At 34.8% G+C, this 60,948-nt stretch overlaps 4 protein-coding genes and 2 long non-coding RNA genes across 7 annotated transcripts; 2 read left to right on the forward strand and 4 right to left on the reverse strand.

Moving 5' to 3' along the window:
* Positions 1–14,464: 14,464 nt before the first annotated feature.
* On the reverse strand, positions 14,465–15,004 carry LOC129884382 (ethylene-responsive transcription factor CRF4-like). The gene has a single exon (XM_055958691.1). The coding sequence runs from the start codon at positions 15,002–15,004 to the stop codon at positions 14,465–14,467; it is 540 nt and encodes a 179-aa protein (XP_055814666.1).
* A 4,362-nt stretch (positions 15,005–19,366) lies between these two features.
* LOC129884383 (ethylene-responsive transcription factor ERF069-like) lies at positions 19,367–19,945 on the reverse strand. Its single transcript, XM_055958692.1, has one exon. It carries the CDS (start codon positions 19,943–19,945, stop codon positions 19,367–19,369), a length of 579 nt encoding a protein of 192 aa, XP_055814667.1.
* Positions 19,946–22,716: 2,771 nt separating this feature from the next.
* Positions 22,717–25,108, reverse strand: LOC129887668 (uncharacterized). Its single transcript, XR_008766451.1, has 3 exons — positions 24,932–25,108; positions 24,026–24,067; positions 22,717–23,186 (listed from the first exon to the last, which is right to left on the reverse strand). It is a non-coding gene; the product is annotated as an uncharacterized LOC129887668 (long non-coding RNA).
* Positions 25,109–32,818: 7,710 nt separating this feature from the next.
* On the forward strand, positions 32,819–34,847 carry LOC129887667 (probable serine/threonine-protein kinase PBL18). Its single transcript, XM_055962848.1, has 5 exons — positions 32,819–33,119; positions 33,398–33,533; positions 33,653–33,789; positions 33,876–33,999; positions 34,271–34,847. The coding sequence occupies exons 1-5, from the start codon at positions 33,060–33,062 to the stop codon at positions 34,621–34,623; spliced, it is 810 nt and encodes a 269-aa protein (XP_055818823.1). The 5' UTR covers positions 32,819–33,059; the 3' UTR covers positions 34,624–34,847.
* Positions 34,848–39,618: 4,771 nt separating this feature from the next.
* LOC129887669 (uncharacterized) lies at positions 39,619–41,066 on the forward strand. Its single transcript, XR_008766452.1, has 2 exons — positions 39,619–39,666; positions 40,861–41,066. It is a non-coding gene; the product is annotated as an uncharacterized LOC129887669 (long non-coding RNA).
* Positions 41,067–48,668: 7,602 nt separating this feature from the next.
* Positions 48,669–55,737, reverse strand: LOC129887666 (CBL-interacting serine/threonine-protein kinase 3-like). 2 transcript variants are annotated; one of them, XM_055962845.1, is made up of 15 exons: positions 55,629–55,737; positions 54,170–54,361; positions 53,894–53,956; positions 53,067–53,138; positions 52,775–52,882; positions 52,472–52,552; positions 51,763–51,816; positions 51,210–51,335; positions 51,033–51,122; positions 50,832–50,954; positions 50,610–50,717; positions 50,377–50,490; positions 50,188–50,244; positions 50,034–50,108; positions 48,669–49,028 (listed from the first exon to the last, which is right to left on the reverse strand). In XM_055962845.1, the coding sequence occupies exons 2-15, from the start codon at positions 54,338–54,340 to the stop codon at positions 48,954–48,956; spliced, it is 1,317 nt and encodes a 438-aa protein (XP_055818820.1). In that variant the 5' UTR covers positions 54,341–54,361; positions 55,629–55,737; the 3' UTR covers positions 48,669–48,953. The 2 variants fall into 2 exon arrangements, with proteins under 2 accessions (XP_055818820.1, XP_055818821.1); XM_055962846.1 differs by lacking the exon at positions 55,629–55,737 and adding an exon at positions 55,380–55,455.
* Between the last annotated feature and the right edge of the window lie 5,211 nt (positions 55,738–60,948).

Genomic DNA, 60,948 nt, shown 5'->3' on the forward strand with positions numbered 1-60,948 from the left:
GTAATTAGATGATTTTCTCATTTTTCGTGTGTTAGCCCATGAATATTTTGGTGAACTGGTTTCCGGTCAATTTTATCTGAAATCTTTATAGGTCCCTTCATAAGTATTCGAGGGAGAAGTATTTATAGTATTTGAAATGTGTAGTATTGACACAATCCACGGTACATTCATAGCATTTAGGACCGCACAAGCCGAATTAGACGATATTCTCATTTGCTAATGGAATCCCAGTTTGAAATATCCACTTGGTGATTTAGTAAGTGGAAATGAGCTCCATAGGAAGAACGAAAATGTAAAGAGACATTGGATCACCTTGATGAATACCTTTGGATGGTGAAAAAGGGATTCTGAGAACCATTAACCAAAGTAGAAAACGCGTTTCTGCCAACACGTTTCTGCCAACTACTGCAACCTTTTTTTTGACTTTTTGCATTTTCTTTTTCTTTATGCTTTTACCTTTTTTGACTTTATGTTTTTCCTTTCTTTTCTTGCATTCTCCCACTTGAAAATTTAATTGATAATCAATTAAGTCTTCACACCATCCTTTCTACCCAATTACTGCAATGTTATATTTCTGCTAGGCCAATAGAAGATCAACACCATATAAACTTATTACTGTTGATCGGCTTCATAAACATATCTGCCAGGTTGTCATTGGTGTGAATTTTCTGAATATCCACACTGCCTTCTTCCACCTTCTCACGGACAAAGTGATACTGAACTCGTATGTGCTTTGTCCTTGAATGAAATGTCGAATTCTTTGCAAGATGCAAAGCGCTCTGACTGTCACAAAACAGAGAAACCTTCTCTTGTTTGTGCCCGAGCTCCTCTAGTAACATTTGCATCCATATTGCCTCTTTGCTAGATTGTGTAGCTACTACATATTCTGCTTTACTCATAGATGTAGCCATGATAGATTGCAGTTTTGAAACCCAACTTACAGCTCCTCCAGCAAGAGTAAACACATAACCTGTGGTGGACTTACTTTTATCAAGATTACCTGCATAATCTGAATCAACATACCCTTTAACAGTAAAATCTGATCCTCTATAACACATTGCAATATTTGAGGTATCCTTGATGTATCTTAGGATCCTCTTAACAGTATTCCAATGCTCTCTATCAGGATTAGCCATGTATCGACTGATCACTCCCACTGCTTGTGCAATGTTAGGTCTTGTACATACCATGACGAACATTAGACTTTCCACTGCTGATGTATACGGTACTCGAGACATCTCCATCTTCTCTACTTCATTTTTAGGACTCATACTTGAGGATAACTTGAAATTAATAGGAAGTGGGTAGAAATTGACTTACAATCTTGTATCTTGAAGCGTCTCAAGATTTTCTTCAAGTAGTTCTTTTGAGAAAGACAAATCTTTCTATTATTTTTGTCTCGGTGAATTTGCATCCCTAGAATCTTGTTTGATGGTCCCAAGTCCTTTATTTCAAACTCCCTAGCCAACCGTGCCTTTAAATTTGTGAGACGATCTTTGTTGGGCCTGCTACCAACATGTCGTCAACATACAAAAGCAAAATAACAAAATCATCATCACCTAATCTCTTGTAATAAACACAAGGATCTGAACTATGTCTGTTGTATCCAAGGCTTATAATGAAGTAATCAAATCTCTTATACCAACACCTCGGCGACTGTTTGAGACCGTATAGAGATTTTTTCAACATGCAAACCAAATTCTCTTTTCTCTATTCTTCAAAACCTTCTAGTTGGAGCATGTAAATTTCTTCTTCAAGTTCTCTATGAAGAAATGCAGTTTTGACATCTAACTGCTCCAAGTACAAGTCAAATGTTGCACACATCACCAGGACCACTCGAATTGTTGTGAGTCGAACCACCAGAGAAAATATCTCATTGAAGTCTATACCTTCTTTCTGAACAAATCCTTTTACCACCAATCTTGCATGATACTTCTCCACTTGATCATTACCATTGCATTTGATCTTGTAGACCCATTTATTTCTAATGTCCTTCCTTTCTTATGGTAATTGAACAAGATTCCAAGTTTTATTTTTATGAAGGGCTTTAATTTCTTCTTGCATTGCTACCACCCACAGAGATGATTCTTGGCCTTTCAGCCTCGTGAAAAGTTGAAGGCTCTTCATCTTCTATTAATAGACAATATAAAACATTGCTCTCCATAGAATAAGTTGAGTGCCAAGCTGGTTCTCTTCTCTCCCTAGTTGACCATCGAACTTCTGGAGTTTTGATCTCAACTTGTTCTTGTTCTTCGTGCTCTGCTGCTGCTTCAGAAGAAACTGCAACTTCTTCTTCAACTTCAATTGTAGTAGTCTCTAATTTTTGTTTTGAAGTGTTACCTTCTTTTACTTGTATCTTATTTTCAACAAATACAACATCCCTGCTGATTACCATCTTGCGGGCTATGGAATCCCACAAGCGATACCCCTTGACTCCATCAGCATACCCTAAGAAAATGCATTCCCTGGACTTTGGACCTAACTTCGATTTTTCTTGGGTGTTGTACATAACATAAGCAGGATTTTCGAATATATGTAAGCGAGAATAATCAGCTGGTTTTCCTGTCCACATCTCCATTGGCGTTTTCAGATTAATTACGATTGATATTTACTGATTGATCACATAACAGGCGGTTTTGACTGATTCTGTCCAGAATGGTTTTTCCAACCCTGCAGTTGCCAACATAGCTCTTGTTCGTTATAACAAGGTTCTGTTCATTCGCTCTGCTACTCCATTTTATTGTGGAGTATATGCCACCGTGAACTACCGTTTAATACCTTCTTGTTTACAGAAGTTATTAAATTCATCACCAGTGTATTCTCCCCTATTATCTGTCCTCAAACACTTGATCTTTTTCTCAGATTCAAGTTCCACTCGCGCTTTAAATTCTTTAAAAACTGGAAAAACATCTGTCTTTCTCTTGATGGGATACACCCAACTTCTCCTGGAGTAATTGTCGATGAATGACACAAAATATTTTGCTCCTCCTAGAGACTCCACCGGTGCTTGCCAGACATTAGAGAGGACCAGATCTAGTATTTCCTTTCTTTTAGCAGAGGAACTGCTAAACTTTAGTCTATTTTGCTTACTGGTAACACAATGCTCACAAAAGGGTAATGAAACCTTTTTGAGCCCCGAAAGAAGCTTTTTCTCAGCAAGAATCTTCAAACCTCATTCCGACATATGGCCAAATTTACGATGCCATATCATCGTTGATTCTTCAAATGAACTTGCTGACGCGGTTGATGCTTCTCCTTCTTGGTGTGTTTCACCTTTAAGCACATATAGGTTTGCAGCAAGTTTTTTTGTTTTCATCTCTACAAACGCTCCTTTGGATATTATCATGACTCCACCATAAGTCTTATATGAACATCTATTATCATCTAGTTGTCCTAAAGACAATAGATTCTTCTTCAAGTCTTTTACATGTCGTACCTCTTGGATGGTGCATACCGTGCCATCATACAACTTTATTTTAATGGACCCAATATCAATAACATCCAAAGCATGATCGTTTCCCATGAACACATACCCTCTTGAGATAGGATTATATTGATGGAACTATTCTCTCCGGGAAGTCATGTGCCATGTTGCTCCTGTGTCCATGATCCAGACATCAACGATATGTTTTCTACCTTTATTATTTGATATTTACTCACTGCATAAAATATCGCCATCATCCGAGGTATATGCAATATTTCCTTGAGCATTTGATGGCTCAAGGTGTTCACTCTTCTTTTTGAATCGACAATCTTTCTTGAAGTGCCCTTTCTTGCCATAGTTGTAGCACTTGATATTCTTCTTACTTCTTGATTGGGATCTTCCATGATTGTGACTCCCACTGGGGCCACGTTTTGTTGGTCTTCCTCTCACCATCATCAAAGCTTCAGCTTGCTGCGAACTTGCTTGTCTATCTTCCTTATTTTTGCACCGATTTTTTTCTTCCAACACAGTGGCTGCAATTTCATCAAAAATTAGACTGTCTGTATTGTTTGTCAAGTTGATGATGAGTTGATCATATGATTCAGACAGACTTTGAAGTAGAAGCTCCACACGTTCAGTCCCTTCTACTTTTCAACCCATTGTTGTAAGTTGCAAAAATAGAGTATTCAAAGTATTGATGTGTTCAGTAACTGACATGGACTCTACCATTCGAAGAGTATACAATCTTCTTTTTAAAAGGATTTTATTATGTAAATACTTGGCCTTATACAACCCCATAAGAGTATCCCATATTTCCTTCGCGTCCATTTTTCCGCCACACTAGACAACACTTGATCAGCTAGTGCCAAGTGTAGATCAGCAACTGCATTGCTGTCTATGTCATTCCACTTGCTATCATCAGTAAAATTTGTGGGCCTGCCTTCAATTGCAGCTAAGCAATTGTCCTTTCTCAATATCATTTTTATTTTCATTTTCCACAATGAGAAATTAGTTCCATTGAATTTTTTAACGTCAAACTTTGTTGTACTCGACATTGTTATTTGCTTCACACCCTTCTAGATCATTTTTGAATATTTTTGCGAACAATCGTGAAAAACTGTACCATCACCGAAATTTACTATTCACATGAATAGTACTATTCACTGAATTTACTATTCACAAAAAATTTACTATTCACGAATAGTACCTTCGCATAAAATAGATAGAGTAACCGGGGGCTCTAAAACCACTGTTGGGGAGAGGAAGCACATCAACTAAAGTTTGATATGACAATTAATATAAAAATAAATTAGATATGAGAATTTTACGTGGAAATCTCTCTAACTGATAAAGGAGAAAAATCACGGGGTAGAAGGATCTCACTATTTTAATATGGAGTACACAGCTCTCAAATACAAGGAGAAAACAACAATTAACACTTATCTCTTGTAAAAGAAACAACTACTAAAGAGAACAATCAAAACTACAATATTTATCTTGGTGTATAACTCTCTTTGTATTGTTACTCTCTCTTTTTGAGATTATCTAAATGAGGAAAAGATACCCTCTATTTATAGGAGAAGAAAACGCGTAAGAAAATTACGCGTTTAATTTTATACGCGTTTTCTGTCAACTTTTGTTTTTCTTTTTCTATGCGCAGCATTTGTAGGCAGCATCTTTTGTTGACTCTTCATTTGCATTTGTTGCGGCTGCACAGTAGCCTTTGTTGACTCTGCATTTGTTGACAGCTGCACAACAGCTTTTGTTGACTATTTCAATATTCTCATTTGCTAATGGAATCCCAGTTTGAAATATCCACTTGGTGATTTATGTAAGTGGAAATGAGTTCCATAGGAAGAATGAAAATGTAATGAGGCATTGGATCACCTTGATGAATACCTCTGGATGGTGAAAAAAGGAATTTTGAGAACCGTTAACCAAAACTGCAATGGAACTAGATGATATACAACTCATAATAAAACTTGGTAATATTGGGGTGGGGGGATTTGAAGTAATGGAGGGTATGTAGGACAAATGACCATTCAATACGGTCGAAAAACTTTTTCCAAATCAATTTTGAGCATGAACTTTCCTTGTCTACAAATTGTTTTGTTTAGCTGGTTAACAAATTCCTGAAAAATAATAACGATTGATATGCTTATGTTATTCAAAGATTTCGAGTTTCTCACTATGACCTTGTCGGCCTTAGCTTTTGTTGGCTGATTCTTTGTTCATATGTGGTTGGGATATCTTGCTGGTGTATTTCCAGTAGCGTATGAGGTACAATTACATCTTCTCAGGATCAAGTAAGGCACAAGATGTTAGTCGCGCCCTTTGGGGTTGGGCCGTGACACAACCAATCTCGTCTGTTGGCTTACAAAATTAATTTTAATTTTTTTTGCTAATCAATCATGTACATTGATTTATAAATTTTCACCTTGGTATAGTTGTTTCATACAAAAATGCGCATAAATAAATAATGGTCTGGATTGTTTTTTTTTATAAACATAATTTTAAAAATGAAAATAATGAAAAATTGACGGACAAGGTCGGTTTTCCCTCAATTTTTTACTGACTCAATCCCTTTTTGTTTTCCCATTCTTTCTTATTTGTCTTTGTCACGCCCCGGGAGGGTACCCTAGAGGTAACCGGCACTCAAAAACCATTTCTAGCTCCCAAGCAAACCACATAGCCTAATCACACATCCATTCATTCATTCATTCAGCGGAAAGTTTAAAAATAAAGAATAATTTAGCGGGCAACTCAAATCAACCATCCAACTCAAAGAATAAAGGCCATTGGACAACAGATCAACTAAAATATTTGTCATTAAAAATAGTTTGACAAGAATAACTCAAGGATAGAAGTACTCAATCGACCCATCACTATCTAGTCTATGAAGCCTCTATCACTACTATCTAATTGGTGCCAATGACAAGTTCATGGCTACCTCAAATAAAAATGGAAAGGGCTAATTCGATGCAAGATTACATAAGCGGTATCCTCCGAAAGTAGGGGAGGACTCACCAATACGCTGAGTGTGAATAGATCCCCAATGATGCTCCTATTGACGATCTCTTAAACCTTTCTCTGCATCATGAAATGATGCAAGTCCAAATGGACGTCAGTACGTGGAATGTACGAGTATGTAATATGGCAGAATGAAACATACCTCAAGGAAGAACAACATCGGGTCAACTATCTCGAATCAGAAAGGTAGGAGAGACTCACATAAGACGTCATAAGTCTAAAGTAAGAATACATTTCTAGACAAAAACCAATCACACATCATACAATCCAATCCAATCATACACAATACAGTTCAATCAAATCATATATCATCCGATTCAATCCAATCGTATACAATCGGTTCAACCCAGTCATATATAGTCCGATCCAATCCAATCATATATCCTTCTATTCAACCCAATCAACATATCATCTAATCCAATCCAGTCCAATCGTACACTATCAAATCACAATTCATCTAATCCAATCCGATCATATACAATCAACTCAACAACAAACTCAAAGGGCTCAACTCAATAAATATGCAAATTAAATTATGCAATGTTTTACAATTCAACTCAATCATCTGCAATCACAATCAAACCAATCAGATCAAGCACAATTCATTCAATTGCGAGTTTCTCTAACCGACAACCATCACCATATAAGCGAGTGATAGTACAACAAGCCGACGTTGTTGCCGCGTCCGTTCATACCTTGCCAGGATATGAACGCATCAACCAATCATGGATCCAATCCAACCAAGTCCTATAATGTCAGGACAAACATTTTGGGGAAGCATCCGACTTTAACGGTCCAATCTCCTCCTACGTTTGGCGATGTAGTTATTGGATTTGAGTATGGACTTTACTCTTACCCAATTCAGTGCTCGATACTCCTCCAAGACTCAATATGCTCATATCTATCAAGTGAGTAACATACTCAAAATACTCATTTAGCCTCATTGGACTCCTTCAAATCAACTCAATCAAATCTGGCCTCCTTGGACCTTGTTTCAAACAGACTCATCTCAACTCACCAAACTCTTCTCTTTAAAATTTATACAATCTCAAAATAGACCTTTTTATGTAAAAATGCTCAACTCATTTATACTAAAAATACTCATGTTCAAAAATAATTAAAAGACTTCTCAAATTCAACTCATGCTTAAACTCTTTTTAAATCATAGATGAAAATAATCATTTCTTAAACTCAAAATAGTGTATAAATAGTTTATGCAAAAATTCTCACAAATCATGTATTTAAAACTCCTTCTCAAAAGATCCTTTATTTTAAAAATACTCATAAGACTCCAATCGACTCAAAATATGCAATTCACATATCACATAATCACATTAGACTCCAATTCACTTCATCACATAACCTCCTCATCAACATAACCTCTTCATCAATCATTCTACACATATTAAATAAGCACCATGCACATCATCACTCACACCATCATCAAATATTATCATCACATCATTATCCAAACATCTACTCCACAATCTTCATTTTAGTCCTATGTTCAAATTATAGAAACAAGGGGACATTCTTAACTATCCAATTCATTCTTTTCATTCCAATCGATACATATATACACACAACTATCCATCTCAACCTCAAGACATTTATGACAAAAAATCTCATCTTGAGTTCATGTGAATGAAACATGAATCCATACTCTCAACAAAACTCAACTCAAGAATATCGTCAATACCTATAAATCTATATACAAGGATACATTTGTAGTCAATAATATGAAAAATAACTATTTAGTAACTCAAGTCATTAAAATCATCAATCAACCATTAGTATCTAAAAACATTCCATAGTTTAGGGAAAACTTTCAAGGAAACCTTCCTAGAAGGTGCACCTCTTTCACAACTCCTAACCAACACATCTATGGGCATATGGAAGAACTCAATCCATATTTTAGGTTAGCCTTACATACCTTAGTGAAGACTTGAAGAAAACCTTGGTGTTGGATCTTCAATGGAGAACTCGAATCTTGATGCTCTTGGAACTCTTCTTGTTGGAAATGGAGAAGAAGAAGAAGAAGAGAGAGGGATTTCTAGGGCTTTTCTAGAGAGAGAGTGGGGAATTGTGATCCCAAAATGGACTAGGGTGATACATATATAATTTGGGAAAGTTCCCAAATTGCCCCTTCTCAAAAAGTTCTGAAAATAGGCTAAAATGCTCCTGGCGCGATAGTGGCGCGTCGCGCCAGTGCAGCGCCAGGCCGATTACGCCTAAAAACCTGCACAACTTTTAGTGGCGCGCCGCGCCAAGGACCAAACTACTGAGGCATGTTTTTGGCACGATAGTGGCGCGTCGCGCCCTTACAGCGCCAAGGCCAAATCTTTCTGGGTTCTGGAAATTGGCTTGAAAACCCTGCACACCTCGTAGTGGTGCACCGCGCCAGGGGCCAAACTACTGAGGCTTGTTCCTGGCGCGATAGTGGCGCGTTGCACCACTGCGGCGCCAAGCCCAGATTTCCAGTAGTTGAACCCCAGGCCTGAAAATCCCTGCTGTGCTAGTTCATCTCAGGATCGACATATCTTTTGACTCCAAACTCCTAAAGTTACATTCTTGGTGGCGTTGAAAAGAAGACTCGATGACCTTTAATTTGATGGGTCGTGGGCCACCCAGATTGTCGTCTTTCAAAAGATAGGGTCATTAGAAGTCAACCCCTTATGCGAACTCCTCCTCAAACTTAGCCACGACGAATCTTTTGGATTTGATTTGGTCCTAGGGGCCCCCTTGTGACCCCACATCACCTCCAACATCCTTAAATTTCTCGGGGACTCATCCTAGCTCATGCATACGCTCCTCAATACTCGGGTTCGACCCTACCCGTATACAAGAAGGGTCCGAATCTTAGAAAATTTTTTTGAGGGGTGTTACAGTCTTCTTCTTTCCAGTGACCTTTTTCCCACTAAACAAGCAATGAATTGTGACACCAGCTAATAATATTCATCACATCATGATTATTTACTTAGAAGCATTACCTAGCACCAATTTACAAACTTGGAGGATGATGTTAAAAAGAGAGATAGATGAAAATAAAAGTTTAATTTATTTGTCTATAATAGGTTAGTAAAGATGTCATATCACATACTTAATTTAAGTTAAAATAAAATATCCCAACAAAATTGAGAGTTAACTAGATTTAATTAACATATCTAGAGAAGGTACAATGAATAGCAATTTTTTTCTTAACCCTAGCATCATATGGGGATGAAGATGGTAGGTTCATAAAATTGATCTCCTTTAGTGGTGGATTGATGAAGTTGATTTCTTGGTGATGGGTCTCTTGGTGGTGGCTTGAGGATGTTTGTCACAGCATCAACACCTCTCATTTCAATAACTGCCTTATCATAAGTCAAAGCAGCTTCTTTGGCCATATTAAATGTTCCTAGCAAAACTCATTTTTTTGTTCTTAGGTCTCGAACCTCCAACACCCACTTACCCCACTTTCTTTGTCTAACTCCTTTGTATTTTTTTTCCACATTTTCTTGCTTAATTTCTTTCTGTTTGGAATTTTCCATTAAAATTGCATCAGTGTTTTCATCCTTTATGATGATTTCCTTTTGACGTGCCTTTTCATGTTGTTCTAAATTCTCTCCTTTGGCTTTCCCTTTCTCTTCATTGGATGGGTTCATGAGATTGCAGCCCCACAAGCGAATTCCCTTAGGGTTGGGCAAGTTAGAGGAACCTCCTCCAACTCGAATTCTTGATTTCCTAGTAGAATCATTTTTTGAAGGCTTTTTGATGACCTTTTCATGATGCATTTTCTTGGATGTCATGACTTTACAAAAAGAGAAAACAACAAAGAACGTCACAAATATGTTAACTTCATTTATGATAAGAAATTCTTTCTATATTTCTATACATATAAAAGTATTCATCGAACATTTTATAAATATCAGATACTGGAATCTTAATTCTTCAAAAATTGTAGAATGTAAACAGTAAACAAAACAAACGAACAAAATCCCCAACTTCAAGAATCACGTCTTGTATATCTATCCATTCGTATAACATGTATATCTACCCATACATATTTTTCGTCATTCAACTCTTGGAAAATACACACATACTTAATTAAGTTTCTCTAAAGACATATATCTATGTTAAGTTTTGCATCAACTGTCACAAAACATAAGCACATGCTCACATAAAATTCTATATCTGCTTCTATCCGATTCTCCTCTATTAAATCAAAAAAATTGCAACAACCAATTTTAAATAGTTCAAAGAAAGCTCAAATCTAGACCTAAAGCAAAAAAAAATCTAGACATATATAACTTTTGTGTTTAGAAACTCACCAGTCACAAAGATATTACATAAAAAAAATGTAATTGGCTATCAAAAAAAAAGTTATTAGAACAGAAGTGAACACAAAAATCGAGAAACTGACCTAGAAGTGTAATTGTTTTTTCTTTTCTCTGACTCTTTGAAACAGTAAATTTAGTCTTTTCTGTTACTCATCTTTGGGAAAGTTTCATTTAATTTACTTTTCTTCATTCAGAAATTGTAAATGAAGGGGGCAAGAAAGGGATTATGTTCATTAAAAAAAAATAATAGCAATCTGTTCATGCATTTCAAATATTTTCTATTGGAGTTTGAGTTGAAGATAGAGTTATGTTAGATTACATATTTTGTTTAAAATATTTATAATACTCTTCATACTTAAATATAATTTTAAAAGTGAAAAGTGAGTTGAAAAACAGATTATAAATTATTTTTCAAATTTGAAATACAACTTAAAGTTTAATTTAACATTCTCATGATCAAAAACTGATTTCTAAATAAAGTAAAAAAATTAAAATTATTTCCAAAAAAATTAATATCTTTTATGGACGGGTCCTAAAAAATTTCCTTAAAAAAATTAAGTGCTCTAATTCACTTTTAATTATGATTTTATTAATTACATGATATAGATATAATTAACTCCTTTCATCATGTTCATGAATACTAGATGACCTCAAATTAATCATTTTGCCGATGGATAATATTGTAATATTTTCGGCTGGTAGTACTAAGTCCATAAGATTAGTGATGAAACAAATCAAATCCTATGAAAATGCAATTCTGGTGAAAACAAATATGTTAATAAGGATACTTACTTTATTACAACTCCTAAGACTAAAGTTGCAAGGATCAATAGAATCAGAAGAATTTCTGATCAAAAGGATAAAAGTTTTCCTTTTAATTATTTAGGATACCCTATTTTTATTGGTAAAAAAAGAAGGAAAGATTAAGTAATTACATAAACATTTCTATCATATTCATATTTACTAATTTTCCTTATAGTTTGAAATAATTATATATTGTCTCACTAATTAATAATTTAATATCAGTTTTCAAGCTAGATACACCTAGATACATGTATTTTACTACCAATTACACTCTACATAGGAAGAGAAGCGAATGAGTGAGAGAAGAGGGAGGCGAGCGAGACGATCCAAGATACAAGTGAATCACAATATATATATATATATATATATATATATATATATATATATATATATATATATATGGAATACTAGATACAATTCAAATACATTCTAAAATACGAATACATAGAAAAGAGGTGAGCGAGAAAGTCATTGTATCTCATATATATATATATATACGAATCTACTTGAATACAGTGTATATTACACCTAATTTTGACCTCAAGTATCCGAGATACTTGTATCTGAACGATAGATACATGTATCTGGGAACTAAAATCTGGCACAAATGATAACTTTGAAAAAAAGAAGCAGCATATAATTAGGTCCTAAGCTAGTCGGATTTGTATTGTTTGCCCTCCGAAAAATCTGCTACTTTAAGTATACAAAAAACTTAGTAGTTGGCAAGGCAACAATTGCTATCAGGAGTATGAAGGACGTTAGTACTACATGTGTTATTAATTAGAACATCACCCTCTTTTGCTAGCCTAATACACTATGTATATGGTTCTATTTCTAGCAAGCTACTATATGATTTTTTGATTTCTGATTATTAATTAAAAACAACATTTAACGATGAATAAATTTTATAGCTAAGCAACAAAATTTATTGCTAATTCTATTTAGCGATGCATTTTTATTAGCTACGGCAAACTCCTTAAAGTATACTACTATTAGATTTCCATATCAATAGCCAAGAGGTCACAAAAACTCACAATTATTTGAATATAGCAAACGTCATGAGTTTTTAATTGAATTTCTTGGTAGTCATTTGATGTTGATTTAATTTGGGAAAGAGAATAAAACTTAAACACCTTCATTAAAGAATATAATATGACCTAGTGCTCTAATATGGATGCAAACATGGAAGATCAAAACTAGAATAAATTCTCGTCCAAGAAAAAAAATATTAAGTGATTTCTTTTGATCTACTTGAAAAAAGAAAAAAGGGTTCAATCCAATCAATATATAAAAAAATTATTTCTCAAACCTTAGCATCATCAGATGGTGGGTTGATGAGATTGATCTCCTTTGATGGTGGGTTAATGAAGTTGATTTTTTAAATCTTTTTTCAAAAGGCTATAAAAAGGGACAATTCGGTGCACTAAAGCTCCCGTTATGCGCAGGATCCGGGGAAGGGCCCGACCACAAGGGTCTATTGTACGCAGTCTTACCTTGCATTTCTGCTAAAATCATACCCCTAAATCAAATAGAAACCCTAAATCCCAAAAATACCTGATAAATTATCATAATAAAAACCCTAAATTCCGCCCCCTCCCCCCCTTCCCAATTAAAAAAAAACTAAAATAAAGTTGATCAATTGATTTTCTCATAAATCAAAGCAGCTTCTTGAGTAGTCAAATATTCCTAACCGAATTTGTGTTTTCTTTCTTGTGTCTCGAATCTCAACTTCTTCAGTTGTACACTTTGTACTCGGCAGTGCTCACCCGAATAGCAGAGGTGAAAGTGACTGCGGATTATCCTGGAGTTTCCAAAAAAAAATAAAAATAGTCCACTAAATATGTCATATTGCATACTTTATAATGATAATACATCTCAATAAGTTGGGATTTAGCTAGATTTGATTAGCATAATTCAGAGAAGGTTCAATAAAATAGCAAATTAATTACTTTTTAAACCCAAACATCAACTGAGGATGAAAACAGTAAGTTCATGAAATTCATTTCTTTTGGTGATGAGTTGATGAAGTTGATTTCTGTTGGTGGTGTGGGTTCCTTGGTGTTGGATTGAGGATGTTTTTCATAACATCAAAGGATGATTTCCTTTTTCACGTACCTTTTAATGTCGCTTTGCTTATAAGCACTTTTTTTAATTCATTCAAACACTTCAAAAATATTTTAAAACTATTTTAGCTTTAAAACACTTAAAATAAGCTAGTCCAAACGAGTTCTAACAACATCTATGACTAAACATTTGTCATATAAAATTAATTATACTTAATTAATTTTTTTTTTATAAAAATATATTTCTTTTTAGGGGTTCTTATTCCTTTTTCACTTTTCCCTTTGTCTTTTTCCCCTCATTCTGGAAAGGAACACTATTTTTTTTTGAAGTACTAATAAGACAAACAGTTTACAGAACATATTTTGATCCAAGAAATCATACTTTACACGTTTTCTTGCATGACTTTGATTGATAATTACTTAGTTATTTATTGTGGCAACACTAGATAATAATATTCATCATATCATGATATATGCTCAGTTAGCGGCGGAGTCAGGATTTTCATTAAGAATGTGCAAAATCTGAAGAAGTAGACACACAAACTAGGTGAAGGGGGTTCGACATCTACTATATATACATAAAAAAATTATTTTAACCATTTTAAATAATATAATTTTTCGCAGAAGGAAATTCGAATGAACTCCTGACCATAAGATGGCTCCAACCCTGTGCTCAATGAATTTATTTACTTAAAAGCATTACTAGTAAAGATGTCAAATCGCATGATTAATTTAAGAAGAAAAAAACATACCAATACATTAGGAATTAGCTAGATTTAATTAACATAATTTAGAGAAGGTACAATAAAATAGAAAATCATTTCTTAAACCCTAGCATTATCTAAGGATGAAGATGGTAGGTTCATGAAATTGATCTCCTTTTGTGGTGGCTTGAGGATGTTTGTCACAGCATTAACACCTTTAATTGCAATGATTGCCTTGTCGTAAACTAAAGCAGCTTCTTCAGCAGTGTTGAATGTTCCTAACCAAATACAACCTTTCTTTCTTGGGTCATATACCTCTGCAACCCACTTGCCCCATTTTCTCTGTCTAACTCCTTTGTACATTTTCACATTTTCTTGCAGTAGCTTAATTTCTTTTTCTTTGGAATTTTCTATTGAAATTACCTCAACATTTTCATTCTCAACGATGATTTCCTTTTGATGAGACTTTTCATTCTCTTCTTTGACCTTTCCTTTATCCTCATTAGACGGATTTGTGAGATCGCAGCCCCACAAGTAAACTCCAACAGGGTTGGACGAAATAGAGGAACTTCCTTCGACTCGAACAATCGATTTTCTAGTAATATCATTTTTTGAGGGTTTTCTGATGACCTTCTTGTGATGTTTATTCTTGAATGTCATGACTTTATGAAAAGAACAAAACAACAAAAAATGTCACAAGTGTGTGAACATCATTTATGATTAAAAAAAAAATACTTCTGTATATAAAAATATTCATAGAACATTTTATCAATCGTACCCTAGCTAGCTCTTCATGAATTTCTTGAAGGAAATGTAAATAATAAAATTCACTAAACAAACAAATTAAAAACAAACCCTTTTACTCCAAAAGCATGTATCATATCTATCCGTATGTATAACAACACGTATCTACCTCTACGTATCTATTGCCATTAAAATATTTATGTTACGTTCAACATCAAATGTCACAAAATACAAACTCCCATAAAATTCTAGCTCAGTTTCTGTCCAGCTCTCAACTAGTGTTTTTAAAACAGAAAAGTAACATATCTCCATGAAAGAAGTCATAAATTTATCAGATAATTTTAAATATTTCAAAGACAACACAAAATCTCAAATACCTAAAGTAGCAAAATCTAGACATATAATAGAGATCACCTAAAAAAGAACAAAAAAAATTAGAACATACCTAAACTGAACACAAAAATCAAGAAACAAACCTTGAATTGTGAAAAATTTCTAACTCTTTTATTTTCTCTTTGTTGCATCATTGTAGAGCTTGTGTGTGAGTATATATTGAGGGGATTTTGTTACAAGTGTTTTATAGGAATATGCATGAGAAGCAGGTGGCAAGACAACCAATGAAATGGTTGAAACTAATTTCGTCTCTTACTTGATATTAAATTTGGGAAACATCCATTAATTTACTTCTATGCTTTCAGCAACAATGAGGGGAGAAAGAAAGGGATTATGTGCATTGCAGAAAAAATATTTTATAAAGAGTGAATACATCAAATCACTCCTGAACTTGGCATTAAAACTTATTTTAGCACTTTACACCCCTTAACAACTTACAAGTGAATTTAATCTCACCCTAACATTACAATACAGACTCACAATGAGAAGTGCATTAAATGTGGCACGCCACATCAACGCACGTCGATCAGAGCCACGTAAAAAATTAAATCAAGATAGATATATTCTGATCAAATAATCACCATGATCATACTTTGCGCTTACGTATTTTCGTAATACCGCGGGTATGATCTTGGGAATTCCACATCTGGTCAATGAAACTGGAACAAACACGGTGGCTTTCTTAGAATAACACGAAGCGTAATAGCGCTGAAGGGAAATTGTACAGCATTTTAAATACAAAGTAGTATATAAGAAATAGTACACCGTTTTAAATACAAAGCAGTATACAAAAAGACATCTTTTTGCACCACAATTATAAAAAATCAAATAATGAATCATCCAAAATTCAAGAAAAGTGGAATCAAATTTTTACTTTTTATGTAGATACAAACCTTGTTAATGAAAGTTGTGGATCTTGAGAGTATAACTGAGGATGTCATTAATAAAAGGAATTAGCTTCAATTTTTGACTGCCATTGTTGAAAAAAAATTAGCTTCGATTTTAATTTTGACTGTCATTATTGAAGGAAATTAACTTCATTTTGGGGACAATAATTATAAAGTTCGATGATTTTTATGAATTATTTTACTATCTTCAGTTTATATAAGAAGAAGGAACAAATTTAAAAAAAAATGAAGATGAAGGTGCAGAAACGAGTGGAGGAGAGGTGATAGGAGAAAGAGAAACGTCATTGGGATGGGAGCTTTGAAGAAGGTGAAAAAGTTGGGTGTATTTGAGGGGGGGGGGATAGGGTCGAGGAAGGAGAAGTGGGGGTGGGGTATTTTGAAGAATGAAAAAGAGGGTGGGGGTCTTCAAAGAAGAAAAAGAAAGACTTGGGGCAAGGAGGATTTTTTACTTTTTTTTATATAAATGGGATCAATTTTTTTCTTAAAAAAAAATTAAATGAATGCCCTTAATTTTGTTTTACCGCGTCAGCTTTTAAGGTGAAATTAAATTCACTTGAAAGTTGTTAAGGGTATTTAAAATTTTAAATGTTCATGTAGTTAAAGTATTAAAATAAATTTTGTTGCCAAGTTTAGAGGGATTTGACGTATTTTCTCTTTTATAAATTATGGTAAAAAACATACACATCAGAAATATCACTTTTTGTGAGCTTACTACTCGAGTTATCAGGTGTTTGCATTTTTTGCTTAAAGTATGACCGAATATTTATTAAAATATATACCAAAATTAATGAGTCATCTGCCATGTGGACGAAATTTTATGGGCAAATTAAGTTGCCACACGCCTTTTTGGCGATTATATTAAAACACTTGATCTGGTCGGCTCCGAGGTATGTTTATCTGATAAATTGTTGGTGATAGTTCGGAAAAAAAACACAAACATCGGATAGTTCAGTTATAAAACTCATAAAATGATATATCAGGTATTTTTTTAACCAGAAACTTCCTAGATATTGCATCACTCCACATAGTCTTATAACTGATTCTCACATGGCAAGGAACAAGCGCAATATAGTGCACAAAGCATCTTATGTTCGTGCAGGGTCTGAAAATGACCTCCACGTTTTTTTACCTCTCCCTAGAAGCTTTCATTTTTGCTTCCTTGATAATTCGAACGATCCAAAACTTAAGGGATAGAGATGGAGAGCACTTACCACTTGAGCAACCTCCTCTTGTCAAGACCCACCTAAAACTCTTGTCAAAACCCTCTCCTCAAATCGGGGTATAGTTTGCTGCCTACCTTAAAGAAAGCGTTAGTATTCACTAATTCCACTATTTGAATTGATGGTTTATAAGTCACATGAAAATAACTTTAACATTACTTGAAGACTCCGTTCTCATGAATAAGAAGAAGGAAAATACAGAGTTTGCATGAACAATGCATTTAAAGGAAAGTTACCAATAAAAGGTAACCCTATGGAAAATTGCATCAAATGGAAGACTAAATTGCATCAAATTGTAACTTCACTTGAATTTGGAAACTGATATACCCTAACAAAATCAAAACCTTCTTATGGCTATGTCAGCACAACAGACTACCTTCATGCAACTACCTGAACTCGATAAGAATAGATATTAACCCTAATTGCTATTTATGTAATAGATCGGAAACCATTGAACACATCTTTCTATATTGTAAGAAAGTTACCCTAGTCTGGAGAAAGGTTGGAAATTCAAAAGGCATTCATCTCATAAGAAGTTTTACCACTTCCTGGTTAGATTCAATTAGAAACTGTGGGAACCTCAAAATAAATATCAACATAGAATGGATGGACTCATTTCCCTTCTATCTTTGGACTATATTATTAACTAAGAATGATAACTATCAGAATAACCCTATTTCTCATACCTTACCACTTTTTAAAGCAATTGAATTTTTAACCTCTTCCCATCTACATTAAATGGAACCCCCCAAAAGACGACTATAAATTAAATACAGATGGCTCATCACTGGGAAACCCAGGATATAGGGGAATAGGAGGGTTGTTTAGGGATTCAAATGGCAATTGGATAAGGGGTTACAAGGTTAGCTATTATCTCATTTCAAATACAAGAGTTGAGCTTCTAGCGCTCCATGGGTTAAGAATAGCTACGCGGGAACATTGACACCTTTAATCATCGATCTAGATTCAAAATCCGTTATAGACAAAATCTCTAAAGATCATCCTGTTTATGCTAACATAATCCTTGAGTGCAGGGAGCTAATTCAGCAGCTGGGGAACCTCCAAATTCAGCATAGTTATCGCGAAGGAAACCAGATAGCAAATGCTTTAACTAAGAAAGGAGCTAGATCTAGGTGTTTTGGTGCTATAACAGAATGGACAGTTCCCCTTTGTTTGTAACTCAAGTAGTGGATATAGAAAAAATAGGAACTACTTTTGTAGGTCTCAAAAGGTCATCCCCTACCCCCATCATAGACATACTACTACCACCACCACTACTACTAAGTACTACTTTTATAACTAATGCTCCTCCAAACTTTACTAGCAGCACTGCTGCCATGACACCCTGTAATGATGCATATTGTTAAGTTAATATAATATCCTCTATTTACCAAAATAAATAGTTGTCTTTAGAGTAGGATCCTTTGTATGAACAAAAAAATTGCATCATATGTCTCTTACCAGCCTATGTGATGGAAATTCCTGTTTGTCTTATGAAACATCAATAACAACATTTAACAAGACAAATCACTATCCACAACCCATGTGTTGTATTTAAGAACCGAGGCCTTTCTTATAACATGAGCCTAATTCACAAGAATATCTTCAGTCAGAGTCTAGTAAAAATTTCATATTGCATACTAAATTTAAGGGGGGAAAACATATCCCAATAATTTGGAAGTTTCCTAGATTTAATTAATATAACTTAGAGAAAGTGAGCAAATTATTTCTTAAATCCTAGCATCATCTGAGGAAGATCAAGATGGTAGATTCATGAAATTGATCTCCTTTGGTGGTGGGTTGATGAAGTTGGTTTCAATTGATGGTAGGTCTCTTGGTGGTGGCTTGAGGATATTTGTCACAGCATCAGCACCTCTCATTTCAATGACTGCCTTGTCGTAAGTCAAAGCAGCTTCTTCAGGTGTATCAAACGTTCCTAACCAAATTCGATTTTTTGTTTTTGGGACTCGAACTTCTGACACCCACTTACCCCATTTTCTCTGTCTAACCCCTTTATACTTTTTTACATTTTCTTGTGGTAGCTTAATTTGTTTTCCTTTGGAATTTTCCCTTGAAATTCCATCGGTACTTTCAATGTTGACAATGATTTCCTTTGGGCATGCCTTTTCATGTCGCTGCTCTGAGTTCTCTTCTTTCACTTTCCCTTTCTCCTCATTAGAAGGACTCATCAGATTGCAGCCCCACAAGCGAATTCCTACTGGCCTGGACAAGACAGAGGAACTTCCTCTAACTCGAGAGGTCGACTTTTTTGTAGAATCATTTTTCGAGGGTTTTCCAATGACTTTCATTTCGTGATGCATTTTGTTGGATGTCATGGCTTTATGAAAAGAGAAAACAACAAAGAACGTCACAAGTGTGTTACTTCATTTTGATAATATATTTTTGCTTTATTTCTATATATAAAAATATTCATAGAACATTTTATCAATACGATTTTGAGGTAATGATATACCCTAAGGAGTTGTTTGGTGTGAGGGATAAAAATAAATATTCCTACGATAAAAAGAATAGTCTAGCGATAAAATTTTGATTGTCAAGTTTGAGATAACTTATCCCACTATTTATCATAGGGATGAAATAAGTTATCTCATATAGATGGTGGAATAACATATCTCAGGATAATTAATCTTGAGATAACTTGTTCTCAACCAAACGACCCTTAATTCTTCAAAATTGTAGAGGGAATGTAAATGGTAAATTAAAAAAAACTGCCGACTTCATGAATCACGAATCTATCGTCATTCAACTCTGAAAAATATATACATAATTAAATTTCTTTAAATACATATATTTATGTTAAGTTTTGCATCGACGATCACAAAACACAAACACAAGCTCACATAAAATTCTAAATCCACTTCTTTCCCGCTCTTCTCTATTGTTTTTAAATAGAAAAATTACATATATACATGGAAGAAGTAATAAATCCATTAAAGAATTTTAAAAATTTCAAAAATAGCTCAAAACCCCAAATCTAAACCTAAATTATCAGAATTATAACATTTGTGACTAGAAGCTCATCTAGCATAGAGATATCACATAAAAAAATGTAATTGGATGCCAAAAAAATTGAAAATAATAATAATATTAAAACAGAAGTGAACATAAAATCAAAAAACTGACCTAGAATTGTAACAATTTTTTTTTCTTTCTCTGATTGCTTGATAGCTATGAAGTAGTATTTGTGTGAGTATTATATTGAGAGATTTTGAGGACATGTGTTGTTGTGCAATATGCATGACAAGCAGGTGGCAGTGTCGGTTGACATATGAAATGAAACGGCTGAAACAGTAAACTCTTGTTTGTTTGTCATCTTTGGGAAAGTTTCATTTATTTTTCTTTACTTCATTCAGAAATTGAGCAAAAATTTAAAGGATCATTTATTTTTCTTTTCTTCATTTAGAAATTGTAAATGAAGGGAGCAAGCAAAAGGATTATGTTCATTAATCCCTCTTAGAAGTTTCCACCTTTTTGCTTTCTTGGTGAGTCAAACTTATAATCTTAGTATATTGAAACACTTGATCTAGTCAGATTCGAGCGGTGTTTTGATAAATTGATGGTACCAGTATACAAAGATAACACAAACATGTAATAGTTCCGATAAAGAGCTCGTAAAACAAATATATCAGATGTGTTTTTTGCCATGAACTTCCTAGATATCGTATCATTCCATATAATCTTACACCTGATTCTCTCATGGCGAGGAAAAAGCCCAATATGGTGCACAAAGCATCTGTGTTCGTGCAGGGTCTGTAAAAGACCTTCACTTTTTTTTTTAGCTCTCCCCGGGAGCTTCCATTTTTGCTTCCTTGGTATTACTAAAATAAGCGTCCTGTAGGTATTGAGTCATCTGCATGTGGACGAAATTTTATGGGCAAATTAAGTTGTCACATGCCTTTTTTGGCGATTATATTGAAACACTTGATCTAGTCAATTTCGAGGTGTGTTTTGATAAATTGATGGTAATAGTACAGGAAGAAAGCACAAACATATAATAGTTCAGGTAGAGAGCTCATACAAAAAGATATATGAGGTGCGTTTTTTTACCATAAACTCCCTATATATTGTATCACTCCATATAATCTTACGTCTGATTCTCGCATGACGAGGAAAAAGTGAAATATGGTGCACAAAACATCTTGTGTTCGTGTAGGGTCTGAAAAAGTCCTCCACTTTTTTTTACCTCTCCTCAAGAGCTTTCATTTTAGCTTCATTGGTAATTCGAATCCACAACTTAACGGTTAGAGGTGGACAATAGTTACCACTTGAGCAACTCTCTCTTGTCAAGACCCCCTCTTCAAATGGGGGTATATTAGACTGCCTACCTTAATGAAAGCGTCAATATTCGCTAATTCCACAACTTGAATCGATGATTTATAAGTCATGAAAAGATAACTTTAACGTTGCTTGAAGATTCCGTTCGCATGAATAAGAAAGAAGGAAAATATAGAGTTTGCATGAACAATGCATTTATAAGAAAGTTACCACAAAAAGGTAGCCCTGTGGAAAATTAGGTATTTGGTGAGTTTCATCTCATTTAGGGCATGAAAATCTAATTGTTTAGACAGCAAGGGCATGTTTGTGCCTAATTTTAAATGATGGACATTTATATGCAAGATTGCATAGTCTAGAGGTATATCTGACTTTTTTTTTGATATAAGATATGAATTCAAAGTTAATATAGTTATGTGAGACTTATTTTTGTCTCACAAATTGAAATAAATGAATATGTTCTCATCATCTATTAATGCAAAATAGGAAGAGCTAAATTCTTGTTGGAGCAATATATAGTCAGTCTCTTGTTAATCGATATGAATGTCTATGCATGTGGCGATAAAAAAGACTACTAAAATTACATTACTCATGATGACTTGCAAGAGCTCAAAACTCAAATCTAGAATTTTATATCAAGTTTGTCATGCCTCATAACTTCAAACCTTGCGACCAACGTCAGATAATTAGGGACGGAGCTAGTAAGGGTCTAGGGGTTTATCTGAACGGCATTTAGCTGAAAATCACATTGTTTATACATGGTTAAAATTATTTTTATTTACATATATAGTAAATGTTGAACTGCCTTTGTCACGACCTAGCCCCGTGACTAGTGTCCAAATTGGACCCTCGTATACACACATATTATCTATAGTCAATCGGCAATTAAGCATGATAAAGGATTTATATGGGTAGCACGTTGTCTCAAACTGTTACTTATATATATACTAAAATCACCTATTTCTTGGGGAGTCTTAATTGTCAAAAATAAGATAACATAATATGTAAGCCGACAAGGCTTCCATTCTGAATGTAAACGTCCAAAAACATAAGTCATACTAGTACACCGGACAACATCTATATACAACCCACTCATATGTCTACAGACCTCTAAGAGAATTAACAATAGCATATGACGGGACAAGGCCCCGTCGTACCCCTAAATACACAAATATATACATTATAAGGATTAGTACCCAAAGTTTGGGCTCCGAGACAATGGAGCACTTCAAACCCGTTGAGTAGAATCCTAAGTTGGCGGCTCTCCAAAATGAGTATTTGTACCTGCAGGCATGAAATGCAGCCCCCCGAACAAAAGGGGGTCAGTACGAACTATGTACTGAGTATATAAAGCATAAAATACCGTAAAGGAGATCACATCTGAAATAAAGATTCAGGAGTCAAGTATCATAATCAATAAATTACTGTACCTATGTCTTATAAAATGAAGACATGCATATCATCATCATATATCGTACCTGGCCCGTTATGAGACTCGGTGTCACAATTATATCAATATATCGTCATATGTATATATATACCATACCCGGCCCTCTAGCAAGGGACTCGGTGAATAGAGTAGTGTACACTGATACCGTACCCGGCCCATTATGGGACTCGGTGCCATAATCATATCGTCATATCATCATAATATCATATTATCATATCACGTACCCGGCCCTCTAGTAAGGGACTCGGTGAATAATGTAGTGGAATCCATACATGATAACATACCCGGCCTATCGTAGGACTCGGTGAATAATACCATAACAATATGCACGAATAAGGTATCATTAGCAACCTTGCGAAATTTTATCATTATCGGAGACTTAATAGAATAAGCAAAATAGTCCATCATTTGAAAACCAAGACAATAGTCATTATGAATCACACCAATTATGGATTATACTAAAATATGAATTATACCACAACATGAGTTATACCAACTAGGATGGCTGGAATCATACACATGAGTCAAGACATAACAATATAAATTTTGAAAATCAAGAACGGTAGCCATCCGAGTATATCTACGAATACGAGTTTCTTTGGAATTTAAGCATACGTCATTCGTTCGTTTCATATGGATCATGCCAAAAGAAGAAAATGTTAACTTTACATACCTTTAGCGTTTATACGTATATGTTGTCCAATATTGTCTCAACCTATATTAAAACGTTAAGCACTATGATTAAGCTATGGACAAGAATAAAACGTAGTCTATCGTTAGTAGGTTATTTCTAAAAAAAATTGGACAGCACCTCCCCTATACCGCTCACTTTTCCCACTTTCAAACCAGCCATATAATCATCAACCAACATCAACAATCCAAAATATTGACACAAAATAAGATTTATTATTCATGTTACCAAAGCAGTAAATTCGGAAAGTCAAGTACCTCACGTTGTATCTAAATTTTGAAAATGAAAACGGCAAAACTGGACTTTATAACCTTCATGAAACATTTATATCTCTGTCTTAAGTTTCTAATGCAAAAGAAATCAACTCAAAATTCATTTTCTACAAAGAGATATCATCAAAATACGAACAGCTATACATGAAGGAATTTTCAATCCAGAATCTGGACAGAATTTGTCTTATGATTCATGCTCAGTTTTTGACATAATAACAGCAGATATAGACTAAGACATAAACATAAGAGTTGTAGGTACGTGTATTAGCTTTCCAAAACATGTTTAATATCTAAAATCGAAGGTCTACACAATGAGATATTCCAGAATTACTACCAGCTACTCAATTCCAAAAACGGGTTTGAACATTCACAATCTTCATACACCTTTTTCCTCCAAATTCAAGAACAACAACTCATCAACAACATCAAAAAAATATCAACCATTATTATACATTATCACTAAGATAATTCCATCTATTTAATCTACCTAAAACAACCCTTTAACCGATAACTCTCAACAAATCACCAAACTAGTTTATAACACTATTTTCTCCGTTCTAATCCGTTAAAACTCTAACTAAACTTGTTAACAATGAAAAGGAGACTTTAATATTACCTTAAATTTGCAGCACCACATAAAATCTTCTCCTTATTGGCTGATTTCTAGCTCAAATTGAAGCCAACGCGACGTACAACAATTTTCTCTTCATGAGCTTCGGGTTTCGGGACTTGAATTTTGGTCGGATTTGGGATTTCTCTCAAGAACTCCCTTTCTCTCTCTCTCTGGAAATTTTCAGAATTATGTTGGTCTAAAGTATGAAGGAATAGTTACAAAAAATCAGATCTAATTTCGTGGGTATTGGGCCTGACCCGAATTAGAATTGGGTTGGGCTGAATTCACTATTTAGTTTGGCCTATTAGACTTAAAACGTCTATATCTTATTACTCCGATATCACATTTCATCCCACGACCTATGGTTGGAAAGATATTTCAATTATCTACAACTTTCATGTTGAGAGTTTTCCCAAATTCTCAAATTATAAAGAGGTTATGGCCTCCCGAAGTCAGCTTACCCGAAACGTGACTTTAAGAAAAACATATTTGATGGCTTCTATTTTGATTTGGCTTAAGGGTCCTTCTTGAGATGTATTTTACTACACATAAATTATTCATATAACTTGGCATCTACAACGAATCATGTCATTTTAAAATTCAAAATTAAAAGTCCTTGAATTTATAATCGTTAGCTTACGAATAATCCAAAATGCAAAAATACGGAATGTAACAGCCTTCAACTTCTTCATGTGCTTACTTGTCACGACCCAACCCACCAAGTCGTACGGGCACCTACTATACACCCTAAGTAGGAGAACCCTTAACCCTTCAAAGAAAAAATGTGGAAGTTAAAATCAAAATTCAAATAATTAAACCAAGTTCTAAAGCAAACTATATTAAACTTGGACTACTTCAATTATACAAAAAACACCACGGATACTAGTCTAAAACAGGTACTAGAGCTGCTAAGAGTAGAAATAAAATAAAAGACCAATGATCCAGCTTCTACCAAGAGGAAGAAAAAATAAAAGTTGTTGGAGGATTACATTCGTTTTTACCTAAGAGACATAAATGACCCTACAACCAGACTATGCCAAGTGGCATAGCAAGAGTAGTATCAGTACAAACAACACGTACTGGTAGGCATCATCGTTCAATCTGATACCCACCGCATAATCTATGAACAGAAAAATAAGAGATATTATAATAATTAAACTTATCAATTTATCCATCCCAACCAAATAAGTACACTCCTTAAAGGAATTTATCACTCTAAACTTTAGAGTTCCACTACCACCCTAGTTACAACTTAAGACCTGTAGGTTATGGACCCACCTTACTATTGATCAATCACCCCAACAGTCCCCACCTAACAACCTTAACCGCTCAATGATTTCACTCAACCTTCACTAGTTGGTCCACTTGTCTCACAACATAGGGGCCTATCCATCTCACAACCACACTTTCTAACCTACCCCGATTTAGGTAGCCACTACCACTACCACAGTTACTCGGGGAATTCTCAATGATAAAACTCCCTGTCACTAAGAAACCTCAACTTCTAAGTCTACAAATATAGAATACGTTTATAACTTATAGATCACATATCACGCCCCGAGAGGGTACCCTAGGCGTGGCCGGCACTCAAAAACCATTTATGACTTCCGAGAGAACCACTTGGTCTCATTTCTTATTTATTCATCAGCGGAAGACTTAAGAATACTAATGTGGGCTTGTCATCATCAAAGGAAAAATAGATAATTCTTAGAAGAAGTAGTTTCTAAGGAGAACTACTCCGATTACATCATCAAAACTCTATCTATGAAGCCTCTAATACTCTTAGATGGTGCCAATGACATGTCCATGGCTACCTCAAAAGAAACATCACACTCAACAATAATAAAAGGATAAGGAGTTCCTTCGAATACAAGAAGGACTCACCAAATAGCTGAAAAGAAATGATCTTCAACGATGCGCCTGTTGAGGATCTCTAACACCTGTATCTGCATCATAAAACGATGCAGGTCGAATGACGTCAGTACGTGGAATGTACGAGTATGTAAAATGGTAGGAAGGTAAAGACAGATATCAAGAAAATCCTCTCAAGAAAACTCAACTCAGAATTCAACATCATCTCAATATGAATATGTAATGCAAGTTTAAAATATAATAATAAAAATAATAGTAATAAGCAATGCTTACTCAGTTGGGAGTTTCTCTAACCGACAACCATCACTTATGAGCTAGCGATGATACAACGAAGCGATGTCGTTGCCACATCCATCCAATACCTTGCCAGGGTAAAGGACATCACCATCTTGGATCCACTCATCAAAGTCCTCTGTTTGGGACTTAAGAGGCATAGCCTCCATCCTACGCTGGCTACGTAGTTCTGGGGTTTGAGTCAATTAAACTCTTACCCAACTCGGTGCTCAATACTACTCCCAAAATATGTGCTCATATTAAACTCATCATCTAGTCTCATTGGACTTTAATTTAAATCATCAAAATCATCTCATTTCATGTTCATCAATCATTATACTTTCAAAAACATCATTTACATCTCATCAAAATATCTTGCTCAAAATATCATTTGCTCAAATTCATTCAAACTCAACTCTTTTGTTCTTTTAAAACTCAATAAAATACATATATAGTATTAATTCATATAACTTTCTTTTTATCAATGAAAATAATAAAAAGCCAACATCTTTACTCAAAACATATGTAAAAATATTCATGAACATCAAATCAATTAGGATTCATGGGAAAGTAGCCATGAACAATAATTCCAATAATATGAGAGATAACAATAATAATAATATTAATGCATAAATATATCAAACTCAATAGAAGAAGAATTAATTCATCTAGAATTCAAGATTTGGATAAAACTCAACTATAACTCAATTATAATAAATTTAAATATTGGACGCATGGATGAACTCAATCCAATGCTATGAAAGCCTTACATACCTTAAATCCGAAGGTTTACTCCGAATTGGAGCACTCTTAGACCCCTAGCCTTTTCTTCTCGCTGGAGCATTTTGTGTACTATCCGGAGTATAAGAATAACCAGAGTAGTATTTTTATACTACTAAAACTAAAACTATATTTGAGAAGAAGTATATAGAGAGAAGAAATGCTTAAGAAAGCTTGATGAATAAAATGAGGAAATAAGGTGGGTATTTATAGGTGGGAAAGAAGGACATAACAATAATAAAATAATTATAAAGAAAAATCTGAAAATTTAATGGAATATATTAATGTCATGGATGATGTTAAATGGAGGACAATTTATGTCATGAATGATGTCAAATGTATCTAGATGTTTCCATGGTAGGTAAGATGAGTTCTTTTTAACAGAATACTCGTTTTCGAAGCTGCGTTTGAATAAGATAAATTCCTTATTAGGATTTGGTATCTTCATAAGAATTGTAGATATGGAAGTCTAGTTTCATATTGTTCAAGAATAAACCAATTTGGAGCAACCTACAGTGAGATATGAATTTTCTTCTATAAATACTCAATTCCGTCACAGCACTATATCTTGCAAAGATTAATTTATTTGATCTACTTATACTCCGAATCTTAAGATGTGTTCTTCATGCAAGTTGTAGGTATGGATGTTGTGGTTACTCAGAAATTTGAATCACCTAATTTGGACCAACCTATGAAAAGTTATGCCCAAAATACAGAGGCTGTATTATTTTCGTCGAGAATTGAAATACCGACATAAAACATTTTAGGGGTTGTTACATCACATTAAGGCCAGTAGGGCCTATCCTCTTACCCACTAATAAATTTATTCATGATCATAATCTTCATAACTAATACATCTCAACTCAAGAGTTCATTTACAGGTCCTTAGTCCATGGCTCATTTACCACTAACCTTATTATTACATGAAAATACAGATATCATTAGGTCCTCTCGTGGGATCATCCACACACATATACTTGGCCCTCTCATAGGACCCAATCCAGTAATATTTGTGTCAAAACGTTACACTCAATCCAAAAATGTGTCAGAACGTGACACCTGATATAAATATGTGTCGGAGCGTGACACCCGATCTATATATGTGTCGAAATGTGACACCCGATCCATATGTGTGTTGGAACGTGACACCCGATCTAAGCATACTACAATCACAAATACATTTAGTATTTATATCACCTAGAACAGGTTCATCCCAAAACAGGCCAACAAGTGATCATTTCACACATATTCTACCATGTTTCCCTATTCATATACACACATGCATATCATGAAGCAATTTAACAAATATATGAAACACATACAGAAAACTAGACCATCACTTATACTAACAAATCCTTAGGATTTATCATCAATCTCTACTTAGTTTTATATTCCTGTGCACAATACTATGTCCATTATGAAATACCAGTATGTATGCAATAATATTGCCACCAAAATACTTTCCCAAATCATTATAGTACCTTTTTATCGGGTCACATTCAAATCAGACACTAACACAACCCAATTTCTACCTGTGACCCACAACTTAGTTATATGATTTCTCATTAAATTCCCCTATATATTATACAGTAGATATAGAATTACTACTCAAAAAAGAGAAGTCTAGCCTACCTGAGCGTCAAGCATTCGTGGAGAGATGGTGTTGTTGAAACCATTGGTTTCCAACATTCTGCGGGCAATATCGGATTGAATTCCATCGGTTGAAGCCTTCCGAATGCAGAGATTCCCACCCCTCTACTCCATAGGTCAAGATCAGCCTTTTTGGAGGGTTTTGCAGAAACTCTCGCCTCTAACTTCCACTTGGGGGGAGTGGAGGAAATAAGAAATTGGCGACTTAAATTTTGTCCCATGACCTCCCGCTTTGGCGGCGCCGCTCAGGCGGGACCATCCCGCTCTGGCAAGATGGTGAGACCCATTTGAGTAAAATACTTGTGATATCTTTTAGATCTTAAATAACGACGAGTCGGGTCATTACATTACTTTTTTAAAATTTGAACCTCCTTAATGAAAATTCTGACTCTATCACTGCCGACAATCCTCTTGTCGAGTGGACTAACACTAAAATGGAATATAATAAGTTCAATCATAAAGACGATAAAATAGCTAATTTGATAATGAAATGGGGTGTATATATATATATATATATATATATATATATATATATATATATATATATATATATATATATATATATATATATATATATATGTCAACTTAAACAAATATTTAAAAGATAAATTGAGAGAAAAACATCTTTTTTCAGTAATTGATGACGTGGTCAACAGACTAGTGATGAGTTTTTTTTTTCTCCTTTCTTCTTTTTAAAATATAAATAAAGATGGTCTAAGTTTTAAAGGATCGCTAGCTGAATTTTGTTTACAATGCTATAATTTAATATAATTAAATTTATTGAATATGGCATTTTTATTTTATATATATAGAATAAGATAATAAGAATGAACTTCCAGAATAGTCTAAAATGGGAAGTAGAATATATATACACATGACTAATCTACAAAGACAGAAAATAATAATTTGATTTTACGTTAAAGTCCTATATTCATTTACGTACTAGAAAAGATAACTTATGATACAAAAAAAAAATCCTATTTTCGATATTATAATTAAATAAATATGAGCTCATTTTGATCAATTATAAGTTTGGATCAAGTAATATAAAGTATAAAAATCTCTTTATTGTTATTGTCACATGCTTCCTGCAAGAACATTTTAACATCCATAATATAGTAATTAGACGAGTTTTGTTTAGAAAAAGATTATTTCTTGCATAATTTTATAATATTTTTTTATATTTATTTTATCATATTCAAGTTAATTGATCGAATAATATTAAAAGTTATGCCTTTTTCAGTACTATATTTCTTTCTGTTGTCTGATTAATTATCATCGCCGTTCAAATTTTACAATTATTAACTTATGAGTGTTGAAATGTTTGTCTCATAAGGTTGCCCACTAACAGCCTATTCTCTTTTAGTCTTCTTTTGTGTGCTTTACTTAGGTAAAAAGATTTCATTAAAACAAAACAAGTCAAAATTCTCTAGCATTGCTAGCTAGGGACAATGGATATGATGTTTGTCCATAGGTTTTTAATATTTTTTATTTTATTTAAATTTTATTAAATTAGAGTTGTGTTTATTTATATTTTTTGTAAAAAAAATATTTAAAATAATATTCATGTTTGAATGTATACTTAAATAAAACTTCAAAAGTGAAAAGTTAATTGAAAACAAGTTATAATTGATAAGTTGTTTTCCATATTTGACATATAATCAAGATGGATTTGAAATTTTCATGATCAAAGTACACTAATTTTCTTATAAAATGAAAAATTATTTCGAAAAAAAATGAATAATTTTTATGGACAAACGGGTAAGTATAAGATATTGTCATTAGGTGATTATGTTAATCAGGGGCGACTTCAAAGACAAATAAAAAAGGCAAATTCATAATTTGAGGGCCTCATTTTTTAAAATAAAAGGGTTATAAGTTTCTTTTGAAAAAGAGATAAATGGTTTAAATAAAATTATCGTGAGTTTTACACCTCAAACAAAATAAAGATCTCCCATTAAAAGTCACTGATAATATTGAACCGCCTCAAAGGTTAATAGCAAGTGATATACGGTGATTATTTTCTCCTTTAATTAGGGTAGATTATTACTAAATTTTCAGAATCATGAAATAGTAATCATTATTATTTTTTCTATAACCATTGGTCAAATTGTCAATCACGTGGAGCATATTATTCCTTCATTTTTCCAAATTCATTAACTTTGACTAAACTTTTACTGTTGTCAAAAAAAAAATACTCATGTAAATGTCAAGTTATTTCCTTTTGTATTAATTTCAATACACACTGAATTATAATCCCTTTATTATAATTATAAATAAATAATTCATGCATTATAATTCCTGAAGTAAAATTAACTAGTTATGTACAAATAGCAATAAGTGGTCCTTAGTCAAACTTTTTTTTAATGAATATCTTAATTAGGATTTACCCTTGACTGAAGACCACTAAGGTTTATTCAACTATTTTTCCAAATATATACAATTTTTTTTTGTCTATTTTCTCTTCTCCCTTCTCTATAAATTTCCATTTTTTTCCAAGGGAAAAAAGATGGTGAAGAAATAAGAATTATAAACTTCTCTTAACTATGGGGAATTGCTCTGGTAAATCTACAAAGCTTGCTCATGCTTCTTCTAGCCTATTTTTTGGTACAATTCCCTTGTCTATTTCAAATTTATGATCTCTACATATTTTTCATAGAATTTGTACAAAAGTTGAAAATTGTGATTTGTAAATGAATGTTTTATTTTTGTCCAATAGAAAAATGATATCTATGTTGTTATGTGTCATTGGCCAAGGCTCTACGACTTGGAGTAGTCGTGGAGTCAGGAATTTTAACAAGGGGTTTCGAAAAAAAATTGCAATAATGTCACACCTAGATTTCTAACCTACAACCTAAAGCAAATTTTTGAGCCACCTTTGAGGCTACACTAGAAGCTTCTGTTATATAAAAGGAATTCAACAGTTTATATATAAGCGCAAAAAAAGATTGTTTATGTTTAAGAATATTGTGTTACAATATTTGTTAGGACATTTTTTGTATTGTTAGAGACTTATAAGACAATCGAAAATGTAGAGAACTTCTAGTGATAGAGAAACTATTTTTTACTTTCTTTGTCGATCTGCTTTGACATGCTTTTTGTTGAATCGATGCCTGAGGGTCTATTAGAAATAGACTCTTTATCTCTCGGTTGTTGTATAATATTGGACTAAGATGTGCTTAAACGAAGCGACTGGGATAGTAAGGATTCATATACTCGACCCTAACTTTCTTGGAATTGGCATAGTTTTTCAAGTTTATATGTCAAACTCTGTTAAGCTGCTTATATCTTGGGAATTCCTATTTCAGATTCTAATATTAGCTCTAGCAGTGGGAAAAAGGAACAGTTTCATTCTCATAAACTGTCATTTCATAGAAGTTTTGGCAAAAATGATTCATTTATTCCAAGCAACCTCAAGTCATTTACCTTCAATGACCTCAAGAATGCAACTAGGAACTTCCGAGCTGATAGTCTTCTTGGCGAGGGAGGTTTTGGATACGTCTTCAAAGGATGGATCGATGAGAACACTTTTGCTCCTTGCAAACCAGGAAGTGGAATGGTGGTAGCTGTCAAGAAACTTAAGCCCGAAAGCTTCCAAGGACACAGAGAATGGCTTGTATGTTATGAAGAAACTTAAGCTGTAACGGCTCAGGCTCAATTGCTAAGGTATTGTCCGCTTTGGCCCTAACTTCAGGGCGTCATGGTTTTGTCCCCTATGGGATTTAGCCTTATAGATGCCTTGACAGTTGAATTACTGAGTCCGTCTTATATGTTCCCTAAACATTCCCTCCCATTTCGATGTGGGCTTTGGCCAGAGTGGACAATACCTTGGCAGTTGAGCACTTGTGTACTTTTGTGATTTAACTTTGTTTTTTCAACAAACTAAACCTGCAGGCAGAGGTTAACTACTTAGGGCTGCTCCACCATGAAAATCTAGTGAGGTTAATCGGATATTGCTCCGAGTATGATAACAGACTTCTTGTTTATGAGGTCATGACAAAAGGAAGTTTAGAAAATCATTTATTTAAAAGTGAGTTAAATCTCTTTACAGGATTGTTTCCACATAAGTTTTCTCTGTAATTCCTATCATCTCACATGCACTGTGCTGATCAGTTGACGATTAACGTCTTTCAATTGTTTTGTAAACAGAGGGAATTCAGATTATACCTTGGGCTACACGAATGTGTATTGCAGGAGATGTTGCACGAGGCTTGTCCTTCTTACATGGTCTTGAAGCAAATGTGATTTACCGCGATCTCAAGGCTTCAAACATACTACTAGATTCAGTAAACTCCCCAAAACTGAAATAATAATGATTAGCATTAGACAAATAGCTTGTAAGTCGCATAAATTTTTCATTGAACTTCTGCAGGATTTCAATGCCAAGCTATCGGATTTTGGTTTGGCAAGAGATGGTCCTAGCGGAGACAGAACTCATGTCTCGACCAGAGTTGTAGGTACTACAGGTTATGCTGCACCAGAATATGTTGCATCAGGTTTCTTTATCAATTTAACTTGTCTTCTTGTAAATCTCATATCATTTGTATCATTTTTCATGTTTTTCTTCCGTTCCAAGAGCACGTTTAGCTTGGCTGATTAAAAGCAGTTGATAAGCATCGCGTGCTACCTTAAAAACTATGTGTATTACCTTATAAGTGATCTGACAGTCAATGCATAGAATTTAAACTCTTTGATATTTTTGCACGCAACTAACATGGTAAAGCCCTTTTTTTCACCAATTTTTCCATTTCAACTTGTTCATAACAGGTCACTTGACACCAAAGAATGATGTTTACAGTTTTGGAGTTGTTCTGTTAGAGTTGCTATCCGGAAAACGAGCAACGGGTGATGAAAATGCAGGAGGTGCTGATGAGACCTTGGTGGAATGGGCAAAACCATTCTTAAGTGATAGTAGGAGAGTATTGAGAATAATGGACACAAGATTGGGAGGACAGTACTCAAAGAAAGGTGCACAAACTGCAGCTTCCCTTGTCTTGAGATGCCTCGACGTCGATCCCAGACTTAGGCCAACCATGAATGAGGTTCTAGCTACACTAGAACTTGTTCAAGCACCAAAATATATCATGAAGAGTTCACAACAGATTAAACAAAGCAAATGAAAAGTTAGTCACCCTCAATGTACTCTCATGTGAATAGTCATTGACAAGTGTGCAGAGTCGCAGAGGCAGAACGAGGATTTTCACCAAGGAGAGTCAAAATATAAAGAAGAATCCAACGTGATTCTACAGAAAGAACCTTTAGACATGCAAATGCCCAAAATACTGAGGTATGGAGGATAAAGAATGTTCAAAATTAGCCAAAAATGTAGAGGAGGTTGTGAAAGAGGGACATTACTATGCTTCTATCAACTAAAGATTTATTCTTAGTCATGAAAGTTATTTCAAAATGATCTGCCTTTAATATGCAAAATATACACATTAATGTATATCTTAAGTATACACTAGTAGTTTATATTCCTATTCCATCATGTGAATCAAACATTGGTTGGTCAAATCTTAACCGAAAGTGCCTAATTGGAAGACTTTATTACTAGTTGAGCTATTCAATTGGAACATGACTTAGTTCGAGTATCTACTCTGTGTACTCAAAGTTAGAGAACATATATATCAGATGATGTGTCAAGTTAAAGGAAATGTTTACGTATTATTGCAAGTGTTACAATTTGCTATAAAGCCTCACACTAACATTAACAACAATAATTATGTTCAGTTCCCTAAATAGTCTAAAATCTATCCTCAAAAAGTAAAATATTTTTATATTATGGATGTTATTTTTCAAGTAGGCCTCACTTAAAAGTGGTCAAGTTGCCCACTAGGTTTTTACTCATTTTGTGGCTATAAATATAGCCTCTTTCTTATGCAATGTAAGAAAAAAAAACACAGATACATACGTTTCTCTCATTTTCTTCTCCTCTCTCTTTCACTTATTTTCTCCTTCTTAAATTGCTAAGTTAGTATATTTTATAATACGTTATCAGCACGAGCCTCCATCGCTTTGAGCTATATTTTTAAGAAGGTAACAAAAGTGGTAAGAATTTTATTTTCTTAAAATGTCTAATATTTCTAAACTTGAATTTGTTGTTCTTGACATATCTAGAAAAGGTTACTCATCTTGGGCACTAGATACCGAAATACATCTAGAATCGATAGGTCTGACAGACACCATCAAAGATGACAATACAACATCTAGTCAAGACTGTGCCAAAGCCATAATATTTCTCCGCCACCATCTTGACGAGGGATTAAAATTACAGTACCTTACATTAAAGGATCCCCTTAAATTGTGAAAGAATCTAAAAGAAAGATATGACCACCTGAAGTTGGTCATCCTTCCACAGACACATCATGATTGGCTAAATCTGAGATTAATGAATTTTAAAAATATAACTGAATATAATTCTACCTTGTTTAGAATTATAGCTCAGTTAAATTTATGTGGAGAAGAAATCACTGAGCAAGATAAACTTAAAAAAATATACTCTATATTCCCACCCGCGAATATGCTCATGCAACAGCAATATTGCGAAAAGGGTTTTAAGAAATATTCTGAATTACTTTCTTACCTTCTGATTGTTGAATGTCACAATGAACTATTAATGAAAAATCATGATAGTCGGCCCCGTTGGTTCTTTGTCACTCCCTGAAGTGAATTAGGAAAATTATAACCAACGAGAAAGAGGTCATGGCCCCAGTCGTGGTCGTGGTCATGGTCAAAGAAGAAATTATAATCATGATGTTCGTCTGGCACCGAAAAATGATCAGCAGTACAAAAAGAAGAGTGAAAAGTCAGAAGCTTTACCAAAGAAAAATTCAAAAAGTATATGTCATAGATGTGGAGGTATGGGGCACTGATCGCGGACTTGCCGGTCATCAAAACGTTTCAGCTATATCAGACATTCTTGAAGAGGGAAGAAAATAATCCATAGACAAACTTTATCTCTGAAGATAATATTGAGCCTATGCATCTGGATGTAGCTGATTTCTTTAATTTCTAAAAGACAATATGAATATTGATAAGCCTAATAATATTTAAATAATCTTTTTTATTTGTGTGTACTAAATGATATTTTTAGTCCATGTAAATAAATAAAATTTGTGAGTCATGTATTAATTATAATATTTACTTTATTTCTTTTTGAAGAAAAATATGGATATGCCTCAAATTTTGTTTGGATCAATGATCAATCACGAGGATATTGTGTAATTGATAGTGGAACAACTCATGTCATTTTTAAAGACGAGAAATATTTTTCCAACTTTCTTAGAAGAAAAGCAAATGTTACTACAATTGAAGGCTCCAAAAGAGCTACTATATTTCTGCCTAAGTGGACAAAGATTGTTATAGACGATGCACTATTCTCTTCTAAATCCCCAAGAAATTGTTAAGTTTTAAAGATATCCGCAGAAATGGATATCATGTTGAGACACTAAATGAAATGAATAATGAATATCTTGGTATAACCAAAAGTATCTCAGGCCAGAAATATATTTTGGAAAAATTATCAACTTTGTCATCTGGCCTATATTATGCAAAAATTAGTGCAATTGAAGCACATATGATCGTAAACCAGAAGTTTACTGATCTAAATACATTTGTGCTATAGCATAATCGAATAGGTCATCCTGGATCAATAATGATGAAACAAATCCTTGAAAATTCAACTGTACATTCGTTAAAGAACCAGAAGATTCTTATGAATGCTGAATTTTCATGTGCTTGTTATCAAGGCAAATTAATTGCCAGACCATTGACCCTGAAGGTTGGCATTGAATCTCCTGGATTTTTAGAGCATATATATGGAGATATATGTGGACATATTCATCCACCTAATGGATTGTTTAGATATTTTATGGTCCTAATAGATGCATTGTCTAGATAGTCTCATGTGTGTCTCTTATCATCTCGCAACCTGGCGCTTACGAAGTTGTTAGCACAAATAATGATATTAAGGGTACAATTTCCAGATTATCCAATTAAGGTCATTCACCTTGATAATGCTGGAGAATTTACATCCCAAGCTTTTGATGATTATTACTTATCAATTGGGATAAAAATTGAACATCATGTTGCTCATGTTCATACTCAAAATGGCCTTGTAGAGTCATTTATTAAGCGCCTACAATTGATAGCCAGATCTCTACTAATGAAAACGAAATTGTCAATTACTATTTGGGGTCATGTTATCTTACATGCAGCAGCACTTGTACCTCTCAAACTGACACATTATAATAAATACTCTCTGTCATAGTTAGTATTTGGTCATGAGCCAAATATAGCCAATCTACGAATTTTTGGTTGTGCGGTATATGTGCTTGTAGCACCACCACAACGTACAAAGATGGGCCCTCAATGAAGGTTCGGCATATATGTTGGGTTTGACTCACCCTCCATAATTCGCTACCTTGAACCGTTGACAGGAGACTTATTTTCTTCTCGATATGGGTTTGTTTTATATTAACAAAGGCTGTGCAGACCTTATTGGTTATGTAGATGCAGGTTATTTATCAGACCCACATAAATCTCGATCTCAAATAGGCTATCTATTTACACAGGAGGAGCTGTTATATCATGGCGATCTACAAAGCAATCTATTGTTGCTACTTCTTCAAATCATGCTGAAATAATAGCAATTCATGAAGCAAGTAGAGAATGTGTGTGGTTGAGATCGATGACACAGTTCATCAAAGAAAGATGTGACCAGAAAAGTGATGTCAAAGTACCCACAATTATATTCGAAGACAATGTCCCGTGCATAGCTCAATTGAAATGTGACTTCATAAAATGAGACAGAATGAAACATATTTTACCAAAATTATTCTTCACACATGATCTCCAGAAGAATGGTGATATTGATGTATAACAAGTTCATTCAAATGATAATCTTGCAGATTTATTCACAGAGGCATTACCAACATCAACTTTTGAGAAACTAAGATATAAGATGGGAATGTGTCATTTCCAAAATATCAAATGAAGTTTTCATCAGGGCGAGTAAAATACGCGCTGCACTTTTTTTTACTTAACCAAGGTTTTGTCCTACTGGGTTTTTCTGGTAAGGTTTTTAATGAGGCAGCACTCAAGGCGTATTACCAGATGTGTGTACTATTTTTTCTTCACTAGGCTTTTTCTCACTGGATTTTTTCTAGTAAGGTTTTAGCGAGGCACAACATCTATGAATATTGAAAATAACTATATATATATATTCTTTTACTAGACTTTTTCTTTTATATAGACTTCCAAGGGGGAGTTTTATATTATGGATGTTATTTTCCAAGTGGGCCCCACTTAAAAGTGGGCAAGTTGCCCACTTGATTTTTACTCATTTTATGGCTATAAATATAGCCTCTTTTTTGTGCAATGTAAGAAAGAAAAAAAACACAGATACATACATTTCTCTCATCTTCTTCTCCTCTTTCTTTCTCTTATTTTCTCCTTAAATTGCTAAGTTAGTATATTTTATAACAAATATCAATTATAGGGATCTCTTTCTTACATTGTATCTTATCTATAAGTTTGCATCTTTTCAATATTCATGTTATAAATATGTAATGTAATGACCTTGGGGTAATTTTCAAAAATTTGTACAAAACACGCGTGAACAGTAACACGCGTGAACAGTAATTGTTTGGGCAGAAAATGCCTCTTTCTTCCCATTTCAATATTTTTCATCATTTGTTTGAGTTCTTGAACTCCTTGAGGTGATTTGAGAAGAGATTTTCGAGGCAAAGTGTTGGGTAAGTGATTTTTAACCTAAAACCTTCCTTTTTCATTAAGTTTTTGACGATTTTAACTCTTAAATTTTAGTTTCAAACCACAAAAATCTTTGTTTCTTCCCTAATCCGAATTTAAGGAAATTGTGATTTCCAACTCGTTTTGAGCTCTATTTTTATGGGTTTTTCAACCATGAGTTCCTTATTACCAATAGAATGGGATTGTTCAATAAATTTTCAGATTTGACCCTTTTCGAAAATAGTTAATTTTTGGACCATTTTACCCCCAGTTCCGAAACCTATCAATATGGGTGTCATTGGACTCCTTGTGACGTGTATGTTTCATTGTTGATAGTGGGTTGTCATTCCGAGCGCTGAATTCGAGAGTTATTTGTCCGGTGGAGGTATTCGAGTGCGGTTTCGGCAATTGAGGTAGGTTTGGCTATCTTTCTTTGAGATTGAGATGGGGTAATTAGTCATTCATATGTTATAGACTTTGGGATGGGGTTGTAGTATGAGTTGAGAATGTTATATATATTGTGATGTACGTGTGGAGGCTTATTTATTAATGTGTTGCCATAACGGGGTTTATTTGTATTACATGGCCCGTGTGGGGGCCTTATTTGTTATCTTATTTGCTTTGAGAGCATGTGAATTATGATTTTACTAAGAGAGAGGCTTGAGTATATTATTTGACTTGTGATGCCGCCTGAGAGATTGAGTTGGAGGTTTTGAGCATACTTAAGTATTGAAATATTGTTGAGAAAGGGGTGAATATTTAAATGAAAGTGTGTTCTTCCCGTTACTATTTATTGAGGGTAAATATCATGTGTAGGTTAAGTTTTGAGAACTTTGAACCTTATACCACATGTGAGTTGATTATTACTTCCATGCATATGTGATTTGATGCATTCATCCTCATTCATCATATCATGAAACATGGGAAGTTGAGAAATATGGAAATTCTTTTTGAGAAAGAAAATAAAACACCTTTAAAACTTTGTATCTTGAGTCCCTGACCGAGGTAATTTTCCGGCAGGGTAGTGAATGCATTGTGATCCTAACCTTTGTATCTTGAGTCCCTGACCGAGGCAGTTTTCCGGCAGGGTAGTGGATGCATTGTGATCCTAACCTTTGTATCTTGAGTCCCTGACCGAGGCAGTTTTCCGGCAGGATAGTGGATACATTGTGATCCCTTGACCACGAGGAGGTGGCAAGGATAATGAGATATTGTGATTGAGGTATATGGTCTGCGAGACCCCCATGGGTCCTGCTTGGTAGCACAGCTCGGCAGGTGTATACGACACACTGTGCGATAGTCTTGATTCCACCGTACCACCACATCATTGCATCATCATATTGCATTGCATTGCATTGATATCTGTGCTGCTTGAATTATATGATTGATTGTGATTATGAGCTGTTATTATGGGTTTACTTTACTCGCGTCAATATATATATAAACTGGCGGCACCGATGCCGAAGTGGGACTTTTCTGTATGCAGGTGGATGCGTTCCTTAGTTTATTTCATAGGTTTGATTAATTCCTTATACTCAGTCAGCTAAAACCTACTGAGTACATGTGAATTGTACTCACCCCTACTTCTGTGTCCCTTTTTGATGCAGATACTAGTCGGGGTACCCCACGTGGCAGTTAATATTCTAGCGGATTGTGTATTCTCAGATTAGTGGTGAGGTCCTAGAATTCGGATCGTCACTAGTCTATCTTTATTTTTCAGTCTTTTGTATCATTCAGAGACTTATGTTGTATCTTCAGATTCGAACCTTGTATTAGATGCTCTTTATACTTATGACACCAGATTTTGGGATAATTTCTTCATTGTTTTTTTTTCTTTTTATTTAAATCGTGGCATCACTTTCCCCTTTGGGAGTCTTGTATGAGTTTTATTTTTAGGGTTACACATCAGATTGGGTTTTGAGATGTGTGCCATCATGACCTCAGTTTTTGGGTCGTGACAATTGGTATCAGAGCACTAGGTTCACCGGTCTTATAAGTTAAAGAGCAGGGTGTCTAGTAGAGTCTTGCGGATCGGTACGTAGATGTCCGTACTTATCTTCAAGAGGCTACAAGATACTTAATAGGAGAATTTCTTTCTTTTTAGTCCCTTCGTGCGATTTATTCATATCAAGTGTTGTATACCTCTGATCTATTCCTTCTGCGCAGATGGTGAGGACTAGAGCCACAATTACTGAGGGTGAGGTTGCACCTGCTGCTCGAGCCCCAGTACGCGGGCGAGGTAGAGGACATGGTGGAGTCAGGGGACGAGGCCGAGCAAGGGGAGCGGCACCTGCTCGTGGACGAGCTAGAGAGCTATCACCTGAGCCCATGTATGAGCATGAGGATGACTTAGAGTAGAAGACTGAGGAGCAGAGGCCATCCCAGCCTCCTGTGGTTCTCGATAGCGCTCCGATTCTTCAGGAGCTACTGGTTCGATTATTGGCTAGACTGGATGGTGCTCCTACCTCTGGTATTGTTTCAGGTGCTGTAGGTTCTCCTATCATAGTTGGTGCAACACCGCCAGTTCAGGGGCCTAGTGTAGGATTTCAGACTCCTGGTTCATCTTCAATGCCTTTTATTGCACCTCTGAGATTTGCAGCTCCGCCAGTTTCTGCTAATGCTGCCATATCGGTAGCTGAGCAGAAGAGTTTCGAGAGGTTCGTTCGATTGGCGCCTCCAAGGTTTGATGGTAAAGCCGGAGAGAAAGCCTATGACTTTTTGACTGAGTGCCAAGACAGGTTGTTTAACCTAGGCATTTTAGAGGCACATGGAGTTGCTTACACTTCATATCAATTTGCGGGAGTGGCCAAAGAATGGTGGAGGTCAGTTCTTGCTGGTAGACCTATTGGTTCTCCTATGATGAGTTGGGAACAGTTTACTGAGGTGTTCCTTGAGAGATTTGTGCCTTATAGCCTTCGTGATCAGCGTAGGGATAAGTTTGACAGACTGGAGCAGGGCTCCCTATCTGTATCTGAGTATGAGACTCGCTTTCATGAGTTATCTCGTTATGCTATGTCGAGTATTCCCACTGAGTTCGAGCGAATTCGCAAACTAGTGAAGGGATTCGCCGGTTATCTCCAGGAGGCTACAGCCTCTCTTGTATTGTCTGGGGGTACGTTTCAGAGTATTATTGATCATGCCAGGATGATAGAGAGTATCCGATGTGCTAGACAGGGCAGGGCCAACAGGTTCCGTCGGCAGGGTCAATTCAGCGATTATTCCTCCAAGGGTAGAGAATATTCGGGTTCAGGAACCCATGGTTATCAGGGCAGACCAGTCTAGGCAGCTATTCAGGGTTCTTCGTGCTTCGGAGGTCGTTTTGACACTTCTAGTTATTCCCCACGGAGTTCAGGTCCTCGAGGTTGTTATGTGTGTGATGAGTTTGGGTATAAGGCCCAAGATTGCCCCAAACGTGCTCCTTCTACTAGACGGCCTGGGGCACCAGTTATTCGTTCTACAGATGCTCCAACTGTTCGAGGTTCTTCGCAGAATACTAGAGGTGGCACCCGTGGTGCTAAGGGTGGAGCACGAGGTGGTGCTCGTGGGGGTTCACAGGCTAAGGGTGACCGTCAGTTATGCTATGCTATACCGGGTAGATATGAGGCAGAATCCTCTGATGCAATTATTACAGGTATTATTCCAGTTTGCCATCATTCTGCTTCAGTATTATTTGACCCAGGGTCTACCTATTCTTATGTGTCGACTTATTTTGATGTGGGTATTGATTATGTGAGTGAGTCCCTTATTGTGCCTATTACTATTTCTACCCCAATAGGTGAATCTTTAGTAGTGGATCGGGTATACAAGGGATGTTTGGTGATATTTTCGGATAGAGAGACCCGTGCAGACTTGATTTTATTAGACATGCTTGATTTTGATGTGATACTGGGTATGGACTGGTTATCTCCTTATCATGCTATATTAGATTGTTATGCAAAGACCGTGACCTTAGCTTATCCCGGTTTACCTAGCGTGGTATAGAAAGGTAATCCGATTTTATATCCTAAGAGGGTGATATCTTATATTCATGCTCGTCGCTTGATGGATAAGGGTTGTTTGTCTTATTTGGCTCATGTACATGATCTCACCACGGAGTCATCTCATATAGAGACTACAAGGGTGGTGAGAGAGTTTATGGATGTATTTCCTACAGACTTGCCGGGAGTTCCTCCTGACCGTGATATCGATTTTGTGATTGATTTGGAGCATGACACTAAACCCATCTCTATTTCTCCTTATCGGATGGCTCCGGCAGAATTGAAAGAGTTGAAAGAACAATTGGAAGATTTATTGAAGAAAGGGTTTATTAGACCTAGTGTATCACCGTGGGGTGCACCAGTTTTATTTGTGAAGAAGAAAGATGGTACTATGAGGATGTGTATTGACTATCGACAGTTGAACAAAGTCACTATCAAGAACAAGTATCATCTTCCTCGCATTGATGATTTATTTGACCAGCTTCAAGGTGCATCGGTGTTCTCAAAGATTGATTTGAGGTCGAGTTACCATCAGTTGAGAGTTCGGGAATCTGATATCCCAAAGACTGCATTCAGGACTCGTTATGGGCATTATGAGTTTGTGGTTATGTCCTTCGGGTTGACTAATGCCCCGGCTGCTTTTATGGAGTTGATGAACCGGGTATTTCGACCTTATTTGGACTCGTTTATGATCGTGTTTATTAATGACATCTTGGTTTATTCCAAGAATGAGGCGGATCATGATAGGCACCTGAGGACAGTCCTTCAGAGATTGAGAGAGGAGAAGTTGTATGCAAAATTCTCCAAATGTGAGTTTTGGCTTGAGTCCGTGACATTCTTGGGTCATATAGTGACCAAGGATGGTATTATGGTTGATCCAGCCAAAGTTGCAGCGGTTCGTAATTGGGTTAGGCCTACTTCGGTTACCGAGATTCGGAGTTTTATTGGGTTGGCAGGCTACTATTGTCGGTTTGTTCAAGGATTCTCTTCTATTGCAGCCCCATTGACTAGGCTAACTCAAAAGACCGTGGCATTTTAGTGGATTGAGGAGTGTGAGGCGAGCTTTCAAAAGCTCAAGGAATTATTGACTTCAGCACCTATTCTAGCCTTACCCGAGAAGGGCGTGGCATTTATTGTGTTTTGTGATGCTTCGGGAGTCGGCTTGGGTGGTGTATTGATGCAAAAAGGTAGAGTTATAGCTTATGCTTCTCGATAGTTGAAGGTACATGAGAAGAACTATCCTACCCACGACTTAGAGTTAGCAGCGGTGGTGTTTGTTCTGAAGTTGTAGAGGCATTATCTCTATGGAGTGCATTGCGAGGTCTATACTGACCACCGTAGACTTAAGTATATCTTTTCTCAGCCGAATCTGAACATGCGGCAGCGTAGGTGGTTAGAGTTATTGAAAGACTATGACATCACCATACTTTATCATCCGAGAAAAGCTAATGTGGTAGCGGATGCCCTGAGTCGCAAAGCATCTAGCATGGGTAGTTTGGCCTTTCTTAAGGCTGTGGCGAGGCCTTTGGCATTGGAGGTTCAATCATTGGCTAGACAGTTGGTCCGACTTGATATTTCTACACATCATGGTATTTTGGCCTTTGTGGAGGCTAGGTCTACTTTGATGGACCAGATTCGTACACACCAGTTTGAAGATGAAAAGTTGAGGGCCATTCGAGACAAAGTGTTAAGTGGTAAAGCAAAATCAGCCTCTCTTAATTCGGAAGGAGTTTTGAGGATTAATGGTCGCATTTGTGTGCCCAAGGTTAGTGAATGGGTACGTATGATATTGGAGGAGGCTCATTTTTCCAAGTATTCGATTCACCCGGGAGTGGCAAAGATGTTTCATGACTTGAAACAACACTATTGGTGGTGTGGCATGAAGAGAGACATTATTGATTTTGTGGCTAAGTGTTTAAATTGCCAACAAGTGAAGTATGAGCATCAGAAACCGGGTGGTCCTATGCAAAGGATGCCCATTCATGAGTGGAAATGGGAGCGTATCACTATGGACTTCGTGTCTGGATTACCCATGGCATTGGGTAAGTATGACTCTGTCTGGGTGATTGTGGATCGATTGACCAAATCAGCCCATTTCCTTCCGGTGAAGACTAGCTACAATGCGGATCAGTTAGCTAGGATTTATCTTTGTGAGATTGTTAGGCTGCATGGGGTGCCTATCTCTATTGTATCGGATCGGGGTTCAGTGTTCACCTCTCACTTTTGGAAGGCATTACAGCGTGGTATGGGTACGCGGCTAGAGATGAGTTCAGCATTTCATCCCCAAACCGATGGTCAGTCCGAGCGGACTATTCAGGTGTTGGAGGATATGCTTAGGGCCTGTGTGATTGATTTTGGTGCCCGATGGGACCAACACTTGCCCTTAGCAGAGTTTGCCTATAATAACAGTTATCACTCCAGCATTCAAATGGCACCATTTGAGGCATTGTATGGTCGTAGGTGTCGATCACCCATTGGATGGTTTGATTCTGTTGCGGTTGATGCATTGGATACTGACTTACTTAGGGATGCTGTGGAGCGGGTACGTTTGATTCAGGGTAGATTATTGACAGCTCAGAGTCGTCAGAAGAGTTATGCTGATAGGAGGGTTCGTCCCTTAGAGTTCATGGTGGGTGATTGCGTGTGGCTTAAAATATCGCCCATGAAGGGTGTGATGAGGTTCGGAAAGAAGGGCAAGCTTAGCCCAAGGTTTGTTGGCCCGTTTGAAATCCTGAGGAGAGTAGGTGGAGTGGCGTATAAGTTGGCCTTACCCCCTAAATTGTCAGCTGTCCATCCGGTGTTTCATGTTTCCATGCTTCGCAAGTACATACCGGATGAGTCTCATGTGATTTCTTATGATGCGGTAGAGTTGAGTCCGGATTTGACTTATGAGGAGGAGCCGACAGTTATTCTAGATAGGCGGCTTCGTAGACTCAGGACCAAGGAGGTCGCTTCGGTCAAGGTGCAGTGGCAGCATCGGCCTGCTGAGGAGGCGACTTGGGAGTTAGAGTCTGATATGTAGGCTCGGTACCCTCAGCTTTTTGAGACCCCAGGTACTTTATTTTATCTTATGTTCGAGGACGAACATCCTTTTTAGTGGTGGATATTGTAATGACCTTGAGAGTAATTTTCGAAAATTTATACAAAACACGCGTGAACAGTAACACGCGTGAACAGTAATTTTTTGGGCAGAAAATGCCCCTTTCTTCCCATTTCAATATTTTTCATCATTTGTTTGAGTTCTTGAACTCCTTGAGGTGATTTGAGAAGAGATTTTCGAGGCAAAGTGTTGGGTAAGTGATTTTTAACCTAAAACCTTCCTTTTTCATTAAGTTTTTGACGATTTTAACTCTTAAATTTTAGTTTCAAACCACAAAAATCTTTGTTTCTTCCCTAATCCGAATTTAAGGAAATTGTGATTTCCAACTCGTTTTGAGCTCTATTTTTATGGGTTTTTCAACCATGAGTTCCTTATTACCAATAGAATGGGATTGTTCAATAAATTTTCAGATTTGACCCTTTTCGAAAATAGTTAATTTTTGGACCATTTTACCCCCAGTTCCGAAACCTATCAATATGGGTGTCATTGGACTCCTTGTGACGTGTATGTTTCATTGTTGATAGTGGGTTGTCATTCCGAGCGCTGAATTCGAGAGTTATTTGTCCGGTGGAGGTATTCGAGTGCGGTTTCGGCAATTGAGGTAGGTTTGGCTATCTTTCTTTGAGATTGAGATGGGGTAATTAGTCATTCATATGTTATAGACTTTGGGATGGGGTTGTAGTATGAGTTGAGAATGTTATATATATTGTGATGTACGTGTGGAGGCTTATTTATTAATGTGTTGCCATAACGGGGTTTATTTGTATTACATGGCCCGTGTGGGGGCCTTATTTGTTATCTTATTTGCTTTGAGAGCATGTGAATTATGATTTTACTAAGAGAGAGGCTTGAGTATATTATTTGACTTGTGATGCCGCCTGAGAGATTGAGTTGGAGGTTTTGAGCATACTTAAGTATTGAAATATTGTTGAGAAAGGGGTGAATATTTAAATGAAAGTGTGTTCTTCCCGTTACTATTTATTGAGGGTAAATATCATGTGTAGGTTAAGTTTTGAGAACTTTGAACCTTATACCACATGTGAGTTGATTATTACTTCCATGCATATGTGATTTGATGCATTCATCCTCATTCATCATATCATGAAACATGGGAAGTTGAGAAATATGGAAATTCTTTTTGAGAAAGAAAATAAAACACCTTTAAAACTTTGTATCTTGAGTCCCTGACCGAGGTAATTTTCCGGCAGGGTAGTGAATGCATTGTGATCCTAACCTTTGTATCTTGAGTCCCTGACCGAGGCAGTTTTCCGGCAGGGTAGTGGATGCATTGTGATCCTAACCTTTGTATCTTGAGTCCCTGACCGAGGCAGTTTTCCGGCAGGATAGTGGATACATTGTGATCCCTTGACCACGAGGAGGTGGCAAGGATAATGAGATATTGTGATTGAGGTATATGGTCTGCGAGACCCCCATGGGTCCTGCTTGGTAGCACAGCTCGGCAGGTGTATACGACACACTGTGCGATAGTCTTGATTCCACCGTACCACCACATCATTGCATCATCATATTGCATTGCATTGCATTGATATCTGTGCTGCTTGAATTATATGATTGATTGTGATTATGAGCTGTTATTATGGGTTTACTTTACTCGCGTCAATATATATATAAACTGGCGGCACCGATGCCGAAGTGGGACTTTTCTGTATGCAGGTGGATGCGTTCCTTAGTTTATTTCATAGGTTTGATTAATTCCTTATACTCAGTCAGCTAAAACCTACTGAGTACATGTGAATTGTACTCACCCCTACTTCTGTGTCCCTTTTTGATGCAGATACTAGTCGGGGTACCCCACGTGGCAGTTAATATTCTAGCGGATTGTGTATTCTCAGATTAGTGGTGAGGTCCCAGAATTCGGATCGTCACTAGTCTATCTTTATTTTTCAGTCTTTTGTATCATTCAGAGACTTATGTTGTATCTTCAGATTCGAACCTTGTATTAGATGCTCTTTATACTTATGACACCAGATTTTGGGATAATTTCTTCATTGTTTTTTTTTCTTTTTATTTAAATCGTGGCATCACTTTCCCCTTTGGGAGTCTTGTATGAGTTTTATTTTTAGGGTTACACATCAGATTGGGTTTTGAGATGTGTGCCATCATGACCTCAGTTTTTGGGTCGTGACATGTAAAGACTTTAAAAACCCAACTTTCACTACCATATAATATTGAGGCAAAGCCTCACAGTACATATATTAAAGTTTCTATCTTGAAGGAGCAGACTTCAATTTTATGCTGTATAAAAGCGTTTGAAATTTTATATATACACATAAAAAGAAGTGGACAAGTTCATTTATGAAAAAGAGAAAAGAAGAAATCTGAATAATCCAATATACTGTATACAATTGCAATCATAATTTGTCCAAGAAAGTGATACCAATCATACAAACTTAATTTCAATTGAAGCAAATTCTACTGCATGTCTAACACCTACCCCTAATAAAACAATTGGTAAAACCTTAAAATATGGTCCCAAAAAGAAAGAAAAAGTTAAGGAAAGAAACAATAAGAAGAAAGAAAGAAAGAACCACAATAGTTCTTATAATTGGTAGCATCAGAACTTTTCTCTATAAAGAAAAAGAGTTACAAATTCTATTGCTCTTCATTTTTTTTCTTCCATGTCCTGTTCAGTTGTCCATACAACCTTATCTAGGCATGTAGAAAGATTCTTGTAGAACTGCATTAAAAAAAAAAAGATGCACAAGAAAGTGGTTAAAAGAGGAAGTACGATAGCAAAGGGTCAGGTATGTTACGAAGAAACTAATCAATAAGTTAATCAATTAACTACGCCTTAATCCTAACATTTTTATGTTAACCGTCAACCTACCACAAGCCTCCTCCTTTATACTTTGCGAACTCACATAGACCTTGTGGAACTTTAAGGTGGAACCTATGTTAGATTGTGGATCTTACCATACCGGAGAAATATTGGTGTATATTTGATCTTTTACAACCGAACATCCAAAAATTCTTTCACACATTGTGTTAATTGTGATTCCATCACTTCTCATTTTCACATGGTTTATATTAATCCATAGCCATATAAATATTATCTTGCTAGCCAAGTCATACATTGTCAGAGGCGGATAAAGGATTTGAAGTTTATGGGATCCTACGAAGAATTCAAGTTAATATACAATAATAACTGGGTTTAAAATCAAATATTTTGTGTCTTTTTAATACAAAGACGGTTTAAAAAAAGTTATTGGGTTCACCTGAACCCATACCACATAGGCTAGGTCCGCCCCTGCATGTACAGCGGTAAGGTTATCTATTTTGGTATGGGAATTGTCAGGTTGTGTCAAGGAACTAAAGCCAAGAGATGATACATATATTTCACCCTCGCGTGACCTTAAACCGGGTGCTTGAATATGTGGTAGAACTATACATCAGAGGCCAATACATATGCGTTTGTTGAAAAGAGTTCACCATGTCTCAAATCATTTCCAAGGAGTGGATTCTTTCCTATAACCTTTCAACATGCATACAACTCCTTGAGTCTTTTAATCAAATGTTGGTTTTACCAGTTTAAACCTCAAGTTTGTGTTCCACCTGGAGTAGCTTGTGATTATACGAGCTAAACATCTATTAATACCTACTAATAGTCGGTATTGCTTGCTAATTTCAGCACTGTAATTTTAATAGAGTAATATATTTTGGTAAGTTTAGCAAAATACTGTACCTTGTGGAATTCCAAAGTGTCTCCTTTTGCCTTCCGCACCTCAACCATATGAAGAGAAGGGGCAACTTGAAACACCTAAATTGAAGATCAAAACATCGTTCAGAATAAAACAACAAAACATTTTAAAGATCAACAAGGATGCACATGTAAATACCTCAGTGGAAACATTAAGGTTCCCTTTTCTTCCGGCTTTCAGATTTTGGAGCCTCATCTAAGGGGACACATCAAACATAAGAACAGTTTAGAGCTTCATATCCGTTATAATCACTACTACATATCGATCATTAAGCATATTAGAGGAATCGACATTGCAATTGACTGAATAAGTGAACTTCATCACCACCTTGTAGTTTTTTTTGTGAACGTCAAAACCGAGAGGCTTAGCAGCTTCTTCAATCTTACTGATTATCTCATTCGCTGGACATTTAGACGTGAACCTTGTTTCTCTCTTGAATCCCTGAGAACAAACAGAATCAACACATTTTTTCAAACATACGAAGAATATAATAATACAAACATCATCAATGTTTCGTACAAAGTGGAAAAACATTATAAATAAAGACAATAATTTGTGACCTGTTCATCAAAGAGATTGCCGAGGTTAAGTCCTTGTGACATAGAAATCAACTCGAATGCATTCATGGAAGTTGGCTTCTCTTCTCTTTTCTCCGTTACGTGATATTCCTGTTGCAATGCCAAGGAAGAAGTAGCTTATGAGATAAATTTTATACTACAACCACTTTTTTCCTCTAAAATCACTAGGTAAATTATAGCATTCCATATGTTCAGTATGCTCACTTCGGAGTCCCTGAAGACTGCTTCGACATCATCCAGGTTTGCATCTTCTATCTCATCGAAAACAGGTGGTCGATAATCTTTCTTAAACCATTCATCCTCCAAAATTTCTGGCACGGTAATACGCTGCATGTAACATAAATCTCATGAATAAGAAGAACGCACAAAATATCGACGTATAGTCACAATATCCAGTATACATACTGTCGTAGGATTTGGATCCAAGATGCGAGTAATTAACTTCATTGCACCAAAAGATATCCAAGGTGGGCAAGTAAATTTAGCAGCTGAGATCTGTGTACCAGGATAGACATTGTGAAACTAGCCAACAGATAAACACATAAAGATTGAACGGTACAAAATGGTGAAGAAAAAGCTCACTTTGTTATAGAGGTTCATAAGATTGGAGTCATCAAAAGGCAAGTAACCTGCAAGCAGTACAAAGAGTATGACTCCACACGACCAGAGGTCTGCTGTTGCCCCATCGTATCCTTGGTCATTAAGTACCTAATAATAAAGGAGTCCAATTTTTCAGACGAATATTCAGTGGATGTTTTCTTAACCTTTCAAAGATCTTGAGTAAATGTGGTCGGTTATTTCTTTTGGAAAGACTACCAAATCATCCATGTAAGGCTCACATATGTTACATAGTAGGTCACTGAAAACCTCTGTCATCGCTCTTTGATATGTCAAAACATTTTTTTGAGCATATTGTACTAGGTTAACTCATTTGAATCGAATAGCTGAGCTACTATAACTCCCATTAAAGAGAAACCTTGTAGCTCGTTTTAAAGCGTGGAGCATCTGATTCTAACTACGAGTCCATTTTCAAGCTAACTGAATATTATCCGCTTCTAGCTAGTTCTGTTCCAGTAAAATCAAATAGGTGTACATGAATACGAAGAGAAAGTTAAGCAAGCCAGTTTTGTTATACCTCAGGAGCAACATAGTTGGGAGTTCCGCAGGTGGTATGCAGTAAGCCATCATCCTGGAAAATACAACTAAAAATAAGAACAGGATCTGACTAGAAAACTGAATCTCGTTGAAAATGTGGTGGAAGAAATATATATTCCATTAGAACTGCGAGTTGAAGCTTAATTTGAAAGCTAAACAGATCAAAAGACTTGACATGAAGAGAAAGAAATGACTACAGGTCTATAATTGCTCGCAACTTTCCATTTTCAAAACGAGAACGTATAAAGTGAGTCCATAAAGAATGACGTTAAAGGCAATTGAGGCAAACCATTAGTCATCCATCAATTATCACCAATGTAATGGCTATTTTTTCTTTCATGATGTTCACCAAATAGATTTCAGAATGAAAGATCAAACCGGTTTTAGTCGTTATCAATCCGATAATGATTTCTTCTCTAAACTACAAACCACATATTACCAAATTCAGGGGTCTCAAATTTGTCGACACAAGAAAGTAATTGAAATTATATGTTTATATGGAACACAAGCTAACGACGAATGATTAATTGATGGTAATTATGGAAGGAGGTTTCAAGTAACTGGTTCTAAAGGACGACAATAATCCTGTTTTCTCTGCATTACTAAATTGATAACCACAAAGTAGAGAAGGAGTTAAGGATTTCTTTTTAACGAAGTTAAAGAGAAACGGAAAGTAGAGAAAATAGTACCCTGACTTGCTGGGATAGAGCACTCAATCCAAAATCTGAAACCTTGAGGTCACCAGAAGCATCCAACAGTAAATTTTCAGGCTGCACGAGAAAAAAAGAGTTTAATTTCTATGCATTGACGAAGCTATTTTTACATCATCATGTCAAAGAGTTTTAATATGATAACCAAAAAATTGTTGACATTGTCACTATATATAAGTTAAATCCGCAAAAAAAAGGTACGATAGACGTAACGGAAATAGAAACACGAACAAAAAGATTAGAAATTAACTTGTTAAGTGCTACAACAGCAACAATGCTCACCTTTAGATCTCTGTGATAGACTCCCCTACTATGGCAATAATCAACAGTATTAATAAGTTGCTGAAAATACTTCCTTGCCTCTTCTTCACGCATTCGTCCATGATTTACCTTTACGCCAAAATTATCAGTGTCAAAATTATCACAAAAACTTGTAAGCACCAAATAGGTTCGAATAGCTGCTCAAAAGCAGAAGAACCCAAATTTGGAATCAGCATAAACAAGTTAGCACCCTTTTTTTTCGTGACATTCCTATTAATGCATAAGTTAGAGGAAAAAGAGGAGTTGAACTTACAATTTTATCGAATAACTCTCCACCTGTAATGAACTCCAAAACAATGAATATCTTTGTCTTGCTTCCCATAACCTGCGGACAGATGAAACCAGGACATGATTGAACAAAACTAGGTGCTCCCAAAGGCAAATCTAGAATTACTAACAGAATTAAAGAAGATAATTAAATGTGATATGCAACTAAAGAACTACATTCCACCTAACTCTGCGCTAGTTTGTTATGTCAAATATCGATCAATCATTCCAATATAAGTGACAAAACATGGTATGAGAAACAAGATCTAAACAAAGGTACAATTTAGGAATATCCAAAGTGGACTCTAATCGAATACGCAGAGCAATGTACAACCAAAAACTTAAGAAGGAACCCCGTATAAGCATAATCCTTCATTAGAATGTTTTGTCAGAATAAAAAAGTTATATGAGACCACATGAGTTTTGCCCGCTTATACTTCGAAATTAGTAACTCCGGATTGCACTAATGTCTAAGATCATCTTGTTACCAAGCTATAAACTCTCTAGTCGCTGCATAATGTCTAAATATACATTTTTTTGCCGCTTCTCACGTTTTGTGAAATTAAGGTCTCTAGTGCAAAGAGTACTATGGCCTAGATTAGTGGTGCTTTCTGAAAACATGATTTTTGAGATGGGAAAAAGACCAACATGACACACATTATGCAAAATCAAATTCAAAGCAACAGTTTGGTTATTAATTCAGATGTACCAGTACATGGATACACGATTCAGACGTATTTACTTACTAAACAGAGGTATAAACTAAGCAGACATCCTGACACAACACATAGAAGACGTCGAGAAAGGACTAACCTCATATAACTGTACAACATGGGGATGTCTGATTAACTTCATTGTAGCTATTTCCCGTTTTATCTGTCAAATGTTGCGTTAAGAGTTAACGATCAGAAGCTCACACAAGAAGCTAAATAATCCATACAAGAGTAGACGCACAAAAAGGCAAGACTAAGTAACTATTTTGAAGAGACATTTATCCAAATACCATTGTGTAATCTAATTTAGATTGCCTTGCACAAATTATAAACGAAGGACATCGAAAAGGCGATAATTCAAGAATGTAAAAGTTACCTGTTCAGCCATTTTGTGCTTAAGGACCTTATCTTTATCAAGAATCTTGATCGCCACACTTTCTCCTGTCTCTGAATTCCTCGCAAACTTGACTTTCGCAAACGTCCCCTCTCCAATTGTCCTTCCAACTTCATATTTACCAACTCTATGCTTGATTTTTGTCCGATTCATTATCGATACACCAGTACGATTCTGCAGAAAGTAGAAAGACCTGTTATAATTTACCCCTCACATTGATCATACACATAATGATAGAAGATTACTATAAACACAAAATCACTCTACTACTTACTAGTGGCACAGATACGAGATTTTCATTAAGGGGTTAAAAATACGAAGAAGTAAACACACAAAGAAACCGAATGGGTTCAAACACCAACTATATATACATAAAAACATAACTTTAATCATATATAAACAGTGTAAATTTCCGCTAAAGGGGATCAACCCCTCGACCCTACCTAGCTCCGCTCCTGCTACTTACATTCATACTTACATAGTATATCAAAATAATCCTTCCAAAATGTGTTCTTTCTCCAACATCAATAAAGCAGTTAATGGCAATCAAGAGTTCATCATATCCAATTCTTTAAATAATTTATTTCCCTAATTTTTATTAAGGACTAAAGATGAGAATCAAGATGACAACACCAGTTGATTAAATTAAGTCATTAATAATATACATTTCTTGATTATTACAAAAAAAAAATCCAAAGAGATTGAATAAAAAAACAAAGAATAATTGGGGCAATCAATTATCCAACCACCACTTAACTTTTTGGCTTATAATCAACAACAGATAATAGCCTATCCAGCTAGACTTCAAGCTACTTCACAACAAGGGTGGAGCCACACTTCAGTTAGCAGAATTCAGTACTTTTAGCTTTTAAAAGTACGGTAAAGTAAAAATTATAGTCAATCAACAGAACTAATTATTAGTAGCTCAACTCCTATATTTATGTTAAAAATTCATTTGATATGTATATATAATATATCAAGAACCTAATAAAGAAAAAAAATGTGATTCAGAATTCATAAACTAATTCTGGCTCCGTTTTTCTTCACAACAAAATGACCTCAATTTTTCAGAGACCATAATCTAAAAATTCTGACTCCGCCTCTGCTTCACAATAGAATAACCTCAACTTTTTAGAGAATCTTCACTCAAAAATGAATCAAATCCAAGATCAATGAACAAAATCCTAGTTACCAAGATTCAAAATTTCCACTTAAAAATAGCAAAAGTTGAAATTTTCTTGATAATTCATCAAGAAAGAGATTTCCAACAGAGTAAAATTTGAAGTCCCACTAACTAAAAAAAAAAAAGACATAAACTTTCTTTGAAAACTTCAAAAAGTAAGAAAATTTTTAGAAAAACACAACAAACACAATTTTCTTTTTGTCATCAATCCAACAAAATTCAAAAAGGCAAGAGAATTTTTTTTAAAAAAAAACATACACTTTGAGTTGAACAGAGCAAATTCAGCTTGAGAAATGATTTTTCTTTTTTTTTTTTTTGGAAGTGTAGTTTTTGTATCACAGCCACGAGTATATAAATGTTTACTTTTTGTATTTTATAATTATTAGCATTACTTATTTTAGTGACCAAAAATAAAAATATGATTACGTTGTATGGTTGTGCATACACGATAAGTATAACAAAAAAAGAAACTCAATTATTTGATTTACCAAATAAAATGTGTGGACATTCCATTATAATGATGTCATTAGATTCCAATTGCATATTATTCTCGTCTTTTACTCCCCTAAGTAAATATAAAGTTATTAAATGCATGTCGGTTCTAATTCATACCTCAAAATCTCATTTTAGAGGATGAGAATTATCCATGTTTTATAAAGAGCTCAGAAATCTCATCTTAATTTGATGTGAAATCATTCTCATCACTCTTTTTTTTGTATCTAAACATTATCTGGATTGAAGCGTACATAATTATGAATCGAGATAAATTTACAACCTCAGCACAATCGGAAGATTTCATATCGAACCCATGAGCCTGGCTCAATGCTAAATTTAGTTGTTATTTGTTTTTTGATACGAAGAAAATATTATTCAAAAAAATAATTTTAAATAAATTTATATATAATTTAGCAAAATATTATTGGAATAAGGTGGAGTGAGTAGTGGGGTTTCGAGGTTGACGGGAGTGGAATGGCCAAAGATTGAAACTTTTTTTCCTTATTTTCATTTAGAAAAGTTATTTTCGTCATTCTTAGGAAACATACTTTCTAAAGAAATATTTTGACCAAATTAAACAAATATAATAAATGGAAAAGGGTCAAATATATTCACATACTATTGGAAATAGTTTAAATATACCTCTTATTATATTTTTGGGCTAAATATACTCTTAATATTATATTTTCGGTTCAAATATACCCCTATTATTATACTTTGGTATAAATTTATCCTTAATTTTAACAGAAGAGCACTTGAAAGCTCAAAATTAAATAACTTATTCTCAATTTTAAGTATAACCCTAAATCTTCATTTGTTTTTTTTCTCAAAAGTTATTTATATTTTAAAAATAAAAAAGGTGAGATGTGTCACTTTAGTAAAAGAAATATTAAGTTCAACGGGAGTTTACATTTTCGATTATCATGACTGTTTGATTAATATGATGATTATATTATAATTTATGTATGTTGTTTAATTAATATTTTGAATAACATTTGATAAATTTTGATACGCTAACAGTGTATTTCTTGGCTAAAGAAATTATGTATCTATATTTTCTATCTTATTAATATAGCTATGTTAATAAGAGATGTGAGTAAATTTAAAAAAAAATCAGCATTTTCTGTCTTATCATTTTGTAAGAAACAAGGACTTAAATTAGTACAAAAAAATATTCATGTATTAGTACTTAAAATTATGCAACGCATTTAGTATTGTCATTTCTAAGAAGAAAAAAAATTCAAATTAGTACTTGAAAATTTTATTTATTTCTAAAAAATTAGATATTTAAAACTAGGAATGAGTTATTTAATTTTGAGTCTTTCAAGTGTTCTTCCGTTAAAATTAAGGGCAAATTTGTACCAAAGTATAATGAGAGGGGTATATTTGAACTGAAAGTATAACAAGGAGGATATATTTAGTCCGAAAGTATAAGGAGGAGTATATTAAATTATTTCCAATAATACATGGGTATATTTGACCCTTTTTCGTATAATAAAATCAAAAAATATTCTCTCCATACCAAATACACCCCTAGTATATTCATATTTAAATTTTCCAAACTCACATATTAGCAAAGGCACATTATTAACTATGTTAACAATTGAAGCTAGATTACAATGTATACAAATAAAATTATTTTTAGGTATATATTATAAATATTGAATCTCATAATAATAATATCTTCACATAGGACGAAAAAAAGTGACATGCATATTAAATAGGCAGTTTGAGGTTACAAAAAAAATCTTTAAATTTTTTTTAAAAAAAAAAAAATAATCTAGTCCACGTGGTATTATTGGAAGGGTGGGGCCAAAATGGTTATGTGAGGAGGAAAAGTTAGGCAGTAAATGCATGTGGGATTAATGCAAAATGTATTGATAGAAAACTCTCTCTTATCTTTTTCCTCTTTTGTCCTTATTATGTACATACCGTGTTTATGTACTTGTCTATTTCCTCCCAAATCTAAATAATATTTTTTATATATATATAATATATTATTTGATGTAATTCTACAAATGTATTTAGGGAGAATAGTATATTCGTTGACCTTATTTTTATCTCGTGGATGTAGAAAGATTGGTTAATATCCTGGGCTCACTGAAATAATAAAAGTGAATAAAATAAGGCATGACATAAAATATCTCTAAAAGAAAAAAGTAACTATAATAAAATAATATGAGAATCCAAGTGTATATATAAAAAGAAAACACAAATAATAATAGAAATTGAAGAAATAAGAAACTACAAAAATAATACTACGACTACGAGTATGGAAGAATAAATGAGGCAATATCCAACTATCTACTAACTCTCTACCCTAAAAAATCGGATGGATGGTTAATAATTAATTAAGAGTTAATTAGTATAAATTATAGTTAATAAAAAACAAGTTAATTAATAAAGAAAAAATATATATAAAAAAATTGAATGGGTGGTTAATAATTAATTAGAAGTTAATTAGTATAAAATATAGTTAATAAAAGAAAAGTTAATTAATAAAGAAAAGAAAAGAAAAAATATAAAAAATCGAATAGACAGTTAATAATTAATTAGGAGTTAGTTAGTATAAAATATAGTTAATAAAAGAAAGATTAATTAATAAAGAAAAGAAAAGAAAAGAAAGAAAATATAAAAAATTATAATTTCTGATATGACGGCGTCACGTGGTAGCGAGTGTAATACACTACATACTATCAGAGTGGTGTTATACGTTTTAGGAGGTAATAAATTCATTTTTAAATAGTTTAGATGTGTAATAGATCGTCATGATAATTTAAATGTGTAACTGACTTTTCAATACAATTTCAAAAGAAAATTTATGCCTTTTCCCTAAATTAAATAAAAATATTTACAATACCATCATAATAATGTGAATAAAATATATTGTTAATATAAATATAGTTTGGTGTCACCTCAATGATTGAACCCTCAATGATTGAACCACTTCCTAGTTGCTTGTCAAAATTTGCTGCAACCAAGGAAGCTTCATTGAAATTGTTTTCTTCTTCTTGATTTTTTATCCCGTATTCAATCGTTATCTTAATATATTTGTGTTAAAATAATTTTAAATATTTTAGTTTTTTATTTTAAAAAATTCTTGTAGGATATATTTAATCGTTCTCACACATTTTTTTTTGGACTTTTTTAATTCAACAATTAATTTAAATTTATTATGTTATTGGATAAATTTATTTTTTCACTAATTCTTTTGTCAAATTTATTGGAGATGTGCCAATTTTTTTTATAAATATAAAAACTAAATTAAAGTATAGCCGAAAAAATAATTTTAAATTATAATATAAACATTAAAAATATTAATTTTTAAATTTTTTTCTTACTTTTTTTTCTTTTTCCATTCACACTCTTTCTTTTTATTTCTCATATTTTTACTCTAAAGAATGAAAGGAAAAAAATGAGATAAGAATAAGAAATTCAAATAATGATAATTGATAATCAAATAAGTCAAAAAATAATTCATAGTTAAAAAAGATCATATATACCCCTACATGGATTTTTAAAAAATAAAAAATAAAAAAATAAATTGAATTTTTTTTTTATACTTTCGTTAAATAAAAAGGGTATATACGTATCATTTTTGTAACAGAGGAGTATATGTGAGCTACTTTTGTAATGGTAGAGGTATATATGAGTTACTTTTGTAACGAGTGGTATATCAGCTCTAACACTTTGTTTGGATGGTTGTTACGTATTATTTCATAATGTATCGTATTGTATTGTGTTGTATTGTATCGTACTGTATTATTTTAATCAATACAATGTTTGGATATATTCTATCGTTATCCGTAGTTACATAATATTACACATTCATGATTTGAATGATAAACTTACAAGAAAAGTAGGGTACGGGGTAAAGCTTCTACGAAAAGGTAGAGTAAAAGCTGAAGTATAATTATTAAATAAAAATAAAGACAAAATGAGAAGAAAATATTAAGGTAACGACGCGATCACACAAAATCGGTCATTACATAAAATGGGTCTTTTCGTCATTACCTAACGATGAATTTAAACGATACGATACAATAGAATTTAAGTAACAATCAAAACAAACATTGTATTTAAACTAACAATACAATACAATACAATAGGTAAAAACCATCCAAACAAGATGTAAAATAGACTATGGAAAAGACCCCTTCTAGAGAGAGAAAATGACCGACAAAGCCACCAATGCTAGGACTCCCCCGGATACATCACCGGAACCACCGGACCTACCGGACCTACCACCACAAGGGGACGAGGAAATGCCTCAACATATCTCCTTCAAGGATATCCTAACAGATAAACTCCCCACACTAAACCAGGAATACGAAACGACAACTGAGGGGAGCGGCGAACCAAAGGTCAACTTCCGCGGAGAAGATGAATCTGCCGATGACGCTATTCTGCTAACAGTAGAGGACATGCAAAGGATCTATCAACCTTGGCGATCCTCCATCATAGTTAAGCTAGTGGAAAGAAAAATTCCACATCAGTATCTCAGAAGCAAATTGACGGATCTATAGAAGCCAATGGAAAATCTAGTCCTAATCGACATTGGATGGGGCTTCTACATAGCAAAATTCACCAAACAGGAAAACAGAGACAAGGCCATCCATGGAGGGCCTTGGTTCATTTTAGGGATCCCTCATACAAGTCACCCCCATACTTCCATAATGCTCCATTCTGATAAAGGGAAAAGAAAGCAAGGCTACCGATCGAAGAAAGAACCAGCGCAGAACTCGAAGATCGTCATGAAAGGCACTAGTTTCACCAAAAAAAACTAGGGGAATGGGACCCACACATAATCCATTAAAATCCAACTAAATCCCAAAATACGGTAGTATTAATGGAAGTGGGATAATATTCTCCCAGCTTTCCAAGGAGATTAATGACCCCATAGGGTCCACTTTGAAACCTGGAGCTGAAGTTGTTTCTCTCCCCAAGGAAAGAGTTGAAATCTCTTCCATGGAAACCGTCGAAACAAAGTGTAATCATCACACTCCTGTAGATGAAATAACCCAAAACATCGTTTCACATAACTCCACTTCAACCCCCTCCATTACAAAACATGAGGATGGAC

The sequence above is a fragment of the Solanum dulcamara genome, chromosome 4 (genome assembly GCF_947179165.1).
Source record: "Solanum dulcamara chromosome 4, daSolDulc1.2, whole genome shotgun sequence".
Taxonomy (NCBI): domain Eukaryota; kingdom Viridiplantae; phylum Streptophyta; class Magnoliopsida; order Solanales; family Solanaceae; genus Solanum; species Solanum dulcamara.

What these genes read in the sequence shown, in the direction of transcription:
- LOC129887666 (XM_055962845.1), bottom strand. Translation starts at nt 54,340, where the DNA reads ATGAATCGGACAAAAATCAAGCATAGAGTTGGTAAATATGAAGTTGGA. An exon ending in CAGTCTTCAGGGACTCCGAA is followed by an intron (nt 50,718 to 50,831) that starts GTGAGCATACTG and finishes GCATTGCAACAG; the next exon opens with GAATATCACGTAACGGAGAA. An exon ending in ACACTTTGGAATTCCACAAG is followed by an intron (nt 49,029 to 50,033) that starts GTACAGTATTTT and finishes TTTTTAATGCAG; the next exon opens with TTCTACAAGAATCTTTCTAC.
- LOC129887667 (XM_055962848.1), top strand. Translation starts at nt 33,060, where the DNA reads ATGGTGGTAGCTGTCAAGAAACTTAAGCCCGAAAGCTTCCAAGGACAC. An exon ending in AGAAAATCATTTATTTAAAA is followed by an intron (nt 33,534 to 33,652) that starts GTGAGTTAAATC and finishes TTTTGTAAACAG; the next exon opens with AGGGAATTCAGATTATACCT. An exon ending in ACCAGAATATGTTGCATCAG is followed by an intron (nt 34,000 to 34,270) that starts GTTTCTTTATCA and finishes TGTTCATAACAG; the next exon opens with GTCACTTGACACCAAAGAAT.
- LOC129884383 (XM_055958692.1), bottom strand. Translation starts at nt 19,945, where the DNA reads ATGACATCCAACAAAATGCATCACGAAATGAAAGTCATTGGAAAACCC.
- LOC129884382 (XM_055958691.1), bottom strand. Translation starts at nt 15,004, where the DNA reads ATGACATTCAAGAATAAACATCACAAGAAGGTCATCAGAAAACCCTCA.